General features: G+C 44.1%; 1 protein-coding gene and 1 pseudogene across 23 annotated transcripts; one reads left to right on the top strand and one right to left on the bottom strand.

The window, feature by feature from the left end:
- Positions 1 to 46,109: 46,109 nt before the first annotated feature.
- LOC147960609 (protein FAR1-RELATED SEQUENCE 5-like) lies at positions 46,110 to 47,640 on the bottom strand (annotated as a pseudogene).
- Positions 47,641 to 49,462: 1,822 nt separating this feature from the next.
- On the top strand, positions 49,463 to 67,892 carry LOC125525527 (uncharacterized). 23 transcript variants are annotated; one of them, XR_007291341.2, is made up of 8 exons: positions 49,464 to 50,055; positions 53,467 to 53,594; positions 63,165 to 63,292; positions 65,846 to 66,060; positions 66,365 to 66,429; positions 66,601 to 67,160; positions 67,245 to 67,397; positions 67,486 to 67,892. XR_007291341.2 is itself a non-coding variant. In XM_087536932.1 (7 exons), the coding sequence occupies exons 3-7, from the start codon at positions 55,137 to 55,139 to the stop codon at positions 67,500 to 67,502; spliced, it is 366 nt and encodes a 121-aa protein (XP_087393058.1). In that variant the 5' UTR covers positions 49,472 to 50,055; positions 53,467 to 53,594; positions 55,091 to 55,136; the 3' UTR covers positions 67,503 to 67,892. The 23 variants fall into 23 exon arrangements, 2 of the variants coding, with proteins under 2 accessions (XP_087393058.1, XP_087393057.1); XR_015611657.1 differs by having other exon boundaries at positions 49,468 to 50,055; positions 67,063 to 67,160; XR_007291343.2 differs by having other exon boundaries at positions 49,468 to 50,055; positions 67,058 to 67,160.
- Positions 67,893 to 72,089: the final 4,197 nt, after the last annotated feature.

Genomic DNA, 72,089 nt, shown 5'->3' with positions numbered 1-72,089 from the left:
GGAAGCGTTCAAGAGAACGGGGTTGATGGAGTCGTACTCGTCGTGATCCAAATCACTGATGATCCTAGCGCCGAATGGACGGCACCTCCGCGTTCAGCACACGTATGGAGCAGCGATGTCTCCTCCTTCTTGATACATCAAGGGGGAAGGAGAGGTTGATGGAGATCCAGCAGCACGACGGCGTGGTGGTGGAAGTAGCGGGATTCCAACAGGGCTTCGCCAAGCGCTGCGGGAGGAGGAAGATGTGTCATGGGAGGGAGAGGGAGGCGCCAGGGCTTAGGTATGGTTGCCCTCCCTTCCCCCCACTATATATAGGGCCAAGGGAGAGGGGGGCGCAGCCTTGGCCCTTCCTCCAAGGAAGGGTGCAGCCAGGGAGGAGTCCCACCTCCCCAAGGCACCTAGGAGGTGCCTTGCCCCTTTAGGACTCTTCCTTTCCCTCATCTCTTGGCGCATGGGCCTCTTGGGGCTGGTGCCCTTGGCCCATATAGGCCAAGGCGCACCCCCTACAGCCCATGTGGCCCCCCGGGGTAGGTGGCCCCACCCGGTGGACCCCCGGGACCCTTCTGGTGGTCCGGGTACAATACCGGTGACCCCAAAACTTGTCCCGATGGCCGAAATAGCACTTCCTATATATAATTCTTTACCTCCGGACCATTCCGGAACTCCTCGTGACGTCCGGCATCTCATCCGGGACTCCGAACAACTTTCGGGTTACCGCATACTAATATCTCTATAACCCTAGCATCACCGAACCTTAAGTGTGTAGACCCTACGGGTTCGGGAACCATGCAGACATGACCGAGACGTTCTCTGGCCAATAACCAATAGCGGGATCTGGATACCCATGTTGGCTCCCACATGCTCCACGATGATCTCATCAGATGAACCACGATGTCAAGGACTTAATCAATCCCGTATACAATTCCCTTTGTCTATCGGTACGATACTTGCCCGAGATTCGATCGTCGGTATCCCGATACCTTGTTCAATCTCGTTACCGGCAAGTCTCTTTACTCATTCCGTAACACATCATCCCGTGATCAACTCCTTGATCACATTGTGCACATTATGATGATGTCCTACCGAGTGGGCCCAGAGATACCTCTCCGTTTACACGGAGTGACAAATCCCAGTCTCGATTCGTGCCAACCCAACAGACACTTTTGGAGATACCTGTAGTGTACCTTTATAGCCACCCAGTTACGTTGTGACGTTTGGCACACCCAAAGCACTCCTACGGTATCCGGGAGTTGCACAATCTCATGGTCTAAGGAAACGATACTTGACATTAGAAAAGCTTTAGCATACGAACTACATGATCTTGTGCTAGGCTTAGGATTGGGTCTTGTCCATCACATCATTCTCCTAATGATGTGATCCTGTTATCAACGACATCCAATGTCCATGGTCAGGAAACCGTAACCATCTATTGATCAACGAGCTAGTCAGCTAGAGGCTTACTAGGGACATGGTGTTGTCTATGTATCCACACATGTATCTGAGTTTCCTATCAATACAATTCTAGCATGGATAATAAACGATTATCATGAACAAGGAAATATAATAATAACTAATTTATTATTGCCTCTAGGGCATATTTCCAACACCGATAGGTGGTGCTATCGTATATCCACGTTGATGGAGACTTGAACCCACGGAGGGTAACGGTTGCGCGAGTCCACGGAGGGCTCCACCCGCGAAGGGTCCACGAAGAAGCAACCTTGTCTATTCCATCACGGCTGTCGCCCACGAAGGACTTGCCTCACTAGCGTAGATCTTTACGAAGTAGGCGATCTCCTTGCCCTTACAAACTCCTTGGTTCAACTCCACAATCTTGTTGGAGGCTCCCAAGTGACACCTAGCCAATCTAGGAGACACCACTCTCCAGGAAGTAACAAATGGTGTGTTGATGATGAACCCCTTGCTCTTGTGCTTCAAATGATAGTCTCCCCAAGACTCAACTCTCTCTCACGGGATTTGGATTTGGTAAAAACAAGATTTGAGTGGAAAGCAACTTGGGAAAGGCTAGAGATCAAGATTCATGTGGTTGGAATGGAATATCTTGACCTCAACACAAGTGTAGGTGGTTCTCTCTCAGAAAATGTGTATTGGAAGTGTAGGTATGTTCTGATGGCTCTCTCCACGAATGAAGAGTGGGTGGAGGGGTATATATAGCCTCCACACAAAATCTAACCGTTACACACAATTTGCCAAACTCGGTGCAACCAAATGGTTAAACTCGGTCGGACCGATTCAGCAAACCTAGTGACAGTTAGGATTTTCGGTGGGACTGAGGTGCAACTCGGTAGGACCGATATGGTTAGGGTTAGGGCATAACGTAATCTCGGTGTGACCAATTACACAAACTTGGTGGGACCGATTTTGGTAATAAGCTAACCAGAGAGTTGGTCAGGCAAACTCAGTGTGACCGATTACACAAACTCGGTGGGACCGATTTTGGTAATAAGCTAACCAGAGGGTTTGCATTGTAATCTCGGTAGTACCGATTGCTCAAACTCAGTGAGACCGATTTTGGTAATGGACATACATAGAGAGATTACAATCCCATCTCGGTGAAACCGATTTGCTAGGGTTTGTGGCAGTGGTTATGACATCTGAAACTCGGAGGCGCCGGACAGATAGAAGCGGTGGGGCCGAGTTTGACTTTTGGTTTAGGTCATATGTGGATGTGGGAAGGTAGTTGAGGGTTTTGGAGCATATCACTAAGCACTTTGAGCAAGAAAGCCATTAAGCAACACCTCATCCCCTCTTGATAGTATTGGCTTTTCCTATAGACTCAATGTGATCTTGGATCACTAAAATCAAAAATGTAGAGTCTTGATATTGAAGCTTGAGCCAATCCTTTGTCCTTAGCATCTTGAAGGGGTTCCACATCCTCTAGTCCATGCCACTCCATTGTTGAACTTATCTGAAACATACTAGGTAAAAGGGTTAGTCCAACAAGAGATATGTTGACATTAATTACCAAAACCACCCAGGGAGCACTTGTGCTTTCAATCTCCCCCTTTTTGGTAATTGATGACAACATACATCAAAGCTTTAGATAAAGATATAGAGAATAGCAAGTAAAGCTTTGGAAAGACATGTAACATGCATAGGCTCCCCCTACATGTATGCAATCATGTGAATATTGAATATAGGAGCATGTGAATGCGTAAACATGACAGAGTAAGCAATGTGTTACATGTATCTTGGCTATATGCATCAGAGCAAATGATGTGAATGTGAGAAATGTACCTTCATGCTCATGAGTCCATCTTGCAAACAGTATGTACATCAGCAAGAACTTCTCATTCACATGACTGTGATGCATATAATTACCTTGTGGTCTTGAGTTGGCTTAGGATGGGATGAACCTGCGCAAACAAGGTTAAATAACACAGATACACCTACTGACCAGAGCAAGCAAGAGAAACCACAAGAGAACCAAGACTGGGATGATATGTAGAGTGAGTACTAAGTACCACATTGGATATAGACATGTCCCCAAAGGTAAAGATATGCAATAAAATCAGAGATTTCTTTCCCTTAGATGTCTTGCTCCCCCTAAATCTACATGGGATATTGGGAGAAGATAGGGAACAGAAAATCAGAGCAACAAAAAAAGAAAACAACAAAGCTTGAGCTAAAGCAAGCAACCAAACATGTCTTTCCCCTCTTAAAGACATGTGACATCTCTCCTCTTGAACACCAAGCATCTGGGGTCTTTGATGATATTACTTTCTCCTAGTTGAGAAACTCTCTCCCCCTGAGTATTCTCTCTTTCTCCCCCTATAGGAAGGATTAAGCTTTGATGTGATCTCTCTCTCTCCCCCTTTGACATCAATTTCCAAGAAGGGCTCTTCTGGACATGTGATACAAATGGGTTGGTCCTCGAGTCACAGAGCAAAGCAGCATGTCTAATATGATGCTGGTAGAGGACAAGAATCATTGAGTGGAGCTGGAGCAAACAGAAATCAGGAATAAGTGGCAAGTTGGTTTTCCTGTGGTGGAATCGGTGACTCTGAGTTGTGTGCTTTGGTTGCACCGAAAGATTTCGGTTGGGCCGAAGAGAACAAACCGGTGTGACCGAGTTCATTAGAGTGAAACCACTTGTCACCTCAGCTCACTAGACAAGTAAGATCTCACAAGGATATGCAAGGAATTTACTGAAAGATTTGCAATGAATTGGATGCAGAAAATGCAAAACAAAAAGGAAAGAAAAGAAACTAAAAGTTCTAGATGAAGTTTTTTTGAAAGGGGAAACAAATATGCAAGAGACAAAAGCACGGAGAGACACACGAGAACTTCATCTAGAGATGGTCGGCGACAACGTCACCTATGTTAGAGTATATTGACTTAGGAGTCAAGTGAGAGCACTTGATCATAGGTCATACTCATTGTTTAAGCTCAAAATGGGGTTACCATTTTTCATTTAAGCCTTTTGATGTATTCACATCTTGTCGAGTTGCTTTGACTCATGACTTGGAGTAAAGCTTCTCTAAGATGGAATAACATACCTTGGGTGGTGGTGTTGTAGTTGAACTTGTGTGGGTTTCTCAAGGTTGATGTAGTTCATCAAGGGTTGGGAGCACCACTTGGAGTTTGAGTTCATCTACCTACATGGGTTAGCTTTGCAAGGAAGAGCACTTGTGTATCCAAAATGACAATCATGAGACTCAACATAGAATTTGCCAAAGGATATGTTTGAATGGTTTCGTGCTTCCTTGTCTTCAACCACCATTGTGTAGAGACTTGGTGATGTAGAGATTGCTCAAGATGTGAGTGAGTTGCAATCTCATAGATTTAGATTCAACCAAGTACCTACACGGGTTAGATAACATGCAAGGTACAAATATATCCAAGACATATGAATAGCATCACAAGAGAAATATCGAGGATTAGTCATAGGCTCATGCCCCGCATGTATCAAATGGAGTTCCTACTCCAAGTTTGAAGCATCAATGATGTTCAATTCACCTCTCAACCCGCAAAACACTTTCTCATCAAGTGGTTTAGTGAATATATCCGCCAATTTCTTATCGGTGCAAACATGCTTAAGGTTAATGTCCCCTTTTGCAACATGATCTCGAATGAAATGATGACGAACTTCAATATGCTTAGTTTGAGAATGTTGCACGGGATTGTGAGCAATCTTAATAGCACTTTCATTATCACATAGCAATGGAACATGTTTCACATATATCCCATAATCTTTAAGAGTTTGGGTCATCCAAAGTAATTGAGCACAACATGAACTAGTGGCAATGTATTCCGCTTCAGCGGTGGATAAGGATACCGAGTTTTGTTTCTTGGAATACCAAGACACAAGAGATCTACCAAGGAATTGACAAGTACCCGAAGTGGATTTTCTATCAACCTTGTCTCCGGCATAGTCCGAATCGGAGTAGCCAACAAGATCAAAAGAGGACCTCTTAGGATACCAAATGCCAAAATTTGGTGTATGGATTAGGTATCGCACTATCCTTTTCACAGCCTTAAGATGACACTCTTTAGGATCAGCTTGATAGCGTGCACACATGCACACACTTAGCATAATATCGGGATGAGAGGCACATAGATATAACAATGAACCAATCATAGAGCGATAAACCTTTTGATCAACCGGTTCACCATCTTTGGTCAAATCAAGATGTCCACTAGTAGGCATGGGTGTAGTCATACCTTTGCATTCTTGCATATTGAACTTCTTGAATAAGTCCTTGGTGTACTTCGTTTGAGAGACAAAGGTACCTTCCTTAGTTTGCTTGATTTGCAAACTGAGAAAGAATTTGAGTTCACTCATCATAGACATCTCAAACTTCTCCAACATTAGCTTTCGAAACTTCTCACTAAAATGAGGGTTATTTGAACCAAATATGATATCATCAACATAAATTTGGCACACAAATAGTTCTCCATTAACCCTTTTAGTAAAAAGAGTAGAATCAATTTTACCAATTTCAAAGCCTTTTTCAATAAGGAACTTGGTCAAGCATTTATACCATGCTCTAGGAGCTTGTTTAAGACCATAAAGGGCTTTGTGAAGTTTGTAAACATGATTAGGTTTATTAGGATTGACGAAGCTGGGAGGTTGCTTAACATAAACTTCCTCCTCAATTTTTCCATTTAGAAAAGCACTTTTAATGTCCATTTGGTACAAGGTGATATCATGGTGATTAGCATAAGCAAGTAAGATGCGAATGGACTCAAGTCTAGCAACGGGAGCATATGTCTCACCATAGTCCATACCTTCAACTTGTGTGTAGCCTTGGGCGACGAGACGTGCTTTGTTGCGAACCACTTGTCCATCTTCATCTTGCTTGTTGCGAAACACCCATTTGGTACCAATGATGTTGTGGTTGTTGTCGGGCTTCTCGACCAATGTCCACACTTGATTTCTCTCAAAGTTGTGTAGCTCTTCATGCATAGCGTTTATCCAGTCCGGATCCTCCAATGCTTCTTCAACCTTCATAGGTTCAATGCTAGAGATGAATGAGTAATGTTCACAAAAGTTAGCTAAACGAGTTTTAGAGCGAGTGATTCTCCCGGTTTGGATATCATTGTAGATTTGCTCGACGGGATGATCCTTAGCAATTCTTGCTCGAACTCGTGAAAGCTTTTGCTTGGGTCGGGGTGGAACATCCTCTTCATCTTGTGCTTCTTCTTGGCCTTCTTCATTGTTGACATTGTCGTTCTCTTGTCGTGGTGGAGAAGGAGGTTGTTGATGTTCATCTTGGTGCGCTTCCTCGTTTTCTTCATCTTGGCGTGTCCCACTTGTGGATGCTTCCGTATCAACTCTTGGTTCACCTTGTCTTGAGGTAGAAGCTTCCACTTGGACGGACGAGGTACTCTCCTTCACTTCCGTTGGACGAATCTTGCCAATGGACAAGTCTTGAATTGCTTCCGAAGGGTCTTTGTCTCCTACATCAATTGGCAATTGCTCTACTTGCGAGCCGTTAGATTCATCAAACTTCACATCTACCGTCTCTTCAACCTTTCGGGTGAAATTGTTGTAGACACAGTAAGTGTGAGAGTTTGAGCCATAACCAAGTAGGAAACCTTCATGAGATTTAGGAGCGAATTTAGAACGACGATGCTTATCAAGAATGTAGCACTTTGAGCCGAATACTCGAAAGTATCCAACTTGGGGTTTGTTACCGGTGAGGAGCTCGTATGCCGTCTTGCCGAGTAGCTTGTGAAGATACAAGAGATTTGTTGCATGACAAGTTGTCTCAACCGCTTCCGCCCAAAAGTGCTTTGGCGTTTTGTACTCATCAAGCATCGTTCTTTCCATCTCGATAAGAGTCCGGTTCTTCCTTTCAACAACTCCATTTTGCTGAGGTGTGTACGTAGCCGAGAACTCGTGTGAAATCCCTTCTTCGTCAAGAAAGGTGTCCACATTTGTGTTCTTGAACTCCATTCTGTTATCGCTCCGAACCTTCTTAATCTTCACGTCAAACTGATTTTGGGCCTTCCTAGCGAAGTTTTTGAAGATCTTTTGGACCTGCGATTTGTCATCAAGAAAGAACACCCACGTAAATCTTGAAAATCATCAACTATGACTAGACCAAATGAGTTACCACCGAGACTCTTGTAGGCATTTGGACCAAAGAGATCCATGTGAAGTAGTTCGAGTGGTCTTCTTGTGGTCATGATGTTCTTCGCGCGGTGACTTCCTCCAACTTGTTTCCCTACTTGACAAGCACTACAAAGTCTATCCTTGTCAAATATGACATCTTTTATTCCAAGGATATGATCACCTTTAATAATCTTATCAAGATTTCGCATACCAACATGACCTAGTCTTCTATGCCACAACCAGCCTTTAGAAGATTTGGTAATTAAGAAAGTTCTAGGTTGAGCCTTTTTAGTGAAATCAACAATGTAAAGATCTCCTCTACATATACCAGTAAAGACCATTTTATGATTGTCTCTACGAAACACTTGGCAATCTACTTCAGTGAATAAGACATTGAAACCGAAATCCGCAAGTCTAGAAACTGAAAGTAAATTGTATCCAAGGGATTCAACGAGCATGACATTTTGTATGGAGCTATCATGTGAGATGGCCACCTTACCAAGGCCAACCACCTTACCCTTTGAATTATCACCAAAAGTGACATATTTTCAAGGGCCGTCGTTTTCAGCAAGCTCACGGAACATATCTTTATCTCCGGTCATATGATCAGTACATCCACTATCAAGGACCCATTCCTTTCCTCCAGCCATGTAGCCGCGAAGATTTGCCATAAGACCAAAATGCCTCATTGCATCATCAAGATCATAGTCACTATCATTATCTTCATCATAGTATCCATGTTCAACATCATCTTGTGATTGATCAATTCCTAGAGAGGGTAATTCATTAGATAAATGATCATCACAATGGTTACCTTTATGAATTCTAATAGCTTCGCATATGATATCGCTAATGATTCCAACATTTCCTTTAGCACGCATGAGATTGGTAAGCTCAAATAGACAATCACCAAAGCTAGAATCACTAGAGTTCATCTTACTCAAGGCAATAGACTTATGGAGAATTTCGTCTAAATTTTTCAAGGAATAATCTGGAAATCGTTCCTCAAGAAATCTCCATATGGTGTAGGCACACTTGAGAGTAGGCAAACATCTAATCGAGTTTCTAGGCAAGCCTCTAATGATGAGCTCAACAGTTCTAAGATTGCGAATCATGTCAATATCTTCATCTAGGGTAGGGTGCAAAGGATCAACATGAGGTGCACAAGGGCTAGTAATGTACTTGTTCAAATGATATTCATTGAAAATCTCAAGCATTTCATTTTTCCACTCATGAAAATACTCTCCATCAAGAATAGGCACTCTATTCTAAGACTCCCCAAAGTAGACACATCCATCTTCCTCCAATGGTGTTTGAACCAAGGCAATGGAGACCAAAGCTCTGATACCAATTGAAAGGATCGAGAAGAGGTGTCTAGAGGGGGGTGATTAGACACTAAGTGCCAAAAGTTGCAGTTTTTAATATTCTTAAGTTTAAGTGGAGTTTAAGCACAAGTTTAACAAACACAATACATATCAAGCAAGCATGCAATGAGTATATGAGCAGTGGAAAGTAAAGCATGCAACTTGCAAGAATGTAAAGAGAAGGGTTTGGAGTATTCAACGCAATTGGAGACACGGATGTTTTGTCGTGGTTCCGATAGGTGGTGCTATCGTACATCCACGTTGATGGATACTTCAACCCACAGAGGGTAACGGTTGCGCGAGTCCACGGAGGGCTCCACCCACGAAGGGTCCACAAAGAAGCAACCTTGTGTATTCCATCACGGTCGTCGCCCACGAAGGACTTTCCTCACTAGCGGTAGATCTTCACAAAGTAGGCGATCTCCTTGCCCTTACAAACTCCTTGGTTCAACTCCACAATCTTGTCGGAGGCTCCCAAGTGACACCTAGCCAATCTAGGAGACACCACTCTCCAAGAAGTAACAAATGGTGTGTTGATGATGAACCCCTTGCTCTTGTGCTTCAAATGATAGTCTCCCCTGAAGGAAATATGCCCTAGAGGCAATAATAAAGTTACTATTTATTTCCTTATTTCATGATAAATGTTTATTATTCATGCTAGAATTGTATTAACCGGAAACATAATACATGTGTGAATATATAGACAAACAAAGTGTCACTAGTATGCCTCTACTTGACTAGCTCGTTAATCGAAGATGGTTATGTTTCCTAACCATAAACAAAAGAGTTGTTATTTGATTAACGGGATCACATCATTGGGAGAATGATGTGATTGACATGACCCATTCCATTAGCTTAGCACCCGATCGTTTAGTATGTTGCTATTGCTTTCTTCATGACTTATACATGTTCCTATAACTATGAGATTATGCAACTCCCGTTTATCGGAGGAACACTTTGGGAACTACCAAACGTCACAACGTAACTGGGTGATTATAAAGGAGTATTACAGGTGTCTCCAAAGGTACATGTTGGGTTGGCGTATTTCGAGATTAGGTTTTGTCACTCCGATTGTCGGAGAGGTATCTCTGGGCCCTCTCGGTAATGCACATCACTTAAGCCTTGCAGGCATTGCAACTAAATGAGTTAGTTGCGGGATGATGTATTACAGAACGAGTAAAGAGACTTGCCGGCAACGAGATTGAACTAGGTATTGGAATACCGACGATCGAATCTCGGGCAAGTAACATACCGATGACAAAGGGAACGACGTATGTTGTTATGCGGTCTGACCGATAAAGATCTTCGTAGAATATGTAGGAGCCAATATGGGCATCCATGTCCCGCTATTGGTTATTGACCGGAGACGTGTCTCGGTCATGTCTACATTGTTCTCGAACCCGTAGGGTCCGCACGCTTAAGGTTTCGATGACAGTTATATTATGAGTTTATGATTTTTGATGTACCGAAGGAGTTCGGAGTCCCGGATGAGATCGAGGACATGACGAGGAGTCTCGAAATGGTCGAGACGTAAAGATTGATATATTGGACGACTATATTCGGACATCGGAAAGGTTCGGAGTGATTCGGGTATTTTTCGGAGTACCAGGTAGTTACGGGAGAAGCAATGGGCCTTGATGGGCTTTAGTGGGAAGAGGAGAAAGGGCCAAGGGGCTGCTGCGCCCCCCCCCCCTCCCCTCTAGTCCGAATTGGACTAGGGAAAAGGGGGCCGGCCACCTCTCCTTCTCCTCCACTTCCTTCTCCCTTCCTCCCCTCTTGGTGGACTCCTACTAGAACTTGGAGTCCTAGTAGGACTCCACATCGTGGCCGCACCAACCTTAGCCGGCCTCCTCCTCCTCCATCCTTTATATACTGAGGCAAGGGGCACCCCAAAGACACAAGTTGATCCACGTGATCTTTTCCTTAGCCGTGTGCAGCGCCCCCAGCCACCATAGTCCTCGATAATATTGTAGCGGAGTTTAGGCGAAGCCCTGCTGCAGTAGTACATCAAGATCGTCACCACGCCGTCATGCTGACGGAACTCTTCCCCGACACTTTGCTGGATCGGAGTCCGGGGATCGTCATCGAGCTGAACATGTGCTAGAACTCGGAGGTGCCGTAGTTTCGGTGCTTGATCGGTCGGATCGTGAAGACATACGACTACATCAACCAAACACTTCCGTTGTCGATCTACTAGGTATGTAGATCACACTCCCCCCTCTCGTTGCTATGCATCACATGATCTTGAGTGTGCGTAGGAAAATTTTTGAAATTACTACGTTCCCCAACAGTGGCATCAGAGCCTAGGTTTTATATGTTGATGTTATATGCACGAGTAGAACACAAGTGAGTTGTGGGCGATACGAGTCATACTGCCTACCAGCATGTCATACTTTGGTTCGGAGGTATTGTTGGACGAGACGACCCAGACCAACATTACGCGTACGCTTACGCGAGACCGGTTCTCCCGACGTGCTTTGCACATAGGTGGCTTGCGGGCGACTGTCTCTCCAACTTTAGTTGAACCAAGTGTGGCTACGCCCGGTCCTTGCGAAGGTTAAAACGGAGTCAAATTGACAAACTATCGTTGTGGTTTTGATGCGTAGGTAAGATTAGTTCTTGCTTAAGCCCGTAGCAGCCATGTAAAACATGCAACAACAAAGTAGAGGACGTCTAACTTGCTTTTGCAGGGCGTGTTGTGATGTCATATGGTCAAGACATGATGCTGTGTTTATTGTATGAGATGATCATGTTTTGTAACCGAGTTATCGGCAACTGGCAGGAGCCTTATGGTTGTCGTTTTATTGTATGCAATGAAATCGCGATGTAATGCTTTACTTTATCACTAAGCGGTAGCGATAGTCGTGGAAGCACAAGCTTGCGAGACGACAACGATGCTACGATGGAGATCAAGGTGTCACGCCGGTGACGATGGTGATCACGACGGTGCTTCGGAGATGGAGATCACAAGCACAAGATGATGATGGCCATATCATATCACTTATATTGATTGCATGTGATGTTTATCTTTTATGCATCTTATCTTCCTTTGATTGACGGTAGCATTATAAGATGATCTCTCACTAATTATCAAGAAGTGTTCTCCCTGAGTATGCACCGTTGCAAAAGTTCTTCGTGCTGAGACACCACATGATGATCGGGTGTGATAGGTTCTACGTTCAAATACAACGGGTGCAAAATAGTTGCACACGCGGAATACTCAGGTTATACTTGACGAGCCAAGCATATACAGATATGGCCTCGAAACACGGAGACCGAAAGGTCGAGCGTGAATCATATAGCAGATATGATCAACATAACGATGTTCACCAATGAAACTACTCCATCTCACGTGATGATCGGACATGGTTTAGTTGATTTGGATCACGTAATCACTTAGAGGATTAGAGGGATGTCTATCTAAGTGGGAGTTCTTAAGTAATATGATTAATTGAACTTAAATTTATCATGAAACTTAGTCCTGGTAGTATTTTGCAAATTATGTTGTAGATCAATAGCTCGCGTTATTGCTTCCATGTGTTTATTTTGATATGTTCCTAGAGAAAATTGTGTTGAAAGATGTTAGTAGCAATGATGCGGATTGGATCCGTGATCTGAGGTTTATCCTCATTGCTGCACAGAAGAATTATGTCCTTGATGCACCGCTAGGTGACGGACCTATTGCAGGAGCAGATGCAGACATTATGAAAGTTTGGCTAGCTCAATATGATGACTACTTGATAGTTTAGTGCACCATGCTTAATGGCTTAGAAAGAGAATGAAAGTCATTCCCTATGCCTCAACCATAGGTTTTATAAAGTATGCCATGCTGTGTACCAGATCTATTGTATACCCTACCACTGAGTTTGGCAAGGGAGTACAATAGTGATCTAGGAGTAGATCACTGGACAATGGTCAAAAACTATCCTTAGTGGAATAAGGATATGTTTCTCGATTATGGAAGTGACAAAAGGTTCGTCGTAAGGGGTTACGTCGATGCAAGTTTTTTGACACTAATCTAGATGAATCTAAGTCTCAATCTAGATACATATTGAAAGTGGGAGCAATTAGCTAGAGTAGCTCCGTGCAGAGCATTGTTGACATAAATATTTGCAAAATACTTACGGATCTGAATATAACAGACCCGGTGACTAAAATTATCTCACAAGCAAAACATGATTACACCTTAGTACTCTTTGGGTGTTAATCACATAGCGATGTGAACTAGATTACTGACTCTAGTAAACCCTTTGGGTGTTGGTCGCATATCGATGTGGACTATGGGTGTTAATCACATGGTGATGTGAACTATTGCTGTTAAATCACATAGCGATGAGAACTAGATTACTGACTCTAGTGCAAGTGGGAGACTGAAGGAAATATGCCCTAGAGGCAATAATAAAGTTATTATTTATTTCCTTATTTCATGATAAATGTTTATTATTCATGCTAGAATTGTATTAACCAGAAACATAATACATGTGTGAATATATAGACAAACAAAGTGTCACTAGTATGCCTCTACTTGACTAGCTCGTTAATCGAAGATGGTTATGTTTCCTAACCATAAACAAAAGAGTTGTTATTTGATTAACGGGATCACATCATTGGGAGAATGATGTGATTGACATGACCCATTCCATTAGCTTAGCACCCGATCGTTTAGTATGTTGCTATTGCTTTCTTCATGACTTATACATGTTCCTATAACTATGAGATTATGCAACTCCCGTTTACCGGAGGAACACTTTGGGTACTACCAAACGTCACAACGTAACTGGGTGATTATAAAGGAGTACTACAGGTGTCTCCAAAGGTACATGTTGGGTTGGCATATTTCGAGATTAGGTTTTGTCACTCCGATTGTCGGAGAGGTATCTCTGGGCCCTCTCGGTAATGCACATCACTTAAGCCTTGCAAGCATTGCAACTAAATGAGTTAGTTGCGGGATGATGTATTACAAAACAAGTAAAGGGACTTGCCGGCAACGAGATTGAACTAGGTATTGGAATACCGACGATCGAATCTCGGGCAAGTAACATACCGATGACAAAGGGAACGACGTATGTTGTTATGCGGTCTGACTGATAAAGATCTTCGTAGAATATGTAGGAGCCAATATGGGCATCCAGGTCCCGCTATTGGTTATTGACCGGAGACGTGTCTCGGTCATGTCTACATTGTTCTCGAACCCGTAGGGTCCGCACGCTTAAGGTTTCGATGACAGTTATATTATGAGTTTATGAGTTTTGATGTACCGAAGGAGTTCGGAGTCCCGGATGAGATCAGGGACATGACGAGGAGTCTCGAAATGGTCGAGACGTAAAGATTGATATATTGGACGACTATATTCGGACATCGGAAAGGTTCCGAGTGATTCGGGTATTTTTGGAGTACTCGGTAGTTACGGGAGAAGCAATGGGCCTTGATGGGCTTTAGTGGGAAGAGGAGAAAGGGCCAAGGGGCTGCTGCGCCCCCCCTCCCCTCTAGTCCGAATTGGACTAGGGAAAAGGGGGCCAGCCACCTCTCCTTCTCCTCCACTTCCTTCTCCCTTCCTCCCCTCTTGGTGGACTCCTACTAGGACTTGGAGTCCTAGTAGGACTCCACATCGTGGCTGCACCAACCTTGGCCGGCCTCCTCCTCCTCCATCCTTTATATACTGAGGCAAGGGGCACCCCAAAGACACAAGTTGATCCACGTGATCTTTTCCTTAGCCGTGTGCGGCGCCCCCAGCCACCATAGTCCTCGATAATATTGTAGCGGAGTTTAGGCGAAGCCCTGCGGCAGTAGTACATCAAGATCGTCACCACGCCGTCGTGCTGACGGAACTCTTCCCCGACACTTTGCTGGATCGGAGTCCGGGGATCGTCATCGAGCTGAACGTGTGCTAGAACTCGGAGGTGCCGTAGTTTCGGTGCTTGATCGGTCGGATCGTGAAGACGTACGACTACATCAACCAAACGCTTCCGTTGTCGATCTACTAGGTATGTAGATCACACTCCCCCCTCTCGTTGCTATGCATCACATGATCTTGAGTGTGCGTAGGAAATTTTTTGAAATTACTACGTTCCCCAACATCCCCAACACTCAACTCTCTCTCATAGGATTTGGATTTGGTGAAAAGAAGATTTGAGTGGAAAGCAACTTGGGAAAGGATAGAGATCAAGATTCATATGGTTGGAATGGAATATCTTGACCTCAACACAAGTGTAGGTGGTTCTCTCTCAGAAAATGTGTATTGGAAGTGTAGGTATGTTCTGATGGCTCTCTCCATGAATGAAGAGTGGGTGGAGGGGTATATATAGCCTCCAGACAAAATCTAACCGTTACACACAATTTGCCAAACTCGGTGGGACCGAATGGTTAAACTCGGTCGGACCGATTCAGCAAACCTAGTGACCGTTAGGATTTTAGGTGGGACTGAGATGCAACTCAGTAGGACCGATATGGTTAGGGTTAGGGCATAACGTAATCTCGGTGTGACCGATTACACAAACTCGGTGGGACCGATTTTGGTAATAAGCTAACCAGAGACTTGGTCAGGCAAACTTGGTGTGACCGATTACACAAACTCGGTGGGACCGATTTTGGTAATAAGCTAACCAGAGGGTTTGCATTGTAATCTCGGTAGTACCGATTGCTCAAACTCAGTGAGACCGATTTTGGTAATGGACATACATAGAGAGATTACAATCCCATCTCAGTGAGACCGAGATCCCTATCGGTGAAACCGATTTATTAGGGTTTGTGGCAGTGGCTATGACATCTGAAACTCGGAGGCGCCGGACAGATAGAAGCGGTGGGGCCGAGTTTGACTTTTGGTTTAGGTCATATGTGGATGTGGGAAGGTAGTTGAGGGTTTTGGAGCATATCAGTAAGCACTTTGAGCAAGCAAGCCATTAAGCAACACCTCATCCCCTCTTGATAGTATTGGCTTTTCCTATAGACTCAATGTGATCTTGGATCACTAAAATAGAAAATGTAGAGTCTTGATCTTGAAGCTTGAGCCAATCCTTTGTCCTTAGCATCTTGAAGGGGTTCCACATCCTCTAGTCCATGCCACTCCATTGTTGAACTTATCTGAAACATACTAGGTAAAAGTGTTAGTCCAACAAGAGATATGTTGACATTAATTACCAAAACCACCCAGGGAGCACTTGTGCTTTCAAAGACGGACGCTGATAGCAGTGTTACTATCTACAAAGCTAGAATTGTTGCAAAAGGTTTTCGACAAGTTCAAGGTGTTGACTATGATGAGAGTTTCAAACTCGTATCTATGCTTAAGTCTATCGAATCATGTTAGCAATTGCCACATTTTATGAAATCTGGCAAATGGATAAACAAAACTACATTCCTTAATGGATTTATTAAAGAAGAGTTGTATATGATGCAACAAGAAAGTTTTGTCAATCCTAAAGGTGCTAACAAAATATGCAAGCTCCAGCGATCCATCTATGGACTGGTGCAAGCATCTCGGAGTTGGAATATACGCTTTGATAAGTTGATCAAAGCATATAGTTTTATACAGACTTGCGGTGAAGCCTGTATTTACAAGAAAGTGAGTGGGAGCACTACAGTGTTTCTGATAAGTATATGTGAATGACATATTGTTGATCCGAGATAATGTAGAATTATTTTGCAAAGCATAAAGGAGTGTTTGAAAGGAGTTTTTCAAAGAAAGACCTCGGTGAAGCTGCTTACATATTGAGCATCAAGATCTATAGAGATAGATCAAGACGCTTGGTAAGTTTTTCAATGAGTACATACCTTGACAAGATTTTGAAGTAGTTCAAAATGGAATAGTCAAAGAAAGAGTTCTTGCCTGTGTTACAAGGTGTGAAGTTGAGTAAGACTCAAAACCCGACCACGGCAGAAGATAGAGAGAGAATGAAAGTCATTCCCTATGCCTTGGCCATAGGTTCTATAAAATATGCCATGCTGTGTACCAGATCTATTGTATACCCTACACTATTTATGGCAAGGGAGTACAATAGTGATCTAGGAGTAGATCACTGGACAGCGGTCAAATTATCCTTAGTTGAATAAGGATATGTTTCTCGATTATGGAGGTGAGAAAAAGGTTTGTCGTAATGGGTTACGTCGATGCAAATTTTGACACTGGTATAGATGACTCTAAATCTCAATCTGGGTACATATTGAAAGTGGGACCAATTAGCTAGAATAGCTTCGTGCAGAGCATTGTTGACGTAGAAATTTGCAAAATACTTACGGATCTGAATGTGGCAGACCCGTTGACTAAACTTCTCTCACAAGCAAAACATGATCACACCTTAGTACTCTTTGGGTGTTAATCACATAGCGATGTGAACTAGATTATTGACTCTAGTAAAACCTTTTGGGTGTTGGTCACATGACGATGTGAACTATGGGTGTTAATCACATGATGATGTGAACTATTGGTGTTAAATCACATGGCGATGTGAACTAGATTATTGACTTTAGTGCAAGTGGGAGACTGAAGGAAATATTCCCTAGAGGCAATAATAAAGTTATTATTTAATTTCCTTATATCATGATAAATGTTTATTATTCATGCTAGAATTGTATTAACCGAAAACATGATACATGTGTGAATACATAGACAAACAGAGTGTCACTAGTATGCCTCTACTTGACTAGCTCGTTGATCAAAGATGGTTATGTTTCCTAGCCATAGAAAAAAAGTTGTCATTTGATTAACGGGATCACATCATTAGGAGAATGATGTGATTGACTTGACCCATTCCGTTAGCATAGCACTTGATCGTTTAGTTTATTGCTATTGCTTTCTTCATGACTTATACATGTTCCTATGACTATGAGATTATGCAACTCCCGTTTACCGAAGGAACACTTTGTGTGCTACCAAACGTCACAATGTAACAGGGTGATTATAGATGTGCTCTACAGGTGTCTCTGAAGGTACTTGTTGGGTTGGCGTATTTCGAGATTAGGATTTGTCACTCCGATTGTCGGAGAGGTATCTCTGGGCACACTCGGTAATGCACATCACTATAAGCCTTGCAAGCATTGCAACTAATGAGTTAGTTGCGGGATGATGTATTACGGAATGAGTAAAGAGACTTGCCGGTAACGAGATTGAACTAGGTATTGAGATACCGACGATCGAATCTCGGGCAAGTAACATACCGATGAAAAAGGGAACAACGTATGTAGTTATGTGGTCTGACCGATAAAGATCTTCGTAGAATATGTGGGAGCCAATATGAGCATCCAGGTTCCGCTATTGGTTATTGACCGGAGACGTGTCTCGGTCATGTCTACATAGTTCTCGAACCCGTAGGGTCCGCACGCTTAAAGTTCGATGACAGTTATATTATGAGTTTATGTGTTTTGATGTACCGAAGGAGTTCGGAGTCCCGGATGAGATCGGGGACATGACGAGCAGTCTCGAAATGGTCGAGACGTAAAGATCGATATATTGGGCGACTATATTCGGACATCGGAAAGGTTCCGAGTGATTCGGGTATTTTCGGGAGTACCGGGGAGTTACGGGAATTCGTATTGGGCCTTAATGGGCCATACGGAAAAGGAGAGAGAGGCCTCAAAGGGTGGCCGCACCCCTCCCCATGGGCTGGTCCGAATTGGACTAGGGAGGGGGGCGCCCCCTTCCTTCCTTCTCCTTTTCCCTTCCCTTTCCTTCCCTCCTACTCCTACTACTTGGAAGGGCTCCTAGTTCTACTAGGAAAGGGGGAATCCTACTCCCGGTGGGAGTAGGACTCCCCTAGGGCGAGCCATAGAGAGGGCCGGCCCTCCCCCTCCTCCACTACTTTATATACGGGGGCTGGGGGCACCCCGAAGACACAACAATTGATCTCTTGATCTCTTAGCCGTGTGCGGTGCCCCCTTCCACCATAATCCAGCTCGATCATATCGTAGCGGTGCTTAGGTGAAGCCCTGCAATGGTAGAACATCATCATCATCACCACGCCGTCGTGCTGACGGAACTCTCCCGTGAAGCTCTACTGGATTGGAGTTCGCGGGACGTCATCGAGCTGAACGTGTGCTGAACTTGGAGGTGCCGTGCGTTCGGTACTTGGATCGGTCGGATCGTGAAGACGTACGACTACATCAACCGCGTTGTGCTAACGCTTCCGCTTTCGGTCTACGAGGGTACGTAGACAACACTCTCCCCTCTCGTTGCTATGCATCACCATGATCTTGCGTGTGCGTAGGAAAATTTTGAAATTACTACATTCCCCAATAGTTCCGCACCGGGCCGGTGGCAGCGTTGGCGGCGGAAGACGGAGAACGACGAGGTGGCCCGCCGATGGGGGCCTCCTGGGCAAAGCGGGTGGTGAGGGCAGCCCAACGCTCAGCTCGAGCACGGCGAGCGTCCGCCATGGAGACGATGGAGCAATGGAGCGATGAACTGATGGAAGGGAAGCTATGGCGCACCCCTACCTGGCGCGCCAAATGTCGGATGTGGGGTTCCGGCAAACCCTTAAGGTTTGAACACTGGGGTGCGCATGAAGTCTTTTCCTCTCACCGATCTACGCCCTAGCTCGCTAAGATCTCGCGGACAAACTCGACGAAATCGCAACACAGAAAGACACAAGATTTATACTGGTTCGGGCCACCGTTGTGGTGTAATACCCTACTCCAGTGTGGTGGTAGTGGATTGCCTCTTGGGCTGATGATGAATAATACAAGGGGAAGAACAGCCTCCTCGTGTTGAGGTGTTCTTGTGCTTGGCTAACTTGTGTGGGTGAGTGCTGGATGAACTGCTCGATGCCCCAACTGTGGTGGCTAGCTCTACTTATATACGCCCTCGTCCTCTCCCCAAATATTGAGCGGGAAGGGAGCCAACAACGGCGGGCAAATTTTTTGGGGGACAGCTAGTACAAGCCATCCTGACAAAGGTGGTCTCCGCCTGCGAAAGGCTCTGGTGGTGACGCCGTCTTGGGCTCCATGATGACCTTCGTCCTGCCGTCCTTCTGGTCTTGGTCTTGTTGCACCGATATGACAACCTTTGTCTGATGCCTCGGTACTCCTCGCCTGCGCTGGCCTCCTTAGCACCAAAGAGGAAACAAGGACACTGCGCACGCTGGCGCCCACCTGGTGTCGATCATCATGGCTCATGTCACGAGAGCCTCGTGAGGTTCGCCTCGCCTTGATATCTCCACTCCTCGTGAGCCTGCCCGACTATGCCACTCCAGAGGAGGTCTTGTGTCGTCCGCCTTGCGAGGCTCGGCCCCTCGTTGATGAAGATGAGTCGTACGGCCCGCTGGCATAGCCACGCCGCGGGCCGCAGGCAGGCAAGTCTGGGGACCCCCGTTCCCAGAACGCCGACATCAGCTTTGCTCTGCCAGACGTTCTTAACATCGTCAATTGCATCTGCAGCAGGCCTGGCACCCAGCGGTGCTTCCAGGACGTAATTCTTCTGTGCAGCAATGAGGATAATCCTCAAGTTACGGACCCAGTCCGTGTAATTGCTACCATCATCTTTCAACTTTGCTTTCTCAAGGAACGCATTAAAATTCAACGGAACTACAGCACGGGCCATCTATCTACAACAACATAGACAAGAAAAAAATACTATTAGGTACTAGGTTCATGATAAATTTAAGTTCAATTAATCATATTACTTAAGAACTCCCACTTAGATAGACATCCCTCTAATCATCTAAGTGATCACATGATCCAAATCAACTAAACCATGTCCGATCATCACGTGAGATGGAGTAGTTTTCAATGGTGAACATCACTATCTTGATCATATCTACTATATGATTCACGCTCGACCTTTTGGTCTCAGTGTTCCGAGGCCATGTCTGCATATGCTAGGCTCGTCAAGTTTAACCCGATTATTCTGCATGTGCAAAACTGGCTTACACCCATTTTATTTGAATGTAGAGCTTATCACACCTGATCATCACGTGGTGTCTCGGCACAAAGAACTTTCGCAACGGTGCATACTCAGGGAGAACACTTATACCTTGAAATTTAGTGAGGAATCATCTTATAATGCTATCGTCAATCAAAGTAGAATAAGATGCATAAAGGATAAACATCACATGCAATCAATATAAGTGATATGATATGGCCATCATCATCTTGTGCCTTTGATCTCCATCTCCCAAGCACCGTCATGATCACAATCGTCACCGGTGCGACACCTTGATCTCCATCGTAGCATCGTTGTCGTCTTGCCAACTATTGCTTCTACGACTATCGCTGCTGCTTAGTGATAAAGTAAAGTAATTATAGGGTGATTGCATTGCATAGAATAAAGTGACAACCATATGGCTCCTGCCAGTTGCCATTAACTCCATTACAAAACATGATCATCTCATACAAAAATATAGCATCATGTCTTGACCATATCACATCACAACATGCCCTCCAAAAACAAGTTAGACGTCCTCTACTTTGTTGTTGCAAGTTTTACGTGGCTGCTACGGGCTGAGCAAGAACCGTTCTTACCTACGCATCAAAACCACAACGGTAGTTCGTCAAGTTAGTGTTGTTTTAACCTTCTCAAGGACCGGGCGTAGCCACACTCGGTTCAACTAAAGTTGGAGAAACTGACACCCGCCAGCCACCTGTGTGCGAAGCACGTCGGTAGAACCAGTCTCGCGTAAGCGTATGTGTAATGTCGGTCCGGGCCGCTTCATCCAACAATACCGCCGAACCAAAGTATGACATGCTGGTAAGCAGTATGACTTGTATCGCCCACAACTCACTTGTGCTCTACTCATGCATATAACATCTATGCATAAACCTGGCTCTGATACCACTGTTGGGGAACGTAGTAATTTCAAAAAAATTCCTACGCACACGCAAGATCATGGTGATGCATAGAAACAAGAGGGGAGATTCGTCCACGTACCCTTGTAGACCGTTAAGCGGAAGCGTTATGACAACGCGGTTGATGTAGTCGTACGTCTTCACGATCGACCGATCCTCAGTACCGAACGTATGTCACCTCCGCGTTCAGCACACGTTCAGCTCGGTGACATCCCACGAACTCACGATCCAGTAGAGCTCGAGGGAGAGTTTCGTCAGCACGATGGCATGGTGACGATGTTAATGAAGCTACCGTCTCAGGGCTTCGCCTAAGCACTGCTACAGTATGACCGAGGTGGATTATGGTGGAAGGGGCACCGCACACGGCTGGGAGAGATCAATGATCAACTTGTGTGTCTAGAGGTGCCCCCCTGCCCCCGTATATAAAGGAGCAAGGGGGGAGAGGCGGCCGGCCAAGGAGGGTGCGCCAAGGGGGGAGTCCTACTCCCACCGGGAGTAGGACTCCTCCTTTCCTAGTAGGAGTAGGAGAGGGGGGAGGAAAGGGATAGGATGAGAAGGAAAGAGGGGGCCGGCCCCCCTTGCCCTAAACCAATTCGGTTTGGGCCTTGGGGGGCGCGCCCCACACTCCCCTTGCTGCCCTCTATTTCCACTAAGGCCCATGTAGGCCCATTAAGCCCCGGGGGGTTCCGGTAACCCCTGGTACTCCGGTATTTATCCGGTAACCCCTAGAACCCTTCCGGTGTCCGAATATAACCTTCTAATATATCAATCTTTATGTATTGACCATTTCGAGATTCATCATCATGTCCGCGATCACATCCGGGACTCCGAACTACCTTCGGTACATCAAAACATATAAACTCATAATATTGATCGTCACAGAACTTTAAGCGTGCGGACCCTACGGGTTCGAGAACTATGTAGACATGACCGAGACACGTCTCTGGTCAATAACCAATAGCAGAACCTGTATGTTCATATTGGCTCCTACATATTCTATGAAGATCTTTATCGGTTAAAACGCATAACAACATATGTTGTTCCCTTTGTCATCGGTATGTTACTTCCCGAGATTCGATTGTCGGTATCTCAATACCTAGCTCAATCTCGTTACCGGCAAGTCTCTTTACTCATTCCTTAATGCATCATCCTGCAACTAGCTCATTAGTCACATTGCTTGCAAGGCTTATAGTGATGTGCTTTACCAAGAGGGCCCAGAGACACCTCTCCGACAATCGGAGTGACAAATTCTAATCTCGATCTGTGCCAACTCAACAAGTACCATCGGAGAAACCTGTAGAGCACCTTTATAAACACCCAGTTACGTTGTGACGTTTGGTAGCACACAAAGTGTTCCTTCGGTAATCGGGAGTTGCATAATCTCATAGTCATAGCAACATGTATAAGTCATGTAGAAAGCAATAGCAGTAAACTTAAACGATCAAGTGTTAAGCTAACGAAATGGGTCAAGTCAATCACATCATTCTCATAATGATGTGATCCCATTAATCAAATGACAACTCATGTCTATGGCTAGAAAACTCAACCATCTTTGATCAACGAGCTAGTCAAGTAGAGGCATACTAGTGACACAATGTTTTTCTATGTATTCACACATGTATTATGTTTTCGGTTAATACAATTCTAGCATGAATAATAAACATTTATCATGATATGAGGAAATAAATAATAACTTTATTATTGCCTCTAGGGCATATTTCCTTCAGTTTGGCCGGTGCTGGCTGGCGGCTCAGGGGGGTGGAGGTTGAAGATGAACTGCAGGCCCTTGATTTCGTATCCAACGGCTGCAAAATCGACTAACCAGAGATGAAAAAGTCAGTCGACTGACGTGTAGCCTCACCTCTAGTGCGTTCAGTTTCGACAGTAAAATTCAGTTTCGACAGCAAAATTCAGTTTTGACAGTTAAGTTTAGTTTCGACAGTTAAATTCAGTTTCGATAGTTAAGTTCAGAGATGAGCGGCTGATGTATACATCTAGCACTTTGTGGTTATGTATTTTATGTCATCTATTGGAGATGCTATTAGAATTTCACTCAGGTTAACATTGTCTCTCTTGTCCTGCTTTAGCCTCGGCGTCGTACAACTCAACGGAGCTGCTCCAACGATGAAACCCTCCATCACAGCGGAGCAGTACCTCGGGCTCCATCTCCAAACGCCTAAGATCTTCTTTCCCTCCTTCGACAGCCAAGTCAGCCGGAGCATCCTCACCGTCCAACCCAATCACGCTGAGATCGACATGGCTTCGCCAAAGAGGTTGTACACTTCTTGTGGTTTGACTTAATCTCACCATGCTTCTTTGCATCCTGTGATCTTCCAATTCTTATGAACCAAACACCCAGATTGGTAGAAATCATGTGTTTTTAAATTCTCTGTTTTGCACGTGCATTCCTATCCTATTCCTGTCTATTTCCTATCCCTGCATTATTAGAATCCTCAAATTCAAACAAGCCCTTACACAATTACTTCTGTTACAGATATGTGTCAAAGAAAACCTTGTGTGGTTTGTCCTGCTCCTGCGGTGCTGTGTTCCACCCCAGCTCAGCTGCTCCAACGACGGAAGGGTTCACCACAGCAGGGATCCGCTCTCCAGAATGTCTTTCGCCACCTCAGATCTTCTTCCCCGCCGCCAGCAGCCACGACAACTGCATTACCATCATCAACTGAGCAGATGACCTTGAGGACTACACAGGTTCGTAAGAGAGGTCGCACTCTTCTGTGTCTTCTTACGTTATGCATTGCTTAATATGATGACATGCTACTTTATCGTCGTGTGCACCTATTAGACTCTGACTCGGGTCCAAACTTATGTTGAAACTTGAGTTTTTAAATGGTTGTGGGGTACATATTGGGGCAACAATCAGTACTATCTGTCTACTATCTGGTTAATCTCGGGTGTCTACTATGAGTTTCATGTTGGGTGCAAACAAACATTAAAGGAGCCATTATCTGTATTTTTTAACTAAAGCTATTATTTGCCTGCTATCATTTGTTTTGGGTCTATCCACAGTTTGCTACCATCACTCTGGATTTGTGCATGCACTCCTTACATAATCTCACTATGTTTTATTCCTATGCATGTCAGTTATTGTACACAATGGAACTGAACATGTAGAGAAAAAGAGACGAGCCTTGTGTGGCAATAAAATTTCATGCAAACCTTGCTCCATGGTGGGCGCAAAGGCAGCCCCCCTCCACCCATTTTGGGTCGTAATCAAGAGGAAGATAATTGTTCTGAAGGGGATTCAGAAGCAGAAGACCACTCCTATTCACCCCATGAGGTCTTCGCTCTAACTTGGCATGCTGATGTTGGTAAAATCATGCATATGGTGCCTTGCATTGCTTACTGTATACATCAAAGATGTCATCTGCTTAGTTTAGACATGCTTTGTGTCAATGCCATCTGTTTAGTTTCTTTATCGTATATGTGAATCATGCAATGCCATCTTGTTTAGCCAGGCATCATATATCTGAATTTTGCAATGCCACCATGGTTAGCCAGTCATCTTATATGTGAATTATATCATGACATCATTTTTTATTACGTGTTAAATTTGTCAACAATTTTAGTACATTCAATTACTCTTCCTGTGCATCAGCCATTCGGCACGGTCATGGAAAAATCTGGAGTGGAAACAAGGTCTTCAGAGCAGACAATGCTATCTGACGAAGCGCATGTCTTGCTGGTTACAGATAGCTCCTCAGAGGAGGATTCAGAGACAGATGACCATTCCTATTCCCCCTCCCCCCGAGGTGCATGCTCTAACTTGGCAGGGTTATGTTGCTCATATCGTGTGTATGGTATCTTCCATTGCTATGTCATTTGCTTATTTTAGACATGCTTTGTGTGAATGCCACTTGTTTAGTGTCTAATTACCATATATGTGAATTATGAAATGCCATCTTGTTGCAAGACATTATATATGTGAATTATGCAATGCTATCTTGTTGCAAGGCATTATATATGTGAATTATGCAATGCCATGCTGTTTAGCCAAGCGTCATATATGTGAATTATATCATGTCGTCCTTTTTTGTATTTCTCATTGCTTTCGTCGACAATGTTTCTATATTCAACTGCTCTCCTGTGCATCAGCCATTTGAATTGCTGATCGAGAAATCTGGAGTGAAAACAAGGTCTTTAGAGCAGACAATGCTACCTGGTGAAGCAAATATCTTGCTGGTTACAGATAGCTCTTCAGAGGAGGATTCAGAGGCAGATGACCAGTCCTATTATCCCCTTGAGGTGTATGCTCAAACTTGGCAGGGTTATATTACTCATATCATGCATATGTTGTATTGCAATGCTTAGTTTTTACATCATATACACGATATTGAATGACATCTCCTTAGTTGACACATCATATATGCGATTGCCCTCTGCTCACTTCCTTAGTATATAAATCATATATTTGAATTATATCATGCCATGATGTTTACATAGACAGCATGTATCTGAATTATGGCATGCCAACCCATTTTCTAAAGACATAATATAGTTATATCATCTCACCCCGTTCACACTTCACATAGTCATCATATTTTGAATTATGTCATTCTATCCGTTAATTATATCATGCCATCATGTTTCCATCGGCAGCATGTTTGTGATTTATGGCATGCCAACCACTTTAATAGACACATCGTATAGTTATATCATGTCATCTTGTTTACATAGTCATCATACTTTCAAGTATGTCATTCTATCCTGTTTAGTTAGCCATCATACATGTGAAATTGTGTCATGCTATCCTGTTTAATTAGCCATCACATATGTGAAATTATGTCCTACTATTCTGTTTGGTTAGACAACATAAATGTGAATTATTTCATGCCATGTTTTCTTCCCTACTATCCATTGCACCTATCTATCTTACAATGTCTATACATTCAATTACTTTTCTTGTTGATCAGCCATTTCAATTGGAGGGGGTGATGGCAGTATCTGTGGGAGTAAAAACACGGTCTTCAAAAAAGATCGTGCTACATGTCGATGGAGATAGAACCACGGTTGTACTTGCCCAAGAACCAACCCCACCACACATAACCCTGACTCACGCAGATTGCACCCCTACCCAGTTGGACAAAGAACCAGCTACACCCCTTCTAACCCCAACCCCAGCAGATAGTAACCCAGTTCCCGTTGACACAACACCGTCTCCACCACAGAGCACCCAAACACAAGCAGTTAGTAAGGCAATTGTAGTGCCCAAAGCACGAGGACCACCACTCCGAACCCCAAGTCAACGCTTAAAGCAGAAGAAGAATTGTTCTCAGGTCAGGTTCCGTAGCTATGGTTCATACTACTTTGCTCTTGCATCACTGTATTTACTCATACCAACTAATTTCAAATTTGAAGGATGCAATTGAAACTCCAATGGCGCAACATGTATGTTCTAAACCTGTTTCTTTAACGTGTTTGCTGTTGTCACTTGCTCTATGTTGATTTCAGTTTCAATTGAATAAACAGTTATATTCTCATGCCATGCACCTTACAAGTGTTGTTATTGTTGTGTAGTTTCCCACACTTATATTCTGTCTAAGCTGCTTTGTCTTAAATAGATATGATTCGAACGGTATCTATCTTGATTTGGCAACATAAACTAGAATGATATAGACCATACAGTGGCCATACTACATAGATATATGTTTGTTTCATGTTGTTATCCTGTCCACCTTACTGCTGAACTGGTTTACCAAAATGAGTTTCATATACTACATTGTAAACCTGTGATATGTTTTTTTGTTTCTCTTTTAGAATGCGGATAAAATATTGGAGAAGAGTACCCCGTTATGCAATGGTACAGGAAGTAATGCAAATAAGGTTCAAGATAGTGAGACATCCCTGCTGGTCTCCAAGAAAGCTGATAAAAACTATATTGAAGACACTGAGACAAGCCCAAAGTCCTGTCTTGATGTAGTGTTCGAGTTACTGGCTACTACTGCTGGCACCAGCTCTTCGAACTCGCTGCATGAATCAGTTCGGCTTCTTGATTCTCAACTTCAAGTTGAAAGACATCGATCAGATGTTATGCGACAGGAAGCCGAAGGACTGAGGAAGTCCGTGCAGAATTCAGATGCATACTTTGTGGTGCAACAGCAAGTGCTGGAGGATTTAAGCGCCAAACAAGAGAAAGTTAATAAGCTTGCTAAGCATCTTGCCAGCATTATGGGTACCCAGGATATTGTTTCTTGAGCTCTTCTGAAGTGGTTTCAGTTCTGGACTTGTTTTGCTGCGGTGTTTATATGTTGCTTTGTTCCCTATATTTGCACTGGTGGCGAACTTTGATGCCTAGTGGATGTAATATGTGTAATAGCCGTGATAACCTAGCATAAGTTGCTTGCTTGTTTATTTCCTTATTGTCTTGTTTATTTGTTTTCTTGTAGTCAATGCAGTTCTTTTTCCGCGGTTTGCTAGTGGCCGCAATAACCTATTTTTTAAAACTATGCCACATTAACCATGGGCTACATATTTACTGTAGTTAACATGGGCCTCGTACGGGCCATAGAAACAATGGGCCTTCTAAGGGCCATAGAAACAATAGGCCTTCTATGAGGCGTAGAAACCATGGGCCTTATATGGGCCGTTGACACAATGGGCCTTCTACGGGCCGTATCATCAATGGGCCTTCTACGAGTCGTATGATCGGTTGGCCAAACATGGGCCAATAACAGACCACATTATGGCCGTAAATGGGCTAGAGTTGAAATCGTCCGTTCATGGGCCGACCATAATGGGCTGTCGTTAATCGGGCGTATTTGATGACGCTATGAAAACGGCCCAATGTATTAACGGGCCACAAATGGGCCGACTGTAACCACGGGCTGAATTTGGCCCACAAGCAGAAAATGACAGTAACGGGCCGAAAGTAAACGAATGCTGGAAATGAGCCCAAGAATAAATGGGCCCTAAGAAGACTAAAAGATAACATGGGCTGGAAATGACCCAACGGAATAATGGGCCGTTAATGGGTATAAAGTGATACATTGTTCATTACGGGCCAGTTTTACCACGGGTCATTAATGGGCCGAGGGTTACTAAGGGCCTCATATGGGCCGAAAGACGTCATGGGCTATACATGGGCCGGAAGTTAAAATGGGCTGGAATTATATTAGACGGCCCAGATGACGCTACTGGGCCTAATTCGGATAGTCCGTAAACGAACCCTGGGTTAGCGGACTGTAAATGGGCTATATGCGAACAGGCCATTAACAGGCTTGTCGTGGGCCGGCCCGCCACCTTTTGACCAAGTCAAATGGGCCGGTCTTTTCACAGGAATGGGCCTCTGTTGGGCCGTGCCACGTGTCGACGTATCATAGGCACTTTGGGTCCAATGAGTGGATGACATCTGTCCCAGCGGCGAGCCGACATGTGTTCCCTCCAGCCAGTGATGATTTTACCCGTGGAAAATCCCCATTGGTCGGGGCTGTTAACGGGTTATCGGGTCCAAAACCAGACCCGATAGCTTAACAGCATTCCGTTACGGTGGATGCCACATGTCGGTCACCCTTGACGAAAGCACTTCTGTGACGCGCAATTTATCGTCATGGAAGTGGACACTTCCGTGATGATAATTTTTTTAATGTCATGGAACACTTCTACGACAGCACAGATATGACTATCTTGATTCTGTCATAAAATTGGCATGGATGTACATGCATGACAGAAAATGTGACCTACTGTGACAAACACGTATCATCATGGAAGTGTATTTTTTGTAGTGATCGCCGCCGAGGAGGCCGCCAAGACCGCCACTGAAGATGCCGCCAAGGGGCCTGCCGGGGAGGCCGACAAGGGGCCTGTCGGGGAGGGGTTGGTCGACGATCTACCTTCCTCCTCGGCTGCCTCTGTCTCGAGCAAATATTTGAAGGTGAGCGCGACATGTTCGTCCACCTCCCAGGAACGGCGAGCACCAGGGCGCCAACCGAGGGGGAGGTGTTCGATGACAAGGCGCTCGCCGCCGCCGGGCTTGAGGTTGTTGACGAGCCGAGCGCCGGTGGCGGCGGTTCCCAAGAGGAGCAGCTCCTTCGGGCCATGAGCGTCAACTTCCAGAAGCTCTAGGCGCTTCACCGTGCCCGCCTGGACAAGGCGAAGTCCAGGATGGCGGCGGTGGACAAAGCAGAGGTGGACCTCGAGGAGCGCGTCACTGAGATGCAGGCCTCGTTCCGCCAGGCCCACGATGAACTGAATGCCGCCCAGGATCTGTTGACCGAGCGCAGACAGGATCTCATCCTGAAGCAGGCTAACGCCGAGAAGGCCCAGGAGGCGGCGAGGGAACAGGACGCCAAGGACAAGACCGCCCGGCACCAGCACCAGGCCGAGCTAAACTCCCAGGAGGAGGACCTTGCCGCTCATGAGGAGGTGCTCACCGCCACACTCTGTGGCAAGGATGAGGAGGTCGAGAAGCTTGTCGCGCAGCGGACCCAGGAGCTGGAGCAGAGGCACAAGGAGGCACTCAATGCTCAAGCCCTGGTCCATGCCGGCAAGGTGGCAGAGCTGGAGGTGGAGCGAGATGGGCTGAAGGAACGGGTCCTGAAGCTGACGAAGGAGAAGGATGTGGCCAACAGCGCTCTGGCGGAGGCATAGGCCACGGTCATTAGCAAGGTCGAGCTGCTCTCCAAGGCCAACAACGCCATTAATGACCTGAAGCTGAAGCTAGAGGGCCTTGAGGGGACGCTTTAGGAGGTCAGGGCCTGGGAAGAGACCCTGACCAAGGGCCTAGAGGAGGAGAGGCAGTTGCGGAGGAATGATGCCGCCAGACACAAGGAGTATGCGGAGAACATAAACCGTTGGGTCAGCCGCCTCGCCGACGTTGCCGGCAAGATCACCACGAAGCTGGCTGCCATGGTGATGCCGAATGTGAGGTACCTCCCGGAGCCGAACGTGAGTCCCAACGCCAGACTGGCCCTGTTCTTCGAGGGCATTCTTGGAGCCCTGGAGCAACTTCGCTCCAATCGGGCAACTTATCTGGCGAACGAGTCCCGGAGGCTCTGCCGGTGTGCCCTGACCAAGGTACTCACCAAGGTGGCATTCTGGAACCCCTCCGTCAACTTTGCCGATGCGTTGGAGAGCTTGCCGGAGGAGGCGGACCTCGCGGTGCTCAAGGAGCGTATTAAGCCCATCATCAACTGCGACGATGGAGTTGAGAGGGTGGAGGGCCAGCGCCGGGACTAGGCACCCTGTTTCTCGTTGCCGCTGCGAGTTCAAGACCAAGACAGTTTTATCTTAAGTTAGAACTGCAGCGATTATTTGATGTAATATAACTCTGCAGTACTTCAATATCATGCATGATATCCTCCCGTCAGATCTTTCTTTGTATGTTTGCACCCTACGCTTGGTGAGATAAGGCTGCCTGCGTGCAAACCCATGCCGTGGTGCTTTGAGGACGGATCCTTAGCACCCTGCCGGGAGGGCGCTTGCTGCCGGGCAACCACCTTGCCGCTCCCAGCGCGGTCACTTGAACCGTCGAGCAGACTCGAAACAGGACAAGAGCATGGCTAGTAGCGGGTAGGCCACCTTGCCGTTCTTAGTGCAACCGCATGAACTGTCGAGCGGACTTGAGACAGAGACAAGGGCGTTGCCAATAGCGGAAGGGTCCCATTGCGTGCAGGTTTCCCATAAAAGGAAAGAGATCTTTCAAGGAGGACAGACAAATATAAATGAAATTAGCCAAAACTTTACATGACTTAGCTTTTCGGGGCCACGCAGATGGCTGTCGAAGCTGCGGACGACACCAGAGGGCACCCGATCGACGTCGCCTTCTCCCTTCAAGCCATCCCCATGAAAGAGTCATCGCATCGGCTCCAAAACCAGATTTCTACGGCTTGCACCCCCTACCTGGTGCGCCAAAGATATCGGGGGAAACGACACCTACGGGATCACGAGGAATCCCTTTTTGCTACAGTTGGCGGGCGCGGGGCTGTGGAAAGAGCGGGATTGAGAGATCAACACGGGGGGGATTATCCAGGTTCGGGCCGCAAGTGATGCGTAATACCCTACTCTTGATGGTTTCTATTTAACTGGTGTTCTTGGACTAGCTACAAGGCATGCAGGGTCCAAAAAATCCGAATCCTCTCTCTGTACGTCACGGGCCTCCTTTTATAGTCAAAGGGGCTGCCACAGTGGCACACAGGAGGTGGAAAGCTATACCATAATCGAGTCTATCTCCTAGCACCGTAGGACATGCATTTAATGCGCTGCTGACATGCCCTTCTTGCTTTATCGAGGACGGCAAGGAAGCTCGTCCCAGTTGTCGCCGCCTCGCCTGGCTTTGACGCGCGTCTGAACTAACAAGGCGTGTAGCGCCACGCTGGCTGGCTGGTGAGTTGGTGTGGTGGCTGAATCTTCACGAAGATCTGCATGCCACCACACATGTGCTTGCCGATTCGGCCTAGTGGCCGCACTTCGCCATGCAGGCGCCTGCATAGTTGGTGGGCTGGCAGTTGCATGGGAACGGTGGTGGAGTCTTGGCAGATGTGGGCCTGGCTACGGCCCCGCGGATGTTTTCGACAAGAGTCTTGCCGGGGCCCTGGCAAGGGTCTTGCTGTGGCATCGTGGTCGTCCCCGGCAAAGGTCTTGCCGGGGGTCTCGTGGGTATCCTTGGCAAGGATCTTGCCGAGGATCGTCGTCTTCTGGTTATCATCTAGTCTTGTGTGCTTCTGGTCTCCACAAAGATCTGCATGCCACCATGGAGGTGCCTCCCAAGCCTTGGTTCTGCTGAAGTGGTCGATGGTGTTGGAACCCTTGGGCTCAAGGGTGGCGGCTCTGCTGGTGTTGGGCAAGTTGCCCCGGCAAGGTTCTTGCTGGGGCCGTGGAGGCCGCCCCGGCAAGGGCCTTGCCGAGGGAGGCTCACCTCGCCCTTCTGATCTTCGTGTTTCTGGCTTGGCGTTGCTCTGGTTGTCTTGTGGTTTTGCTTCCTTCCTCTGCCCCGCTAGGTGTGGCCGTAGGCGCGGCTCCAACTGTCCGCGCACAAGTAAAGGGGTACAAAATAGGACCCCTCCTTTTGTGCACCGACACAGATGAGTTTTGGATTACTAGAATTTAAAAACCAGGCATCTCAACGTTTTGCCAGCAATCAAAAGTGCCCTGGTGTTTGAATTTCATTCCCATCTCTTGCATGGGACCTAGAAATTCACCCAAGGACACATATTAGATTTTTCAACCAACCTTAGTGCATTGGAGCATGTGCATGTAGTTCAAATTTGAATTATGTGCACAAATGCATTGAAAACTCAGTTAATGCACAAAGATGTCCAAACGAACCCCAAAAATGCCAAAAAATCACACAACACTCCTGTTGTTCTATGTTGACACGAGAAAATTTTTGAAAGCAATAAGAGGCAATGGATATCGTTTCGTCCCCAAAGGTGGGACATTCCCTACCGAACCCATCATGCTTGTTGTGAGAAGCTCTGGTTTGTGAGAAGCTCTGGTTTGTGAGAAGCATATACCCGAACCTGCCCCAAATGGGACAAATTTTTTAACACTTCATGTTGATGCCGCTCCATAATAGCATGCCAAGTTTCATGAATTTCAACGAGTTTTGGATTTACTAGAATTTAAAAACCAGGCATCTCAACGTTTTGCCGGCAATCAACAGTGCCCTGGTGTTTGAATTTCATTCCCATCTCTTGCATGGGACCTAGAAATTCACCCAAGGACACACATGTGATTTTTCAACCAACCCTAGTGCATTGGAGCATGTGCTTGTAGTTCAAATTTGAATTGTGCACCTAAAATGCCTAGAAAACCTAGTTAATGCATAAAAAAGGCCAAATGAACCCCGAAAAATTCCAAGATTGGAAACAACACTCCTGTTGTTCTATGTTGACACTAGAAATTTTTTGAAAGCAATAAGAGGCAACGGATATTGTCCCGTCCCCAAAGGTGGTACGTTCCCTATCGAAACCATCATGCTTGTTGTGAGAACCTCTGCTTTGTGAGAAGCTTATACCCGAACCTGCCCCAAATGGGACAAAATTTTCACCATGGCATGTTGATGCCGCTCCATGATAGCATGCCAAGTTTCATGAATTTCATACGAGTTTTGGATTTACTAGAATTTAAAAACCATGCATCTCAACATTTTGCCCACAATCAACAGTGCCCTAGTGTTTGAATTTCATTCCCATCTCTTGCATGGGACCTAGAAATTCACCCAAGGACGCACATGTGATTTTTCAACCATCTTTGGTGCATTGGAGCATGTGCTTGTAGTTCAAATTTGAATTATGCACATAAAATGCCTAGAAAACCAGTTAATGTATAAAAAAGGCTAAGCGAACCCCGAAAAATTCCAAGATTGAACACAACACTCCTGTTGTTCTATGTTGACACTAGAAATTTTTTGAAAGCAATAAGAGGCAACGGATATCGTCCCATCACCAAAGGTGGTACGTTCCCTATCGAAACCATCATGCTTGTTGTGAGAAGCGCTGGTTTGTGAGAAGCTTATACCCGAACCTGCCCCAAATGGGACAAAATTTTCACCACGGCATGTTGATGCCGCTCCATGATAGCATGCCAAGTTTCATGAATTTCAGACGAGTTTTGGATTATTAGAATTTAAAAACCAGGCATCTCAACGTTTTGCCGGCAATCAACAGTGCCATGGTGTTTGAATTTCATTCCCATCTCTTGCATGGGACCTAGAAATTCACCCAAGGACACACATGTGATTTTTCAACGAATTATGCACATAAAATGCCTAGAAAACTCAATTAATGTATAAAAAAGGCCAAACGAACCCCGAAAAATTCATTCCCATTTCTTCCATGGGACCTAAGCATGCACTGAAGGACACATATTTGATTTTTCGACCAATTTGTATGCACCAGAGCATGTGCATGTAGTTTAATTTTGAATTGTGCACCTGAAATGGCTAGAAAACTAGTTTAATGTATGAAATGTCCAAATGAACCCTGAATAATTCCAATTCTTTTACGACACACATACAGTTGCATGTTCACTTCAGATAAAAGGTCTAGCAAATCAAACACCGTCCATTGCCGCTGTGACCCCATTTTGTAATTCAAATCAAGTAGATCCCACACAGTTTATTCTCACCAACCGTGTGAGATGTAATACAAAATATCTTGGAGCACCGTCGGTGTATAGTACGCCTATGGCTTACGCCAGAAGGTGCGTCAGCTATAGTCCACAGCCGGCGTGTCAAGCACACTAGCTCGCTCCCCCAAAACTCCCGCCTCTACATCCCTCGCAATCTCGAAAATATCTACCGCCTGGAAGGTTTTAGTGTTTGATAGCACACGATTAGTATGTGCGGACCGTGTGCGATGTCTGTTACTCCCGCTCTACTTCAGTCCCTTGATTCAAAATTTCAGTAGCCCCGACATTTTACTCCCGCCTCTACATCCCTCGCAATCTCAAAAATATCTGCTCGCCCTTGATCCAAATTTTCAGTAGCCCCGCCTTGTTACTCCCGCCTAGTAAAATTTTCACTTGACGCAGTATTTCCTCAAACACAACCTCCGCTCACACAGACACACACAACCCTTGAAACCATTGGTAGATCGCCGCCATCGCCGACGCCTCCATCCTCAACCTATGCATGTGTGCTGGGGAGCTCGAGTAGCCAATGGCCAAAAAGAGGTTTATCGCGGCCTTTTCGCCCGACGTCGGCGAGGTGGCCGCCGAGGTGTCCCCATCATTCTCCGCGGGCCCGATCCGCCGCCGCCGCGCCCCTACGCCAGTTCAAGGACTTCCCCGTCCTCCCTGGTCCCGGCAGCCGATGAAGTCCTACTTCAGGGTCCGACAGCGGCAGTGGGGGACGTGGGTCACCGAGATTACAGATCGAGAGACCCACATCCGCCGGTGGCTCGGTAGCTTCCACACGGCCGAGCTCGCGGCCATGGAGTACGACCGCTGGCAGGTCTGCTACCACGGCGTGGCGGCTAGGCTCAATTTTCCCTTCGGCACACGTCCGTTCCACCTCTTTCTATCGGATCCAAGGGTGGTGAGCTCGGCTATGGCGTGGGAGGACTGCGAGGCATGGGAGTGTCTCGAGGCTGCCGACGAGGCCTACATGCAAGAGCTCCGTCGGCAGCACCCGGAACTCATGGAGGCGGAGCGAGCGATCTTTGCCGGCACGGAGGGTGGCGAGGTTATCACGCTCTCCTCCGATGACGAGGTCGAAGGCGGCGAGGACGGCGGCGTGGAGGGCGGCGAGGTTATCACGCTCTCCTCTGATGACGAGGTTGAAGGCGGCGGTGACGGCGGTGCGGAGGGCGTCGAGGTGGGCCTCGAGGACGAGGAGATCGACGTCGACGAGTGGAGGAGTGCCTTTCCCAACGACCCCGACGATGGTACTGGCCCGGGCCCGGCTCGCGGCACACCGTACATGACGAGGAAGGATTGGCTCGACCTCTACTTCGACCGAAAGTAGTTTAGCTTAGTTTAAATTTATGTTTTATGTTCGGTTATGCAAAACTATCTATGTTTATGTTTGAATGCATGCTACTTTCGGTTGAACCTGCTTTGAACTTGATCAAATTGAAGTTTACAACCTTAAGTTTAGGGGATCGACTAGAAAAGGCCAAAAATTGTTGGAGAGTATATATATCCACTAAGTGTTTTAGTCCTTTAACTTTTTAAGGATCGCCTAGAGATGTCCTTATGACTTGTTTATTTCAGTTCTTCACAATGTGATGCTCTATATGTGCAACTATTTGATGTGCAGTTCAATTTCATCAATAACAGTTTCAACAATACCACTATGAATTTGGTTGCTGTTAAGGATATTGCAGTTAACATGCCTTTTCGTTTTTCAATTGTTGTTTATCAACATGCATTGTACTGAATGACTAAATATGCAATCCTAGGCTACATAGCAACAAGGAAGAGTGTTACCTTAATGTTCTGATGATGTCTAGATATACATGTAATAAAATCTTATATAATGGGATGGATGGAGTGTTGTACTACATCATTTTTCAATTGTTGTTTAGCTTCTAATATTAACTTGGTGCTTTTAGGTACATATATCATTACCAAAGATCCACACTTCGACCCTTTCTGTGTATGGGGCAATGAGATATTCATGAACCAGCATCAAGTGAGGAAACTGATAAAGATTGTTACTAAAATGGGTCAAAAGATGTCAATCGAACTATTTGTTTACACTTTATGCAAGACAACAATGAACTGCATGATGGTAAGTAAGAACCCTGTAGCCTTCTTTTTACTGCCCGTAATGAGTTGTGTTAGATGAAAATATCTGAATCTTTTTTCTTTTGCAGTGGATCCTGAAGCAGTTTACTCAAGATTACCTCTCAAACTACATGATTGGCGGTCGACCATCACAAGGGTTGGACTAGAGTCTTGCATGCCTTCTGCATCCAGGAGAGCACAATAGGGCCATTCTACTTCACCTTGTTTAGCAACTGGAATGTCTGTCGCCTCTTTATTTACCATCTGTAATAGTACAAGTATAGACCCCTGGTACATCATTCTTTATTTGGTGCTTCTGTAATTCTTAAACATATGTACCTGTGAATCGAATAATGCATTGGTTGGTTGAACCTGATGGATATGAATAAAGCTATAGCCTACTTTCAAGTTTAAATTAGGTATAATTTTAAATAGCGGCAATTAAATTAGGGCGAAATTACATTGTGCAGGTCATTACGGCACACACGGTTGGTAAAACACAAACGTTTGCGATATACACCATAATCCGAGACGGTTCACAGAGAGGAAATGTGTGCAAGCATGCAAACAGTTGTCGTTTGCAAAGCATGTGTGATGTCAGACACTATCACATACGGTGCAGGAAAACTAAATATGTGTGATTGTCTACCTATCATACACGGTTTATAATCATGAACTGTTTGTGATGTGCCAGGCATCGTGCCTAGAATCTGCCTAGAAAACTGTCGTGCCTGGAATCTGCCTAGTTTTAGGCAGAACCACAAAACTCCGACTGCAATGGTAATCAAGCACAAACGAGTGGCAAGGATGAAGCGTTTGGGATATTCAAGATATCGGAAATGGCTATACATGGACAACTGTATGCATCAAGGCTCCCTATCCCCGACAGTTTCTGGGTCATGTGGGAAGGACCCCCCTATCGCCCACACTCACTTGGAGACGGTTCCATATGCCGTCGCGGAAAGGGGTTAAAAACCGTTTGTTTAGGACCGACGCACCAGTGGTAGACACGGAGATTTTTGGCATGGTTCCGATAGTTGGTGCTATCGTACATCCACGTTGATGGATACTTCAACCCACGAAGGGTAACGGTCGCGCGAGTCCACGGAGGGCTCCACCCACGAAGGGTTCACGAAGAAGCAACCTTGTATATCCCACCATGGCCATCGCCCATGAAGAAGTTGCCTCACTTGGGTAGATCTTAACGAAGTATGCGATATCCTTGCCCATACAAACTCCTTGGTTCAACTCCACAATCTTGACGGAGGCTCCCAAGTGACACCTAACCAATCTAGGAGACACCACTCTCCAAAAGATAATAGATGGTGTGTTGATGATGAACTCCTTGCTCTTGTGCGTCAAATGATAGTCTCCCCAACACTCAACTCTTTCTCACATATTTGGATTTGGTGGAAAGATGATTTGAGTGAAAAGCAACTTGGGGAAGGCTAGAGATCAAGATTCTTGTGGTTGGATTGGAATATCTTGGTCTGAACACATGAGTAGGTGGTTCTCTCTCACAAAATGAATGGTGGAAGTGTAGGCACGTTCTGATAGCTCTCTCCCTGAATGGAGGATGGGTGGAGGGGTATATATAGCCTCCACACAAAATCTAACCGTTACACACAATTTACCAAACTCAGTGGGACCGAATAGTTAAACTCGGTCATACCGATTTAGTTCAAAATGTGAACGTTAGGATTTTTGGTGGGACCGACATGTCAACTCGTTGGGACTGATTTCATTAGGGTTAGGGCATAACGCAATCTCGGTGAGACCGATCACATGAACTCGATGAGACCGATTTCTGTAATAGGCAAACAGAGAGTTGGTCAGGCAAACTCGGTGGGACCGATCGCTCATTTCGGTGAGACCGGAACGTTACAAAAAGGAATCAGAGAGTTTGCATTGCGAACTTGGTGGGACCGATAGCTCATCTCAATTAGACCGAAACGTTACGAAGGGAAATAGAGAGTTTGCAATCCCATCTCGGTGAGACCGGGATCCTATCGGTGAGACCGAACTGATTAGGGTTTCTGGCTATGGCTATGTCAAATGAACTCGATGGCTCCGGATAGATCAAATCGGTGGGGCTGAGTTTGCCTTTTGGTTTGGGACATATGTGGATCTAAGAAAGTGGTCGAGGGCTTTTGGAGCATATCACTACGCATTTTTAGCAAGCAAGCCATTAAGCAACACCTCATCCCCTTTTAATAGTATTGGCTTTTCCTATGGACTCAATGTGATCTTGTATCACTAAAATGAAAATGTAGAGTCTTGAGCTTGAGCCAATATGTGTCCTTAGCATTTTGAGGGGCCGACATCTCTAGTCCATGCCATGCCAATCACTGAACTTTCTGAAATGGTCATCTTGAAAGAGTATTAGTTCAATGAGATATATGTTGTTAAGAATTACCAAAGCCACCCAGGGATTAGTTGCACTTTCACTATCATATTAGGACTAATTTTATAACCAAGGCAAATTACCATGTTGTTCTAAAGTCTCTCAAAATAATATAAGTGAAGTACGGGAGTTCATCAATTTTTATAAAATAAAACCACCGCCGTACTCTAAAAAGATATAAGTGAGACACTAGAGCAAAATTGCCTAACTCAAAAGATATAAGTGAAGCACATAGAGAATTTTAATAAATCACGATTCATGCGTGTCTCTCCTAAAAGGTGTGTACATCAAGGATGATTGTGACAAACTAAAAGGCAAAGACTCAAATCATACAAGATGCTCCAAGCGAAACACATATCATGTGGTGAATAAAAAATATAACCTCAAGTAAAATTACGGAAAGAGAAAGCTGAAGTCATCAACGGTCGACTTCAGCAGGGGGGACGTGGAGTCCACTGACGGTGACATTTCGCCAGGACAAGTCATCGACGTCTCATCTCACACCAGTGATGCATAGGTCGACACGGTGGCGGATTTGTTAAAATTATGTGTATGCAGGCTTTGTTTTTAATGTTGGTCTTTTGTTAGAGTAATATTTACGTCAACTTGCTCTGTTTAATTACTAAAATTGCTCGATTTAGCAAGTGTGGTCTGTGTGCTGCATGCTCTTTCGTGTGCCCAATTTAGCAAGCAATGTTAAATTATGCAATGACGTACCCGGGGAAATTTCCACCAAAATTTGAATTATCAAACTCATCCCATGCGTGTAAAGCAGAAGAATCATTTGCGATGCACACAATCGTTCAAAGTGAATGGTGTCCGGCGGCACCATGCGTAAAGTTTCTCTTCATATTTTGAATTTTTTTGGCCTACCGCCAAAATATCTACCCCCGCCCCCCTTCCTCACCCCCTTTTCTCCCCGACCACAAGTCACATTTCCCCTGTTTCCTCCTTCATTCCTTCCTTCCTAAGCTATAGCCGCTTCCTCGCTCTCGTCGTCTCGCATCCTACCGCCAGGGTCGCCATGGTCTTCTTCAATGACCTCTCTAGCAGTTCCTCCTCCTCCTCCGACTCCTTCACCACCTGGGTATGCCTCTCTTCTCTCTCTCAAGCTATGAATTGGAATGAAGGATTTAACCCAGTGGTCAATTTGAGTCATTTCTTCCTCTTGTAGCTCCCTAGGACTATCAGTTGCAACGAATGGAGGGGGTGGCTGAAGATCTGTCTGCTCGTTGTCACAATTAATATCCATGCATGAAGCTAGTTGCATTTGAATCTGTGCATAGTGGGAGGAAGTTTCTGGCATGTGCAGAGAAGGTTAGACCCTCTTTCGTTGTTACAAATTATTTGTTAGATGTGATTCAGACACTGTCACGGTCCCAACCCATTCATACCACACCTTCAACCAAACGCATTCTAAGACAATGTCACAGTTTGTACCTAGTATCTAAAAATGTTGCCATCTCATCAATGGTGCCATTAGAAAATTATTTGGCACCGCTTTAGCAGTTTGTGCAGCCAACTTTGGTCCACACATCCGAGCAGCCAAGCAGTAAAATACTAAATCTATATGGCACGAAGGAACTGGGCATCGGAGCAACTAGGTGCTCCGGAGTCCGGGTCCCTGATTTTTTTCTGTTGCATCGGCTTGCCAGTGCAGGGCACCCGTGCGAGATGTAGCAACAATTGTCTTTACACCGGTTTTGGCATACATAGTGGACGACCTTAGTGCTATAGGTTCTATGTTACTAAATTTGTGCATGTACACACCTGTTAGTATCAATTTTCTGTCATCCAAACATTGTTGCTATGATGTTGCAGTTATATTTACCTCCCTCATAAAATATTCAATTTGTTATTTATAGTAGTACATGAGTAAGAACTTGTAGCATTGTTGTAGTTAATTATAGCTTCTGATGTTTCAGAATTTGGTTGTTGTCTTAGTAGCAATTAATTCATTTGCACATTGATCTTTTTGAGAAGATATGTCATAATTAACTTGTTTCTCAATTTTTCAAAATAAGTATTGGCGATTTCCCCCTACAATTGTTACTGATCTATATTTAAATATTATAGGATGAACGGAAGTGCTCTTACTTGGAGTGGATTGATCAAGAGTGGCCATAGTCTTTGAAGATGTGCCTAGCAAAGCTCTGGAGAATGTACGAGGAAGAGAACAGAGGCAGGCTTAGAGAAAGTGATGTCAATGCTGAAGAATATTTGAAGATGCGGGATAAAAATAAGAAGTTGGAGAATGAGCTCAGATTTTTTAAACCAGACTTTGCTAAGATGGTGTTGGCGAAGGAGGAGGCACTTTCCCAGTTGGCCAGTGCAAAACATGTTCTTATTGAACTGAAAGCAGAGGTGGATAAGACGAGCCTGGATGATCTCGATTAGGGAAATGAATATATTGTTCTAATATTGTTCTTATGAAGTTGAACTAGCTATATGTTGTACTGTGCTATTTTCAGGTAGCTATCGTATTGTGATGTTAAAATATATTTATGTGCCTGGTATGAAATTGGCAAACAACTATTCGATATGAAATGTGAATTTTCGTAATACTAGAATTATTAATTGTAAACTAATAAACCTGCTAAATGTGTCATGGAACTTTGCACACGGCTCTAGCAGTAAAAACGCTTGTGATGGATAGCCCAATGCCACACAGTTTTCTTCATCAAATCATGTGTGATGTAGTTGATAAAAGCAAACGGTTAACCAAGGCAGAGCGTGTGCGATAGTTACACCTATCACACACGAGCCTATGACTCAAACGAACAGAAACGTTTTCCCTGGATTGACTGTGTGGGATGTGCATACGAACGGAAACGTATTCCTTGGATTGACTGTGTGTGATATACATACGAACAGAAAAGTTTTTCTGGGATTCACCATGTGGGATGTACATACTAACGGAAACGATTAGGTTTCGATGCCTCGCCCGATCGCACAGGAGCTCATTTTGCCCCAGCCTGTATGCCAGGAGGGCCTATCCCCGATGATTTCTGGGTCGTGTGGGAAGGACCCCCCTATCGCCCACACTCACTTGGTGACGGTTCCAAATGTCGTCACGGAAAGGGGTTAAAAACCATGTGTATAGCACCAACGCGTACCAATGGGACCTAAGCTTTGACCACTATACCCTCTTACGGTGATCCTATGACTCAATGAAAGAAAAAAGAACAACGAAACAAATACTACGTATTCACTTCGTCTTCGACTTCCTTCGGATGCGATCAATTTCTTCGGAGCCCACCGAACAAATTGCTTTGCGTCAACAATTTTAGGGGTCACTCTTCACAGCATAAGCTTCGCGAATAATGATCGTTGCTGCGCATGGCATATTCTTCGGAGTTTATAGCAAAATCCTCATGACTTCAGGGACTTGTTATTCTGTGTGCACTAGCAAACACATTAGTCCCTTATTGTGTATGTCAACAATCTTCAAAACATAAGGAGGCCAATCATTGCAGAGAATGCAGGGGTTATACTGATGGAAATTGTGGTTGCTAACAAATATAGGATGTGAATCACTTAAGTTAAGTGTACTGTGATATGAGATTGATAGCTTGAGTGTAACATCCCAAATTTTCAATTTAGATTGTTATACACTAGATCATCATTGCATATCATATTTATTGCATTTCGGTTGATCCTATAAATTTCACGCAACTCAAGGACCCTTGGAGAGAGTTGGGGATTTTGTTATTTTCATATTTGAGTTGTCTCAAATTTTGAAAATAGCATTATTTGATTTTATTTATTTTATCTTCAATTATTTCTATTACAAAAATATGAGAGAGGGAATAAAATGACTTTCCCAAAATAAAGAAATATTGAGGATTTAATAAAAAAATCAAATAAGAATTTATTTTGGTTTTATTTGCTATTTTATTTGAATTTAGAAAAAATGCGCGTTTTTCAAAATTGCATTTAGGCCCAAATAAATGTTCATCCTGTGCGGCTTGATTTTAGAAGCCGAGGAAAATTTATTTCGGGATTTTTGGAGTCCGTTTAGTATTTATTTTGTTTTTTTCCGAGCGTAATTATTAAAAAAAAAAGGGGTCCGAATCAACCTTGGGCCGTAACCGGCCAGGACTCCTCCTGGTCGGGCCTTTTTATAGCGCCCCGAGGCCCCGGCCGAAGCCCAGCCGCGCCCCCCGCCCTAACCCTAACCCTAGCCGCCGCCGCGCCCGCGCCGCCGCCGCCCCGCCGCCGCCGTTTGCCGGAGTCACCGAAGGTAGTTCTTTTTTCACCTCCGGTTTTTCTTGAAAAAAAACCGTTCGGTTTTCCGATGGTTTGCTCGTTTTTTTAGTTTCAATTTTTTTAAATAGATCGGTTTTTCCGGTTTATTTAAATAGCGAGCGTTCGCCCGTTCATTCGTTTTAACGAACGTTCGTCATTTTTCTTTTTCTCGGATTAAATCCGCGATTTTTCTGATCGCGATTTCTGATCCGATTTTCGTTTTAGTCTAACTTTTCGCTCGTTTATCGGAATCAGGCGATTCAAGCGCCTAGAGTTTCGTATCGAAACCCTCTTTCCGTTTAACCAACTTAAACAAGTTTTTGCCACTATAAAAATTGCCCTGGATCCAGAATAGTAAACGAAGCTTGTTTCTTTTGCTGTTTGTCTTTTGTTGCTTCGTTCGTTTTGATTCTTTTTGCCAACCGGAGTTCTTAAGTTAAACTTTCTGGTTAGATCTCTTATTTGAGTTTTACTTGTGCATTATTTGAGTACTTATTGTATGCTTGTTTGTTTGCGATAGAGTACCTGGAGTGCGCCGCTTGCTACTTCGAATCGCTAGGTTTCCTGGATCATCAGCAAGGCAAGTAACACTTTGATCATGCTTTCCAACTACCCAGTTTTATTGCATTAGATAAATCCTCACACATTGCATGATTAGGATCTAATTAAATTGTGGGTTTGGGAAGTAGTTGAGGTAGTACCTATTACCTGTTTATTATCAAACCTTTGGGAGTTACTTCTAGGTTTGCTTATTATGCCATGCTATGCTAGTAGACGTGGATTGGGTGAGTGTATCCATGACAGATGTGAGATTGTTAATTAATGGTTTACTTAAGGTGGCAACTTAAATACACATCTGGGTGGATTGAGGCACCTGGGTATTCCAGCGATTGCCTGTTTTTCTTTATGGACCGCCATCCAGGCTCAAAGGGATCATGAGATTATTCATACTAGAAACTTCCGTCTGCAGCCACAAGCTATTAGGGGCTCTAGCATAGTTGATTAAGTCATGCGAACTCTTACAGTGGTAAACTAGCAGATGTAGGGGATGTAGGTTGGTACGGTCTACCCATTCATAAGGTGCTAGCGCTTCTGAAAGACTATGTCTCGGTCATCCGTTTCTCAAACACCATGTAGTGCGAGAAATCCAACGAAGGAGATCGAGTCTTGTGGGGAAAAGTGCGCAAACCTCTGCAGAGTGTATAAACTAATCATGGTTAGCCGTGTCCCCAGTTATGGACATCTTGAGTATCTAGTACCTGGATTATCATGTGAATCTCAATATGTTACTCTAAAATTAATTTTGTTGGATTTTGTTTAATGATGATGCTTAATTGGGATTGAGAATGCTGTTAACCATTCTCAATGTTTAACAACCACCATGATAATTAAATAAAATTTATTCCTTTGCAGTAGGGAAAAATTTTCTTTCCGCAAAACTGTAACCATAGAGCTTTCCACCTGCCAAATATGCATATAGAATAGCCTGATTATTCCACTACTCTCTATGTGTTACTTTGCCAGCATATTCCATGTGCTGACCCGTTTCGGGCTGCAACGTTAATGTTGCAGACTTTTCAGACGATGATTAAGGAGTTTTAGGTCGTGGTTCTATACTCAGTGATGTTGTTGGAGTTGATGGACTCACTTATCTTCCAAGCCTTCCGCTGTTAACGTCATTAGATGGCCTTAAGCCATATTTATTCTAATAATTTCTCTTTTGAGACACTCGTTGTAATAAGTGTGTGATTGCTACTCTGTTATAAATCCTTCAAGTATTGTGTGGTGTCAGCATTACTGATCCAGGGATGACACCTGAGCACAGAGATTGGACCGTTTGAGGTCTGGTCGCTACATTGAGAGTGTGTCTTTCCAAGTCACAATGCTTTCTTTGGTTTTTGAATGACATAAAAAGTGACACTTGAACAATGACCTTGCATGCAAAACCTATAAGTGCATTGTACAAAAGAGGTGCCAAACCAGACAATATATCTGTGGAAGGTATGGCAAGCGATTGAGCATTTTAATTGCTACTTGAACTAAATGAAAAAATGTTGTCTGGAACTGAACTTGCACTGAACTCGATGACAATTGTTGCCTAGAACTTAACCTACCAACTAATGCTTGTTTCACTCTCATTTAAGTTAAGTGATTGCCAAAAACAAGTAAACAACAACACTTCACCACGACCCAATGAAACGATCATCTGTAATTGGTCCCTGAAAATTAAATAAAAAAGGTAAGATTACCATATGAGCAAGATTTTGTCATCTCTAGATTTTTGAACTATATGAGCAAGATTATACCGTCAACAACTGAGTGAAGCTAAGATTGGTCCCATTGTCCTTATAAACTCTGTCATCTGCAGCTTGTGCACCACCACTATGTGCCACTTCATCCACCTCTTGTATCTTCTAATGAAAGGAAATTTGAGGGCCATGAGAATTAATTAACATAATGATAAAATTTAAAGCGCTATTATTCTTTAGGAACATACCTCTTCCCAAACTGTAATGTAGTTCCATTTTCTCTCCTTTTCCTAGCCTTGTGCAACTTATGAAGCCAATTTTTTTTCATTTTGACCTTTAGTTTGGACCTCCTTTTTCTTCAGGCGTGCATTAGTCAACATGTCATTTGGTGGGTTGGCATTTGTGGGAATTGTACATGGATACCCATATGTGCTTGTATATTCATTGACATTGTCTTCAATTTGCTTGCCAAGAATGTCAAGTGTGTTGTCTACTAGCACAATGCATTCTCGAAAGTTGGCTGCTCGATGTGCCAATTTTTGAAATTTGAGGGATACATATTTGTAGATAAGCAAGGCATCCATATTTGGATTTTTGATTATATTTCTTCCCTCGTTATCTTGTAGAGTTCCACTCCGTGCTTCCCGTGTCCACCGCTTTAACACATAATGTGGCGGTACTGACTTGATACTCATCAGGTCAAGAACTTTAAGAGGATGTCCATACAATATCCCGATTCTATCAAATTGCCGGCAGCTGCACTCAACTGTTTGCTTCAAAGGATCACCAATAACTTTATGCTCCTCCTCAAGGGTAAAATCTCCTACTAGATATTCATTACAACTATCCAATGCCTTGGTACACACTGCTAAGGATCTTTCATATTCACCTTGAAAAGCTTCAAATATACCAGGTGTATACACCTTGCTAGCATGCACCAATATAGGTGGTGGTCTCTTCATACATATTTTAGGCAACTTTTTCCTTGATTCAAATTCTGAATTCAGTTCATTGTTCCTTTTTCCTTGCACCACTCTTTCAAAATGCTTAAAGAACCAGATGATATCAAAATCCGATTTGAAATGGATTTTCAAGTCATTGTTTAGACTCTCACTCAATTGTGTACTTCTCATTCCTAATGTGAAGGCATCTTTCATATAACATTCAGCCCATTTTTCTTTTAACTTATATATGCTATCCAACCAAGTTTTCTTGCTCACCTTTTTCCCGATGAGATCAAAATTTTGTTCAAATTCTGTCATGCCTTCGTACTCAAACATGCACGCACTAAAATTTGCTAGAATACTTGGTTCTTCTTTCTTCTTCTTTTTCTTATCTTTTTCCCCTTCATTATTTTCTTCATTCTCCTCTTTCATGTAGATGCTTGACAATATTTTGCATGATATGAAATGTGCATAATCCATGCCTTGTTTCTGCAAACACTTCTCCAACCGCCTTTCCCATTGCAGAATCTTGATCCGTATAGAATGTTTTAGGATGCTTTCCGTTATGAGCTTTTAGAAAGGTTTCAAACAACCACTGGAAGGATTCAAATCTTTCATCATACATAAGAGCAACACCAAAAACTACAGTTTCTCTAAAATATTGAATCCGACAAATACACCAAAAGGCCTACTCTCCTTGTTTGTTCCAAAAGTGGTATCAAAACTAACAACATCACCAAAATGTGCATAGTCCATGATCATTCTAGCATTAGCCCAAAATATTTTGCTATTTGTTCCTCACAATCCATTCGCAATGCATATTGAAATGATGGGTTTTCCGCAATTTTGTCTTGAAAATACTGAGCATGCTACCTGCTTGGCCATATGTCATCTCTTGTTCTCTCTTCGTCCGCAAATAGTTCTTCGATCACGAAGGGTGTAGCTAAGATTGAGAGGACCGTCAAAGGTCCGTCAACCTGGCGACTAGCCAACTCATGTGCAGCTTTTGGTCCAATCGCGCATCATCCATTATTTCAATTTCAAAAGCTTGTAGCTCTGGAATTTTCCTTTGTGACACCATCAAATGTAAGGTCTCCGGCAGGTGTAGTGTGTGATTGTGTTCCAAAACCAACTCAGACACTTGCAGATTTTCCTTCTTTCTGTCCAACCGGCAGGTATATGTAGACTAGACATTTAGTTCTAGTTTCAACACGAGGATACTTGGTTAAATGATCCCTTTTGTCTTGCGATTGAAGTCCCTCATTTGCACAAACAAATCTACATGATGTAATCTTGCCATTGGATGATCTTTCGTCTTTGTACCTCAAAACCCTCCTGTCCGCTATAGCTAAGCCAAAATGCCCAAGCCTCATCCGAATTATTAAATTCCATGCCGACATGAGGTACCAAACCAAACAGTATAGTTCTACAATAGAAAAAATAACATAAGCAGTGGACATGAACAATGTAGAGAAGATATTAGTACCAATAATACTGAAAAAAAGATGGCACACAAGAAGTAACAATAATACCGAAAACATTAGAACCAAGAATACTGAAAGTAGTAATAGTTGGGATAACTAAAATCTATCTGATGGCATACAAGTAAGAAAATGATTTTGTAATACTTACATATTGGAATCAAGGCGCCCTGTGCTAGCATTTTCTCTGTCAGCCTGTTCTTCCATCTCAGTTATATAAAATATATTTCAATCGGCAGTTTCTTTCATGACAAAAGAGACAATTTGATCGAGTTCAAAGCAATCTGATGATGGAAAATCAATTAATTTTAGTGGTCCTTCATTAAGAAGACTGCAATAGAAGGACAAAATATAGAGACGTAGGAATAACATTGAAGAGCAGGCAACTCGTCACCTCCAAGATTGATTCCCTCACCAAGGCTGCCTTTTCTGATGGTATGGCATCGGTTGTACATCAAATTTCAACCATCAATTTCTTTCATGACAAAAAGGGAAAGCTTGAAAGATTGATCTAATTGTATGAACCCTTCATGAGGAAGACAACAAAGAGGAAGACAAAATACTGAGACATACGCACAAAATCAAAGATGAGGGCAGCTCTTCCCGATGGCGATAGTTATCTTCAGCGAAGGGAAGGCAGCCTTTTCCATCGTGATCTCGCGCCGTTCTGCCTGCTTGCACGTCCTTTTTTCTGTTCTCGCGCCTTTTTCCTCTACCATCACGCTGGACTGAGTTACATCGTTGTTTGTGGACTAATTGGGCTCGCTTGATTCAATTGCTGGCTGTAGTTTACAATGCGCATCATCGGATGCTAGATGAACGGTGCTGGTCGTACTACGCCCTTCATCAGTAATTGGCTTTACGTTAGAGATCTTGTTCGCGCCCAAAGATTCTGTTCCGACTGTCATGTACTAAAGGCTCAGTTGCAGCTGACAAATTATTCAATTTTGTGAAGCGTACTGTCGATTTATTCAGTTATCTTAAGCATACCGCTTGAGCCAGGTTATAAAGATCGGACGGTCGGAAAGCTTGGACGTGGATCTGCGGCTTGTGTGCTGAGTTGCCTAAGCACGAGGATTAACTTGTCGTAATAGTGGTTCACCAGTCCACTGATTACTGTTTTTTAGATCACTGATTACTAGGCGTATTTTCTTAGATCACTGATTAGTATTCCCTCTGTCCCAAAATATAAGAACGCTTATATTATGAGACGGAGGAAGTACTGTTTATATGTCACTATAAGCTCTCTTCTGTGGAGTGAATCGGTATCCAGTTCTAGGGTTATTGTAGCGTACAAATTCCCAATTCTTCGAAGGGTCCCTGTATCGAGGGTTTGATTTTGTGTTTCCTCCCTCCCCTTCACCAACCAACCCCCGCCGCCGGCCGCCGCCACTCCTCCAGCCGTCGTCACCACGCCGCTTGTACCGCCCAGTTTAGTTTCTCCCCTCTCTCGCGCTGGCGTTTGCGTCCTACTCCCGCGGTCTCCTGCGGCGCCGCGTCTCTGAAGTCGGCGACGACGACCGTGCCCACCAATCCAACGAACAGCTCTCCCCCCTCCCCTCCCCGCACCCTCGACGCCCGGCCGCCGTGCCTCTGTCGGGCGGGGTAGAAACGGGAGGAGTGGGCCGGTGAGGAGATCCAGATGCGCTAGCGATGGCGCCGTCCGTCAGTCCATGTCCCTCAGCAACCGTGCTGGCGACCTGGACACTTGGACAGGGAGATGGATGCACAGGAAGGCCAATCATACAAGTTTCGGCAGAGGCGGCCGCTTCGCCGCCGGCCAGCACGAGGGCCACACTGCGGAGTCGCTCTCCTGGCACTACTAGGTGAGACCACGTCCACAGTTTTGATTTAAGTTCTCTAGTGAGATACGTATTAGCAAGTAACTAGTAAGATGCCCGTGCTGCGCCACGGAATTACAAGAGATCTCGTGGAACATTGTTTACTCAAGGGTCAGCAGCCTAGTGAACAATAAAAGATGTACCAAGATCTTGATCAAAGTGATGTTATATCATTGATAGGTACACATTGAGCAAAATCAAACACATGGTTTCCAACTAATAAACCCCCTTGTCCAAGCCAAACATTTTCTTCCACATTTTCAACTTGCAGAAGACTTGTCACAGTTTTCTCATTGCTCTCTCATATTGAGGGGACACAGAAAATGTGACAAATAGAAAATCTATCCATAAACATTTGGCAATTGCACCAGACAACTTTGATTTTATTGACATGAGTGAACAATGTACAAAACACCGGAAAGGCAGAGGAGAAAAACACAGAATCCCCGAGGACCACCAAGCTAGATTACTATTACTGAATGATGTGTCGTGTGCCGGTATTCTTCCAACATTGGCTTCATCAATGGCAAGCTAACAACTCTAATTTGTGAAAAATGCGGCGATTGCGCTCACGCCAAATCTCCCAAATCACTGGCACGGCCATCGATTTTCAGTACATATTATCATGTACAGCCTTAGAGTAACTACTTCAACGGAACTGTTGCTTTCCTTGGAACAGCTCTAGAAAGCAAAACAAGCTATTATGTTACCTTTTATCCAAGGATTCAGCTCACTTTGTGCTAGTATATTAGGCAAACCAGACTTAAATGTGAAGGTAAATGGCAGCAATTAATATATCCAAATGACAAACATATTATATAGCCTGAGCACACACTTATAAATGCTTCCAGAACAAAGAAACAAGATTGAAGTACAAGTGTTTGACTGAATAGTTAAGCTCATCTATGTTCTCACCTAAAAGAACATCAGACAACCAGTACTTAATCTTCTCACCTAAAAGTACATCGGACAATCAATACATCATATATATAGTCTCCTGTATATTTAGACCGGCAAAACAAGGAGCATGTAGAGGTCTGTAGTATAATTAGGCAAAGGAAAAAAACAATGGACAACAGTTGCAGAACATTGTACAGAGCAAAAAAACCAAATGTCAAGTAAAAAATGATTTTGAAACATATGTATATAGAAGGGATGAGTTCACATACTTGTAACTTCTTACATCAACCAGGTTTCTGCAAAAAAAAATGTCGATAACAGACAGCATGGAAATAAATATCCAGGGTGCAGCCTGAAAAATTGGACTGGAGCTACCAAGCAAAGGAGAGGTGCTGATGACAAAACGACCTGTTGTAGGCATCATCTGTTTTTATCTGAACAGAAAGAGTAACAAAGGCAACTACTGAAAAAACAATTCAAAGACACATATAGATTTTATAGGCACACGGTTTCGACTAATGATTTACCTTTCGAGCTTTCTCCTTGCTCCAAGCACTTAACGACGTGAGCATACCACTAAATGAGTTGCGACTCAGATCTGAAATTCCACATGATAAATCTTATCATCATCTGGTAAGCAATACGGATAAAACAAGTGATATGCATAGGTGTGGTAGCCAAAAAGTACAAACCCAAACAGAATCAAAATTTCACAGCATTTCACAAGAGCCTATCATAACAAGCAGGACCCATATACGATTCATAACTTGCAGCCGGTGGTGGGAAAACAAAATACATTCACAGCAAAAATGTCCAGAATGATGAAGTATGAAGCATGCTGCACTTATAAATCTAAAAGTTTTATTCAACGCTTGGGATTCCTTTTAATACTTAAAGTTTTATTTCACAAGAAGTGGTGACTTGGGCATAGGAGACAGTTCTCTATGTTACCACTAATGCTTTAATCTCTGCATTTGCACAAGTAAGGATTGCCCGACAGAAATGAAACAAGAGTTGTTGAGAGATAGTCAGATATATGAGATTTTAATCTTCGTCAGACCACCATACCTTGGTCCTTGACGAGCAGATCAAAACGAGAAGGGCAGCGAATCCTACCTCCTCACACTCTGTTTGATCTCAATGTGTGAGAGTGTGACCAGTGTATGGCTTCTTGGGCTTAGTTCGGGCAGTATGAGTCCCATCTGCATACCCACCTGGTTTCTGGACGGTTCCAAAAAGGCACGGACTTGGTGGCAGAAAATAGTGAATTCGGGAGGCGCCAAGGGCTGGGCAGGATAAGTTTTGGCAAGGAAAGGCAGTAGCACCTCCACATCAACTATCACACCAGAATAGGGGGTGGAGCGCGTCGGCCGGGAAGGGGAAATAGCAGTAGGTGGCGTCATGGCCTCAGAGTTGAGCAGATCGCAGGCGGCGGCATACTTCTAGAAGTCGCCGTTGGGGGGGGACGGGAATGACGAGGGGAATGTGGTGGTGGTGGGCGGTGGGCCTGCTGTAGAAGGAAAGAGAGGAGATAGGAGAGACGTTGGGGCATCAACGGCCTCGGTGGCGTACTTGCGCAGGTAGCCGAAGGAGACGGGGAAGGGGGAAGAGCAGATAGCGAGGAGAAGGGGGGAGGTTGTGCAGATAGTGGGTGATGGAACTCTGCGGCAAGTAGTCCCTCAGTTTAATGTCAAGCTATGATTTTAACCAGGTGCATATGGTGTTGATTGTAGAGCTGATCAAGTAGTCCCTCAGTTTCATGTCAAGCTAGCTATTTTTCAAGTACCAACTCGACAGGGCCAGGGGCTTCCTGCATCTCCATATGGAAAAAGAGTTGCCCAGTTAAACCAGATACAAAGGCCACGAAGCTTCCACCGATATTTGGTTGCGTTTGTAGTTCGTGTATACAATTACGTACCTCTTCCATCCATGCTATTTGCTGTTCCCATTTGGTCCGGAGGCTTGAGATTTGTGTGTGTGCATGCACGTGCACGCATACATACTACAAATACTAGCCCATTCTGACAGTTCAGTCTTCCGCCATAGTCAAACCATTAACTGGCAGGCCTACTACAAACTAACAGGCTATAACGTAAAAATAAATCTTCCTCTTTTATTTTTAATTTATAGCTTGTTGGTCTTCTCTCTCTCCAGGTTCTCAGAGTGAAAAGTATATAGCCTGACACATTAAGTTGGCTACCTGCAAACCATTTTGTGTGAATACAACATGTTGATTTGATATCCAAACAGTGATTTATATGATTGTACTCAGCTATTAGTTTGACCTATATATCTTCTTATTTCCATTAAGCGTTTGGTGTAAATGTATGCAACTTGCATTGGTTTTTTTTCTTACACACACACAACCTACATGTTCCTGGCCGCTCACTCGGCGCACATCATATATTATCACATTATTTGGACTGCTATTGTTTGAACTTGGAAGTGCACGAGATGTATCACATATCTCATTACTTTTTAATATTATCTGCACAGATCTGAGGCTCTGATGCTAGCACTTTCACCAGATGAGTCTGAGAAATCGCACTGGATGTTGCTAGCAATATCTTCTGGATGTTGCTGCCAGATCAGAGAGTATTGCTTTCGCAGTAGCTGTTAACCAGGTATATTCCATTTCTGTAATCTCTAATTTACTTTTTATGGATCTTGATATGCTGTTAAGTATGTTAAAGCTTAAAACAGGAGTGCTTCTGGCTACTAGTATGTGACTTATCACATGATCTGGGCCTCGCACTTTATCCGGGGAAATCTCGGATATCAAGTAGAGTATTTGTGTAATAATAGGGCAAGGCACAAGAGTTCACTACATAAGAATATAAATGACTGGACAGCAAGTATAATGTGGATTACCATGGGTGGGAGGGAATTAACCATGCACTAATTGGTGACTACCACAGGCAGCCCTCACCTCAGTAATACCACTGCTTCCTATTTCATGTAGAACATCAACGATGACATTGGATCTACAGCTTGACCACTATCTAGCCATGCATGAGTGAAGGTATTGCTTGATGATAGAGGGACCGAGCCTGTATACCTGAGCTCGTTGCATGAACCTTGTTTGAGTTCTGGACCCAACACATTTACAAAAGTTAACTGTAAACATGAGCTCGTTGCATGAACCTGAGCTCGTTGCATGAACCTTGTTTGAGTTCTGGACCCAACACATTTACAAAAGTTAACTATAAATCGCCGGCAACTGCTGCTGCCTGTGGGGAGCTTATGAAAGGATTTTGACATCAATCACTCCTTGTTCCTTTCACGAGAATGATTTTAACCATGCCGACTTTTCTGGTACTGAAGACTGAAGAGCTAACTTCGATAGCACTCGGTACAATTGACAGAGTTCAAAGTCTTCCAAAAAAAAAGACAGTTCAAAGTGTCAAGCTCGCCCTCCGTGACTTTCAGCTGCATGGCGAGCCAGACTACCTCCTTTAGTGTTTGTTGATACACGATAACACGACTAGCAACTCAGCCCTGTACCAAGGCTCGTTCTGGGCCCAGCATCGGAAGCTTACTGAGAAGTCATGGACGCCTAGCCCATCAAATTCTTCACCTTGCTTGCGTGCCAAAACTGCTACTAGATTGCTGCACTAGCTGGCATGTATGCTACCGGAAATGATGCAACACATCATGTCAGACTGCTCGTTCTTGTTCTCTAGGCAGACTTGGTTTTGTCCCGGATACACCCTATGGCATGCCTACCATGATCCGATGGCGATAAGGCATTCTCAGCCTAGCGGCCTTGGTCCGTGAAGGTCCTGAGTGACACCACAATTGATTGACATTGATGGAATGGAGGGAGTATTAGGTTGCAATCGACCATAAATTTTTTCCGAAAAGGATTATAGTGGAGCAAGGTCGCCATGTTATTTGCTGTTCCCATTTGGCCCGGAGGCGCGCATGTGCACGCATACATACACCTGATATTCCCTCATCTATGTAGAACAGTGTACTCTTTGTGCATCTATTTGTTGTTGCATTGCTCACCTGCTCAGCCGGCACACACAAAATTTACATGCGGCATACACAACATTCTAGTACACTGTATATGGTTTTAGTAGGCCATTGTGTATAATACACAACATTTCCATGCCAGGCACAGTAATACGAGTTAGAGGTCACATGGGAGAAAAAGAAAATGAATGGAACACACCGGAACCTCCATGTCCTACACGGTAATAAGAGTTAGGGAATGTCACCGTCTTTTAATTTCTTAGTGAAGTTTGAATGGCACACACAAAGTTCTCTCTTTTCTATTTGTTTTGAAGAAGGTAACTATATTTCTCATTTTATTAAAGTTTAAGTTGTATTGCTATATGTCGTTTCCAACTTCTTTGTGTCGCCCACTAAGTTGTAGCTCCAAATGTTCAATGCTTTCGCTTCGCAACTTGTTTGATATGTGAATAGACGATCTTGATGAAGCCTTTCTAGCCAGTTAATTACTCCTTGCAACACGACTTCTAAAGAGCCTTGCATCACCATGGGAGTATGGGAGTGTAATTTGGGAAGTTTGCTTAGCTTCTTTACTCACTCACTTGGTCACCTCTCTGCCTTTCCTCTCCCTGCATTTGTTGTTCCCGTCATTCGTTCTATCATATAAGATTTAGAAGGTTTGATTGCAATGAGTCTTGTATTATCTCTCTCAGGGATATATCCACTTGAGAGTAACAAGGGTATGATCAGTTATCTGATCCTCACATGCACATATGTTGTTGATTGTACAGCCGTTCAAGGAGTAGTCCCTCAGTTTCATGTCAAGCTAGCTATTTTTCAAGTAACAACTCGACACGGGCAGTGGGTTCCTGCATTCCATATGGAAGAAAAGAGTTGCCCGGTTAATTAGGGGAAACCGGATACAAAGGCCACAAACCCTCAACCGGTTGTCAATGTGATGGAAACCACAAAACAAACGCACCAACGACGCACTAAATGAATGTTGTTAAAAAAACACTCTGCCGCACCGAATCCTTCTTGCCCCCTTCACCCGTCAAATCCTTCTCCCTCTCCACCTAGCAAACCAGATCCGGCATGACCCACCCAAGGAGGGCAGGAAGACCATCACATACTCCCAAAGGAGCGCAGAATCCTTCTTGCCCCCTCCACCCATTGAATCCTTCTCCCCCTCCACCTAGCAAACCAGATCCGGCATGACCCACCCAAGGAGGGCGGGAAGACCATCACATACTCCCAAAGGAGCACAAAAGATGCTTCACAAAGCACCACAACGCAATTACCGCCTATGTTAACGGCGAGAGAAACCGAAGTCGTGATTAGGAGCGGGATTCAACTGACCTAATATTTGTGGTGAACAAACATGCACTCCTAGAACCATGTGACATTGACAACACTCAGCACACATACGACCATCATAGTATAGGGTCACTGCCTCAGGCATCCTCCTAGCTACCATGCCCTTCGTAGGTCTCCGGTGTCATCTTGACATCCAATGGTCACATGTGGGTTGCAACGCGTACCACCATATAATGTTTGTTCATTCAAAATATGGTAGTAAATAACCATAACACAAGTATGGTACCAATACTACTACCTGTTTTTTTCTCAAAAATATTTCTATAGTTGGCATAGGCAAAGTAGAACATTCTGTGTTCACAAATAAGTCCTGAAAAGGCTACGCCTGCTATCAACATCATCGCGAGATCTTGAAGAATAAGCCGCAACTGTAGTGAAAAACTGTGATCAATGAACATGCCTTCTGCTTGATCTTTAAGGACTTCATAAAAGGTGAAATATGCTCTCACCTGGCAACACCAAATTTTCCACCGATCCATCACATACACATACATCTATCACACCAGTAGCATGCACAGACCAAAATTATGGACATAGCAATGTGAATTTCAAGTGTGAGCACGATGATATACTAACAAACAACTAGCAAATCAAACGACCAGGGGGGATGACAGAGACGGTGCTCAGAACGCTGAGATGTGAGACTCGCGAATCTCTTTTCTGATTTGGTACCTCCAGTCGTTGGCACTGCCAGCACCTCCTGCTCCATCAAACACCACCTCCATGGCACCCAGGTTCAAACTATGGTTTCCTTCTAGACTGGTCCAATAAAAGGATAAGCTGGATGTGAGTATTATGGGCTGGCTCGGGGTCGGCATGTATGGCATATGGAGCAAGGTCACATGGCCATGCCAATGCCCCTTATTTATTAGGGAAAAAGTCCAAAAGTTCATTATGAACAGTTCACACTGCTTAACACTAGTTTGTCGCCTTTTTCCTTATAATGAGAGGTTCCAAAGCTGGCTTCATGACGTTATTTGGCGAGGTGGCTGGCAAATCGTGAACTTCTCCACATCATTCTCCACTTGGTAGTAGACTCCACACATTAGATATTGAGAAAAAAAAATGGAAACCTCTGTTTTCCAATCCACCCACTAATGTTTCTTCCCGTCGTTCCTAGCTTGATATGGATGCCATGTCACAAAACCACCTAACAGGGAATGTGGTGGCTAAACACTTGACATAAATGCCACTTCACACCAAACCACAGCACAAATACTTCCCTTCCCTAGAATGTAATTAGAACGGGAAGAAACAATAGTGTGCGGTGGCGGTGGGAAAAAGGGAGATTTCCATTTTTCTCTCAATATGTAATATGTGGGGTCTACTGCCCAGTGGAGAATGAAGTGGAAAAGTTGACGACCTGCCACCCACCTCGCCAAATAATGCTCGGGAAGCAGCTTTACAACCTCCACATTATAAGGAAAAAGGCGACAAAGTAGTGTGAAGCAGTGTGAACTGTTCGTAATGAACTTTAGTACTTTCTTGCTGACAAATAAGTGGCATTAGCGTGGTCATATGATGTTGCTCCACATGTCATACATGCCGACCCCTGAGCCAGCCCATAATACTCACATCCAACTTCTTCTCTTGGACCACAAGTCCTTGAGGAGTCCATAGTTTGAACCTGGTTGCCATGGAGGTGGTCTTCAATGGAGGTGGAGGTGCTGGCGGTGCCAACAATTGGATGTCCTAAATCTGGAAAGAGACTCGTGAGTCTCACATGTCAGTGCTATGAGAACTATCTATCTTCTCCCCCCTGGCCGTTTCATTTGCTAGTGTATCATCCTGCCCGCACTTCAAATTTGCATTGCTATATATGTAATTTTGGTTTCTACATGCTCCTGGGCGACATAGATGTATGTGGATGTCATAGGTTTGATGGAAAAATTTGGTGTTGTCAAGATGAAAGCATATTTCACCTTTTGTGAAGTCCTTTAAGATCAAGCAGAGGACATGTTCATTGATCACAGCTTTTGATTGGAGCTGTGGCTTATTATTATTCACGATCTTGCGTGCTGTTGGTAGCAGGCATATCCTTTTCAGGACATGTTCTATTTTGCCTTTGTCAAATATAGAAATTTTTTGACCAAAAAAAAAGCTGGTACGTCTATTCTTTTGTGTGTTATGGTTATTTACTATCATATTCTCAATGAAGAAACATTATATGGTCGGAGGTATCCTACTACTGGAAGAAGATTTTTGTGTTGTTAAGGGTTTATGTTTTCATACCTGCGTCTGTGCTCTTCGACATTTTTTGACTTCTGTCGCCATTTTATTTTCTAAAAATACTAGCCCATTCTGACAGTTCAGACTTCCACCATAGTCAAACCATTAACTGGCAGGCCTAGTACAAACTAACAGGCTATAACTTGAAAACAAATCTGCCTCTTATTTTTAAATTATAGCTTGTTAAGACTTCTCTCTCCAGGTTCATACTCCCTCCGTCCGGAAATACTTGTCATCAAAATGAATAAAAGGGGATGTATCTAGACGTAATTTAGTTCTAGATACATCCCTTTTTATCCATTTTGATGACAAGTATTTTCGGACGGAGGGAGTATTTATTCAGAGTGGAAAGTATATAGCCTGACGCAAGTTGGCTACCTGCAAACCATTTTGTGTGGACACAACATGTTGATTTGATACCCAAACAGTGATTTATATGATTGTACTCAGTTATTAGTTTGACCTATATATCTTCTTATTTCCATTAAGCGTTTGTTGTAAATGTATGCAACTTCCATTGTTTTTTTTTTCTTACACACACACACACCACATGTTCCTGGCTGCTCACTCGGCTCACATCATATATTATCACGTTATTTGGAATGCTATTGTTTGAACTTGGAAGTGCATGAGATGTATCACATATCTCATTGCCTTTTAATATTATCTGCACATATCTGAGGCTCTGATGCTGGCACTGTCACTAGATGAGTCCGAGAAATTGCACTGGATGTTGCTGCCAGATAAGATAGAGTTGTTTTCGCAGTAGTTGTTAACCAGGTATATTCCATTTCTGTAATCTTTCATTTGACTTTTTATGGATCTTGATATGCTGTGAAGTATACAACAACAACAACAACAACAACAACAACAACAACAACAACAACAACAACAAAGCCTTTAGTCCCAAACAAGTTGGGGTAGGCTAGAGGTGAAACCCATAAGATCTTGCAACCAACTCATGGCTCTGGCACGTGGATTGCAAGCTTCCACGCACCCCTGTCCATAGCTAGCTCTTTGCTGATACTCCAATCCTATGCTGTGAAGTATGATAAAGCTTGAAAAAGGAGTGCTTCTGGCTACCAGTCTGTGACTTAAATCACATGATCAGGCTTTGCTCCTTATCCGGGGAAATCTCGGATATCCCGTAGAGTATTTATGTAATAATAGGGCAAGGCACAAGAGTTCACTACATAAGAATACAACTGTCTGGCAAGTATAATGTGGATTACCATGGGTGGGAGGGAATTAACTGTGCACTAATTGATGACTGCCACAGGCAGCCCTCACCTCGGTAATACCACTGTTTCCTATTTCATGTGGAACCGCAGCTTGACCACTGTCTAGCCGTGCATGAGTGAAGGTATTGCTTGATGATAGAGGGATCGAGCCTGTATATATACTTGAGCTCGTTGCATGAACCTTGTTTGAGTTCTGGGCCAATCAAAAATTGTGGTCAATGAACATGTCTTTTGCTTGATTTTAAGGACTTCACAAAAGGCGAAATAGGCTCTCATCTGGACAATACCAAATTTTCCACCAATCCATCACACCAACATACATCTATCAAGCCCAGTAGCATGCAGAAACCAAAATTACGGACATAACAATGAGAATTTGAAGTGCGAGCAATATGATATACCACCAAACAACTAGCAAATCAAACGGCCAAGGGGAGAAGAGAGATGGTGCTCACAACGCTGAGATGCGAGACTCGTGAATCTCTTTCCTGATTTGGGACCTCCGGTCATTGGCATCGTCAGTAACTTCTCCATCAAAGACCACCTCCATGGCAACCAGGTTCGAACTATGGCTTTCTTCCGGACTGGTGGACCAAAAGGAGAAGCTGGATGTGACTATAAAGGGCTGGCTCAGGGTCGGCATGTATAACATGTGTAGCAAGGTTGTATGGCCACGCTAATGACAGTTATTTCTCAGCGGAAGAGTACAAACATTACGTACAGTTCACACTGTTCCACACTTGTTCGTGCCCTTTTTCCTTATAATGGGGAGGTTCCAAAGTTGGCTTCACGAGTGTTATTTGGCGAGGTGATTGGCAAATCATCAACTTTCCTACCTCGTTCAGGGCAGCAAACCCCACATCTTAGATATTGAGCAAAAAATGGAAACCTCTATTTTCCACCCCCACCCCTCTATTTCTGTTTCTTTCCGTTGTTCCTAGCTTGATATGGATGCCATGTCACACAAAACCTTCTAAGAAGGAATGTGGTGGGCAAAACGCTTGAAATAAATGCCATGTCACACCAAACGACACACAAATACTTCCCTTCCCTGGAATGTAATCAGAACGGGAAGAAACATAAGTAGAGTTAAGTGGGGGTGGGAAAAACGGAGGTTTTCATTTTTTTTCTCAATATCTAATACGTGGGGTGGGGTCTACTGCCCAGTGGAGAATGAAGTGGACTGCCACCCACCTCGCCAAATAACGCTCGGGAAGCCAGCTTTGCAACCTTCACATTATAAGGGAAAAGGCGACAAAGTAGTGTGAAGCAGTGTGAATTGTTCATAATGAACTTTTGTCCCTTTTCGCTGACAAGTGTCATTGGAGTGGTCATACGACCTTGCTCTACATGTCATACATGCCAACCCCTGAGGCAGCCCATAATATCCGCATGCAGCTTCTCTTGGACCACTAGTCCTGAAGGAATCCATAGTTTGAACCTGGGTACCATGGAGGTGGTCTTTGTTGGAGGAGGTGCTGGTGGTGCCAATGACTGGATGTACCAAATCAGTAAAGAGACTCGTGAGTCTCACATGTCAACGCTATGAGAACTGTCTCTCCCCGCCCCCTGGCTGTTCCATTTGCTAGTTGTTTGCTAGTGTATCATCCTGCTCACGCTTCAAATTTGCATTGCCATATTTGTATTTTTGGTTTCTACATGCTCCTGGGTGTCATAGATGTATATGGATGTGATGGATCGATGGAAAATTTTAGTGTTGTTCAAGGTGAGAACATAATTCACCTTTTGTGAAGTCCTTTAAGATCAAGCAGAGGACATGTTCACTGATCACTGCTTTTGATTGGAGCTGTGGCTTATTCTTCTTCAGGATGTTGCGATGATGTTGATAGCAGGCGTAGCCTTTTCAGGACTTATTTGCGGAAACAGAATGTTCTTTTTGCCTTTGTCAAATATAGAAATATTCTGAGCGAAAAAAAGCTGGTACTTCTATTTCTGTGTGTTATGGTTATTTACTACCATATTCTGAATAAAGAAACATCATATGCTATCATACTACTGGAAGAAGATTTTTGTGTTGTGAAGGGTTTATATTTTCATATCTGCGTTTGTGCTCTTCTACATTTATTTCGTTTTGTCGCTGTTTTATTTTCTAAAAATACTGGCAGGCCTAATACAAACTAAAGCCAGGCATAATCACAAAAACAATTAGATTTGTGAAAACAAATCTTCCTCTTGTCATTTTTAATTTATAGCTTGTTAGACTTCTTCTCTCTCCTAGTTCATATTAAGAGTGGAAAGTATCTAGTGCAGACTATCAACGAACTCAAAAGTATTTAGTGCAGACTATCAACGAATTTTGTTAAAGAATTCAAAAGATGTGTGTACGAAAATACATCCGGGCGCCGATGTAGCGCGCCCCTAAGGATGCGGCGACCCGATCCTCGCTCACTTGACACCGTATCCAGATCAAGATACAGCGCGTCACCGCGGGGGTGACGGCCCGGCCCTTGGCCATTTGACACCACACCCGGGTTCTGATGTGGCGCGTCGATGAGAGGGTTACGCCCCAATGAAAATCTTTTGGGTTTCATCTCCATAAGAGTGGCTGAGTTTTTACGTTGGCTTGACAAGCCTATCACAACCCTCCTCCTTTACCCGGGCTTGGGAACGGCTATGCTGAGACAACATAGGCGGAGTTTCTATTTTGCCTTTGTCAAATATAGAAATTTTCTGAGCAAAGAAAAGCTGCTACTTCTATTCTTTGTGTGTTATGGTTATTTACTACCATATTCTCAATGAAGAAACAGTATATGGTGGGAGGTATCCTACTACCGGAAGAAGATTTTTGTGTTGTGAAGGGTTTATGTTTTCATACCTGCATCTGTGCTCTTTCGACATTTATTTCCTTATGTCGCCGTTTTATTTTCTAAAAATACTAGCCCATTCTGACAGTTCAGACTTCCGCCATAGTCAAACCATTAACTGGCAGGCCTAGTACAAACTAACAGGCTATAACTTGAAAACAAATCTTCCTCTGTTATTTTTAATTTATAGCTTGTTAGACTTCTTCTCTCTCCAGGTTCATATTTATTCAGAGTGGAAAGTATATAGCCTGACACATTAAGTTGGCTACCTGCAAACCATTTTGCGTGGATACATGTTGATTTGATACCCAAACAGTGATTTATATGATTGTACTCAGTTATTAGTTTGACCTATATATCGTCTTATTTCCATTAAGCGTTTCTTATAAATGTATGCAACTTGAATTGGTTTTTTTTTCTTACACACACACACACCCTACATGTTCCTGGCTGCTCACTCGGCGCACATCATATATTATCACATTATTTGGAGTGCTGTTGTTTGAACTTGGAAGTGCACGAGATGTATAACATATCTCATTGCTTTTTAATATTATCCGCACAGATCTGAGGCTCTGATGCTGGCACTGTCACCAGATGAGTCCGATAAATCGCACTGGATGTTGCTAGCAATATCTTCTGGATGTTGCTGCCGGATCAGAGAGTATTGTTTTTGCAGTAGCTGTTAACCAGGTATATTCCATTTCTGTAATCTTTCATTGACTTTTTATGGATCTTGATATGCTGTTAAGTATGTTAAAGCTTAAAACAGGAGTGCTTCTGGCTACTAGTCTGTGACTTATCACATGATCGGGCTTTGCACCTTATCCGGGGAAATCTCAGATATCCAGTAGAGTATTTATGTAATACTAGGGCAAGGCACAAGAGTTCACTACATAAGAATATAACTGACTGGACGGCAAGTATAATATGGATTACCATGGGTGGGAGGGAATTAACTATGCACTAATTGGTGACTGCCACAGGCAGCCCTAACCTCAGTAATACCACTGTTTCCTATTTCATGTGGAACATCAATGATGACATTGGATCCGCAGCTTGACCACTGTCTAGCTGTGCATGAGTGAAGGTATTGCTTGATGATAGAGGGACCGAGCCTGTATAGATACCTGAGCTCGTTGCATGAACCTTGTTGGAGTTCTGCGCCAATCAAAAATTGTGGTCAATGAACATGTCTTCTGCTTGATTTTAAGGACTTCACAAAAGGCGAAATAGGCTCTCATCTGGACAATACCAAATTTTCCACCAATCCATCACACCCACATACATCTATCAAGCCCAGTAGCATGCAGAAACCAAAATTACGGACATAACAATGAGAATTTGAAGTGCGAGCAGTATGATATACCACCAAACAACTAGCAAATCAACGGCCAAGGGGAGAAGAGAGACGGTGCTCACAACGGTGAGATGTGAGACTCGCGAATCTCTTTCCTGATTTGGGAGCTCCGGTCATTGGCATCGTCAGTAACTTCTCCATCAAAGACCACCTCCATGGCAACCAGGTTCGAACTATGGCTTTCTTCCGGACTGGTGGACCAAAAGGAGAAGCTGGATGTGACTATAAAGGGCTGGCTCAGGGTCGGCATGTATAACATGTGTAGCAAGGTTGTATGGCCACGCTAATGACAGTTATTTCTCAGCGGAAGAGTACAAACATTACGTACAGTTCACACTGTTCCACACTTGTTCGTGCCCTTTTTCCTTATAATGGGGAGGTTCCAAAGTTGGCTTCACGAGTGTTATTTGGCGAGGTGATTGGCAAATCGTCAACTTTCCTACATCGTTCAGGGCAGCAAACCCCACATCTTAGATATTGAGCAAAAAATGGAAACCTCTATTTTCCACCCCCACCCCTCTATTTCTGTTTCTTTCCGTTGTTCCTAGCTTGATATGGACGCCATGTCACACAAAACCTTCTAAGAAGGAATGTGGTGGGCAAAACGCTTGACATAAATGCCACGTCACACCAAACGACACACAAATACTTCCCTTCCCTGGAATGTAATCAGAATGGGAAGAAACATAAGTAGAGTTAAGTGGGGGTGGGAAAAACGGAGGTTTTCATTTTTTTTTCTCAATATCTAATACGTGGGGTGGGGTCTACTGCCCAGTGGAGAATGAAGTGGACTGCCACCCACCTCGCCAAATAACGCTCGGGAAGCCAGCTTTGCAACCTTCACATTATAAGGGAAAAGGTGACAAAGTAGTGTGAAGCAGTGTGAATGGTTCATAATGAACTTTTGTTCCTTTTCGCTGACAAGTGTCATTGGAGTGGTCATACGACCTTGCTCTACATGTCATACATGCCAACCCCTGAGGCAGCCCATAATATCCGCATGCAGCTTCTCTTGGACCACTTGTCCTGAAGGAATCCATAGTTTGAACCTGGGTACCATGGAGGTGGTCTTTGTTGGAGGAGGTGCTGGTGGTGCCAATGACTGGATGTACCAAATCAGTAAAGAGACTCGTGAGTCTCACATGTCAACGCTATGAGAACTGTCTCTCCCCGCCCCCTGGCTGTTCCATTTGCTAGTTGTTTGCTAGTGTATCATCCTGCTCACGCTTCAAATTTGCATTGCCATATTTGTATTTTTGGTTTCTACATGCTCCTGGGTGTCATAGATGTATATGGATGTGATGGATCGATGGAAAATTTTAGTGTTGTTCAAGGTGAGAACATAATTCACCTTTTGTAAAGTCCTTTAAGATCAAGCAGAGGACATGTTCACTGATCACTGCTTTTGATTGGAGCTGTGGCTTATTCTTCTTCAGGATGTTGCGATGATGTTGATAGCAGGCGTAGCCTTTTCAGGACTTATTTGCGGAAACAGAATGTTCTTTTTGCCTTTGTCAAATATAGAAATATTCTGAGCGAAAAAAAGCTGGTACTTCTATTTCTGTGTGTTATGGTTATTTACTACCATATTCTGAATAAAGAAACATCATATGGTGGGAGGTATCATACTACTGGAAGAAGATTTTTGTGTTGTGAAGGGTTTATGTTTTCATACCCGTGTTTGTGCTCTTCCACATTTATTTTGTTATGATGTTTTATTTTCTAAAAATACTGGCAGGCCTAATGCAAACTAATGCCAGGTATAATCAGAAAAACAATTAGATTTGTGAAAACAAATCTTCCTCTGTCATTTTTAATTTATAGCTTGTTAGACTTCTTCTCTCTCCTAGTTCATATTTATTAAGAGTGGAAAGTATCTAGTGCAGACTATCAACGACGATGCGCAGACATGGAGCAGACTGGGGATGAAAGGGGTGTGCGGAGTTCTCCCTGGGGTTTAGTGTGTGCGTGCTACCGCTTGGATGAGCAATCATGTGTGCATTCATGTGCACGGATTTTTCTTTATCGACCCTATCTAGCAATGAAATGATACACAAGCCTTCTGCATATTTGCGAAAATATTTTGAAGTACTCGCTGCAAGTACAGCTCATTCTTCAGTCAACTTTCATTCCATTATGTCTTCTAAAGCATGGTATTTAGTATGCTTTCTGCATACCTTGTGAATACTGATATTGCATTTCACAGAATGGGAGGAAGGTTTATTTCTTTTAATGTTCTTTTTCCTTGAGCTGTTGAAAGCATATCTATTTAGACTGCAAGCTAAAAGATCTGGTGTGTGTTTTTATTTTCAGGCTGATTATGATTATAAGCTGTACAATAGATTGCGTTGTTTTTATCAAATGTTTGAACTCTCAGCTGTGATGTTTCTGCAACAAATTTGTAGGTCAAATCATTCAGGCACAGAGTAATCTTCAGGGGGTGCTATCTAGTGGTAATCAATAGCAACATGTATGTCCCTTCATGATTTTAGTTCTTGCTTACATCATTCACATTTTGCTGTCGTTGGGTCCTTCAAATGCATTTTCAGAAAGAAATTTGTTTCCTGGAGTCGCATGCCTCATCATTCATGCAGCTAATAGCAAACTTGTGATGCGTGTCTAATTGATCAAGCTCCTATAGGAAATGAAGAGCAGCCTTGCTGTGATGACAGGATTACCATCCTTCATGAGAGCATACTATCATATCATGTCCTTTATGCCAGCATATAAGGTTGTACGCACAAGCATGATATCCTGAACATGCTGTCCATTATGGACTTCAGCGCCATACCTTGATATGGATATTTATCACTTTGATATGGACAGATTAAAGTTCAGCAAGTTTGCAGAAAGTTTGTTTGAGCAGCAGGGTATAGCTAATGCTACATTGGACACTCTCTGCCTTCTCTCTTTTGCCATTTATGCGGCCAACTATTGGATCGATCATGCCATCAGGCGTGATAAAGTTAAATCGATTGAATTCACTGAAAGTAGAAGATGACAAGCTTTTTACTTAGACCCTCCAGTTATCAACTTTGCATCTTCAAATCTGTGAAGTATAAAGCTCATTAATGTTATTTACAAGTTTCTTTGATCAGCTCAGCACCGAATGCCCATCTTTGGAAAATCTGCAGTTGGCAGACAACACACCTGATTTTCCTGAGATTTCACCAGTCATTGATGACTCTGGAAATAATAGAGGTATGTCTGCTTCTTAATCTCTATACATGTCTGAAATATTTATTTCGTTAAAACCTGTGCTTATTTTGTTTTACATATGTGAAGGTTGCATTCGAAAGAATGACTCCAAGGTGCCCAATGTTCATCAATCTGACAAGTCTCTCCCTTGGAGAATGGTGTTTTTCCAACAAATCTGCTCCTTTAGCTTGCTTCTTCGAGCACTCTCCTATGCTTTAGATTCTTGGTCTGAAGCTCAAGGTGGTTGACGACACTCAGCATTTGTCCTTGTCTATTTACTTAGCGAAGACATGAATTCTTGTTGACATGTTATACTCTTAAAAAGCAGCCGATTTACACAGCTAAGGGAATGTCGTTTGAAGCCAGACACCTTAAGAAGGTAACGATCCACTGCTGAAAAAGAGGACAGACTTTCCGTGCTGAAGGCTATACTGCTTGCCGATGCAAGATCTCTCGGGCATATCGTGTCGACGTGAGGACAGACTAGACCGTTCCTGCTTTCCATAGGAAGCTGAGCTCATCGGTCTTCTGCATATGGAATGCATCTTAGCATAGAGCTTTTGCTCCGGACATGCGCGGGACTTAATCTAGCTAGACATTTGGTTGTTCAATGTCGTACTGAATCCCTGGCCTCTGTCCTGACATGGACCTGTTAGCATGTACTACTACTTGTGTGTGAGTTGTGAGAAACTAGCTCCCATTTTATCTTGGTTGATGGATGGACATTGCAACTCATATTCTGTGTCCCTTTTGGTTTCGTGATGTTAGCTGAACTGGTCAAGCCTTGTTCAAAAAAAAAAAAAACTGGTCAAGCCAGTGCCGGTAATACCATGCGTCTTTGGGAAATATTGAAGGCTTGGCTACCGGAGCCATCTGTGGAAGAAAAGCCAGGGGGTTCCCTCTGGCGCCAGAAAAATGAATTAAAATGATTTTTTTGGAAGAAAAGACATCAAGTATAAGAAAAGATCTTATACAAGAGTTTAGCTAGCTACAAGGTGAGTTGATGGAACATTTACAACCATGCACCTAATCAGAATGAGCCGGCAAAGTGAAAAAAAAATACAGATCTGTCCCCCCTATCAATGTGCCAAGAGAAAAAAGACAGGAAAACCAGCCGTAGGCGTGCTAGTCCGGTTGCTCCATGCTGCTTCTGTCCTGCCCCTCCTGGTCTCCGGTGACCCTTCTGCCTCCGGTAGGCGGGGAGCCAAGGATCATCATGGACATGCACGCTAAGTTCTGACAAAGAAGTTCTGTAAATGCAACAAGGCCACGTTCCCCGGTTCAAATAGACTGGGAAGTTCAGTTCAGTTCAGTTTCTTGCTGAAACTGCTGGCGAAAGGCACAGTTCAGTTTTCGCGAGGATAGGGAAGGCCCCGAGCAGACACGAAGGTACAGGCTCAGTCTCAGATCGAGAGACCGACGACGGAGTTAATGGAGGAAGCGGCGACGATCGATGTGGACGTACGGCAATGGAGGAAGCGCACGCCATGTCTGCCATCCAACCACCGACCGACGGTGTCAGTGTCACCGAGAACAGACACCAAGCCAAATCTATATATACGATAATAAACATTGCAATAGATAGGGATGGATAGAAAGATGGTGAGGTATGCACGCACAGCACAGTCGTAAAAGGTTTGTGATCAGATAGCCGTGTGTCGTGTTCACTGCATATATTATATGTTTGTCATCAGTCAGATTTTCCTTGTGCTTGCTATCTCTCTCTCTCCCAAACATACATCAGTCAGAGATTCTACATATGAACAGACATAAGCAGGCACCGCCATATCAACGGCTAACAGCAGCACACAGGAACTCAATCACACACCACCATATGGCTCAGACCTCAGATACAGGGAATGGATGAACAACCAAAGGGTACAAAAAAAATAACTCGCTCACAATAAATAAATAGACTAGGATAACCCTAGTCAGGAATCCAGGAATTACATCAAAGCAAGTAAATTGAGACAATAGTCTTTCAATATCACGCTAATGCTAAGTGGGCTAACTAGTGAGTGCACTCACTGCTACACATTGCCAAGTGCTGCTGCTGCTGCACTAAGCAACAATGCAGAGAAATTAAATAGTCCACCCCAGGCTCCAGCACCCAGCAATTAACAATCAAACAAGACGACTGTTGCACATCCAGGCAAAACCAGCATCGGCGCAAAACCAGCATCAGGTGCAAAACCATGCGCAAGTGCATTGACCTCTGTTTCATTTAAGTCAATCATATTCGTTAGCAAGCTTGCATAGGTGAGGACGCGCGTGTCCCTTTTATTTTCCACTACCACTCGCAACAGAAAATTGGTTGCATTCAACTCACTGATACGTATATGGAGATAAAATAGGCAGAGGTGCCTATCTCTGCTACAGGTAATCGGATGTATGGATACGAGCACTGCGAAGTTCGCAGGTAAAGAACAGGTGGAGTCTAGTCCTTGGACGATCATGCCCGCACCAAGATCTCAGATGCATAGAGTGGTCTGTCTCGACGGAGAGCCGATGCTAGTGTCCCGGAAAGACGATGATGTAGACGGCAGTGGGGGGCAAGCACGATGGATGCCTGCCGTCCAACGACCGACGGTGCTGTCACAGGAAACCATGTATACTTAACATATGCTCCAAAAGATGGGTTGACAGATAGACGGTGAGGTATGAAAGCATCACTCGTGTCACATATATCTAAGCTCCCAAGTTAGGTGAAAAGGTTTACGATCAGATTGATGTATCTTGTTTGCAGTGTTTGTTGACGGAAAAAGTTTATGGTATCGTCACTCAACTACTGATCGGAATTAAGATTTCTTTTGAGAGAAAAAAAGGCTCCGATCTATTATAAAGGTTTATTTATAAGGCTTGTTACCGCCGTATTTTTTCTTTCTATTAGGGCTTGTTGAGCTGTGCCCTCAGCAAAACCTTCGCACTTTGTTCCGTCTTTGTTGCTACCTCTGTGTGCGTGAGCGGTGTGAACTTTGTTGGATTTGTGCTCTGGTGGTTTGTTTTATTTATAAAACGGGGCGAAAACCTTTTTCGGTTAAGGTTCATAAGGGTATCTTCAACGCTGACCGACAAATTTGCTCCCGCATCCGTCCGCAGATAAGGAGTCGTCCATCCAACGCTAACCGCATACAGTTGAAACAAGATTTAAATAAACCGCACAAAATTCATGAAAACCGGCTGGATTTCATATAAACCGGATGAAATTCATTACATTTTGGACATATTTGAACTAAACCGGTCTCTAAACCTAATCTAAATGATCGTCGGCGTTCGTATGGGCTTGAGCACTGTGAAATGAAGCTCCGGCTCCACCTTCGCAGTCTTCAGCTCCGCCTCGGCAGTCTCCAGCTCTGCCTCCGCAGCCATGAGTCCCGGAAAGTCAAGTTGTCCGCCTCCACGTCGCCGCCAAGCAGCTAATAGGTCGACGATCTTGAGTCCACAAAGCTTGGCTTCAATGCGAGGGGAGGAGCGGGGGCCTTCTTGGGACCTGAGTGTCGGCGACCTCCCATGCTCTACTCTTCCTCGTTGCCGGCGGCGCTCATAGACGTGCCGTCTTCGTGGTCATGGCGGCAGGGCATGGCCGTGGCAGAGCTGGCGATGTCCTCCTCCTTGTTGCTCTTGCCGAACACCTTATCTTCCGCCTCGTCGAACTCCCTATAGGCGGCTTCTAACTTCGCCTGATGTTGGCGGTACCGCCAGCAGTCGCAGCGGATGTCATGGGCGGAGCGATAGGACTCGAGTAGCGCCTCCTACTTGGGCACATCCATGTCTGGCGCGACGGTCATGCCAGCGGCGAGTAGCTCCTTCGTGAGCTAGTGCTCATCGAGGAGTAGAAGGTTGTAGGCCTGGTCGGCTTGCGCCTACTGGAACGCGGCCTCCCGCTCTTCCACCACCATGTTCATGTAGTGGGCATGAGCCTCGCCCCTGCTGACATCGACATCGACCGGCGAGGAGTGTGGCACCGGCTCGGCCTCAGGCATGTTCTTCATTGGGACGTCTGCAGTGCCGACCTCCGTCTGCTTGCCGGCAGCCAGCCAGCTGCAATGGTGGCGATCTCCTTTTTCTGCTTGGACGAAAGGCTCTCCCAGACGGATTTGGATCTCGAGGAGCCCATGGCGGGCGTGGTGTAGAGAGGAGGAAGGGAGCGAAGGATGTTGGATGCAGCTATGGCCAAGCATGTGATTTATATATAGGGGGTGAAGGATCGATATGGTTGACTAGAGGGGGGGGTGAATAGGCAACTACCAATTTTTAGTTTTTCTTCACAAATTAGGATTAGCAACAAATAGGTCGTCTAGATATGCAACTAGGTGAACAACCTATATGATTCTAGAACAAAGCAAGCAAGCAAAGGATACACAACCAAACAAGCTTGCACAAATTAAAGGTAAGAGATAACCACAAGTGGAGCTTGTGAAGGCGAGGATGTGTTATCGAAGTTCCCTCCCTTTAGGGGGAAGTACGTCTCCATTGGTGCGGTGTGGAGGCACAATGATTCTCAGGAAGCCACTAGGGCCACCGTATTCTCCTCACGCCCCACACAATGCGAAAGCCGTGACTCCACTAGTGGTGCCCTTGAAGGCAGCAACCGAACCTGTACAAACAAGGTTGGTGCAATCTCCACAACTGAATTGGAGGCTTCCAACACCACCACGAAGCTTCACCACAATGGATTGTGGCTTGTAGGATCGAAAGTAGGTCTAGAGGGGGGGGGTGATTAGACTACTTGACCAAATAAAAATCTAACATTTTCCTAGTTTTAGTTGTGGGCAGATTTTAGCAATTAGCACAAGTCAAGCAATCAACCTACACATGCAATTCTAAGAGTGTAGCAATGGAAAGTAAAACATTGCATATGAAGGTAAAGGGAAGGGTTTGTAGAGTGCAAACGCAATGATGAAACAGAGATTTTTGGCATGGTTCCAATAG

Source organism: Triticum urartu, chromosome 7A (genome assembly GCF_056163025.1).
Source record: "Triticum urartu cultivar PI428250 chromosome 7A, HENAU_Tu73, whole genome shotgun sequence".
Classification (NCBI taxonomy): domain Eukaryota; kingdom Viridiplantae; phylum Streptophyta; class Magnoliopsida; order Poales; family Poaceae; genus Triticum; species Triticum urartu.
Note: the sequence above shows the minus strand (reverse complement) of the source record. Positions and strands in the feature narration are given on the sequence as shown.

Bases quoted from the DNA above. Each gene is read 5' to 3' on its own strand.
- LOC125525527 (XM_087536931.1), top strand. From the start codon at position 55,137: ATGGAACACACCGGAACCTCCATGTCCTACACG. The intron at 66,430-67,044 runs GTATGTCCCTTC...GTTATTTACAAG, and splicing joins GTGGTAATCAATAGCAACAT to TTTCTTTGATCAGCTCAGCA. The intron at 67,161-67,244 runs GTATGTCTGCTT...ACATATGTGAAG, and splicing joins TGACTCTGGAAATAATAGAG to GTTGCATTCGAAAGAATGAC.